Raw genomic sequence first — 72,089 nt, forward strand, 5'->3', positions numbered from 1 at the left:
TGAGCCACACGGCAGAACGTAGATTAATATAAAAGGGTTAATTTAAGTTTTAAAGGTTAGTTGGGAAGACACCTAAGCTAAGGCCAAGATTTCATAATTAATATGAAGTCTACATGTTGCAATTTGGGAGCTGAGAGCTCAATGAAAGTCCGACTACAGTGGACTATGCCTGTAACTCTAATACTGGGAGGTGGAGCCTTCAGGATCAGAAGTTCAAGGCTGTCCTCAGGTACATTGCGAGAATAAGTCTAGCCTGAGAGTACATGAAACACTGTCAAATTTTTTAAGAGGTAGAAAATTTTCAAATTCAAAATAAATTTGTACACTGAAACACACTGGCCCTACAAGAATATAAGAATATAGAAGAGAATTATTTGCCAAAATTACTAGAGTAAAATCCACAAATTTGTGGTCTTGGCTATGCTACTCATTGACTGTGATCTTAATCAAATTATGTGACCTCTATGTGACTTTGCTTTATACCTTGTAACATCAGAAGGTTTAGGTTTAGATGACCTTTGAAGGATGGCTCACAAAAGATGACCGATTTCTGTACCAGCTCCTGAACACTGTAATGCTCAATCCTGAGGTCACCACTAAGGGGAAAATACAAGCCACATTTTCCCATACCAGACTTTCATTCAATCATAAGTTTGTCCCTAATATTAAATTCACTTGTAATTGTAATCTTAAATGTGTCATAATTTCCTTGATTGTCGGATAAAATGGTTGCATTAGTTTTCAACATTCTTTCTATTTGCTTCACTACAATGAAATAGGAATTGGGCTGGTAGCTACCACTAGTAAGTACCACGCTTGAAAGGCTGAGGTAGAACAGCCACATGTTAAAAACTACCCTTAGAAAGAACTGGAAACCTAGACCCCAAAAGACAAACATCACATCTTCTCTCATGTGCAGATGTCAGCTTTATTTGTGTTTCATTATTAATAAACATATTGGTTGGGAAAATATTAAAGGGCCATGAGGTGGGGGATATATTGCAAAAAGGGGAGATTAAAGAATAGTATTATTAAGGGGAAAAGGAGGATAATGGGACAGAAAGAACTAAATGGGGTCGGGAGTAGGAGAACAGGATAGAGGGGCAAATATAAGGAAGGATAACTAACACTAGATACATTTTGAAAAAGCCATGGTTAAACTACTAATGTATAAGCTTCCTAAGAATATTTCATAAATGTATATATAATGAGAGTTTAAATGGAGTTTCCCTATAACAAGACCAAAATTCCCCCCAACTAGACTCCACACGCTAGCAAATAATAAGCCCAGTATCAGAATGAGTTTACATCCTTCTGAGGTTTTTGGCCAGTGAGGCCACATAGACCCATAAACATTATAGGCTATTGCCATTACTCTTAGTTACTGCCCAGAACTTGAGGGGAGACCCCACTGCTGAAGATACCACATACTTGGATCACAAACTCAGCAAAATGTAAGTGGGCACTAATCAAAAAGCTTCCATAGTGCTGGAAGGTCACAGGAACACGATTGGAGGAATGAAAGTGATCGTTACTCTCACCCAGCTGGGAACCCTGCCAGCTGCAATAATCACTCATCTGGAAGATGTGCCCACTGGCACACTAGTGACATAAAGTCTACCAAAGATGTAAGGAACAACAATGCAAGTAGAATATCCATGTCTTTCTAATTGGTTTAAGGCCCACTCCAGGAGATGGAGCCCATAGTGGGCACCATTAACACTAACCATGGCTGGCCATAAGCCCTAAAAGAGAACCTACTATTATTTATTATTCTGATAAAATAAGCATAGTATTAAAATGACCCCTAACAACTTATTTCTGCACCCACAAATCAGTAAACCTTTCAACTCTTATCAAAGTAGCTTCTCCTTTGAGGTGATGACAATTAACACAGAGACCCACAAACTGGTCCATAGGAAGAGAATAAGAGACTTCTAGTGCTCAACCCGAAATGGGAAACCTATATCACAGCCCTCTCCACAAGACACAAGGAAAGTCATGGAAAACAAATGGTGGGAAGATTGTAAAACCCAGAGGTGGTAAAGGTTGTCAAGGAAACAGAGTTCTCTGGACAGAGTGGGCTAGTGGCCCATGAGAACTCATAGCACGCTGACCATATGCAAAAACCGTTGCAGGTTTTAGCCACAGAAAACCCCAACACAAAGACGAGGAGGTAGGTATGAAGTCCCATAGCAGAGGAACATTTGGTTGGCATTTAATAGCTCCTGGGAGAGGGAAAATCAGATTTATACAAGGGTGTGACCTCTGGCAGACCAGTCATACTCCAGGGCAGTCCCCACACCTAAGATTATTGATTATTTGAGCAGTGTAAATTGGACTTGGTGGGGAAAGACAGAGAAAGAACACAAAGTTGATTGGGCAGGGAGATGGGAAGGGAATGAGTGTGGCCAAGATACATTGATGAAATAAAAAGTATTGGTTTTTTGGGTTTTTTTGTTTTTTTTTTTTTAATGGAAGGGCTGGAGCAATAACTCCAAGGTTAAGAGCACTGACTGGTCTTCCAGAAGACCCTGGTTCAATTCCCGGTATTTCCATATGGCAGCTAACAGCCATAGTTAACTCCAGTTTCAAGAGATCTGGTGCCCTCTCCTGGCCTCTGTAGATACTGTATACATGTGATGGGCAGACATATATACAAGAAAAAACACTCACATATATAAAATAAATAAATTTTAAAAAGAAAAGAAAAGGAAGAAAGAAAAATAGGGACAAGAAGGACATCCCATTTGCACTGTTTGTTCCTTATATCTTTGGTAGACTTCATCCTTTATGTCATCTGGAGATAGATTGGTGCATTCTATGAGTAAAAGTGAAGATGAGAGGATACAGGGCAGAGGCTGGGAGAGATGAATATTTTCAACTTTCTTCAAATCCCACAATACTTAGAATCTATTCAAATTTTCTAGTTATTTTGGATCTACAGTATGTAAACTACATTTTCATAGAAATATGATCACTCATTTCCTACATTCAAGATATTCTCCTGGGATTAAATTTAACATTTATTGAACCTATAGATCTATAGTTGTTATTTTTCTGCATTTGATATTAAAAGTCATCTGTTATTTTTCTGTATAATCTTTCCAAACTACTTCTCTATTAGCATTACATAGAAACAAGTGAGTTTGGTCTTTTAATCCTGCTCACTTTCTTAAAACTACAGATGTTTTTCCTTTCTTCTGTTTTGTTTTTGGCTTTGGTTTTATCTCTGTGATACAGCATCTCATGCAGCCCAGGCTATCAGCCATGAGCCTCTTATACTTCCACTTCAGTTTCCCAAGCGTTTTGTTTACAGGTGTGCACCATCGTACCTTGTTTATTTGGCGCTATAAATCCAACCCAGGGCTTTGTGTTTGGCCAAGCAAACACATCACCAGCTCAGCTACATCCCCAGCCCCCATCTCATTGTTTGGTTTTATTGTGCTTTTACATTCACTATTTATTTGTTTCTAATTTCTAAACTATGGGATCTTATGTGCCATTTTATAACTCATGGTGGTCATATCCCTCATCATTTTAGAGCTTTTATTACTTTTTAAATATAAGCTTTTAGTGTTGTAACATTTCCTGAAAATTACATTAAGAGCAAAACTTTGTGGTGTGTATTTATATTTCAAGTGTTGGGAATCTAAAGCTGGAAGGAGATGAATTTGAGGACACACAAGGCTACAGAGTGAGTTCAAGGCCAGTGTGGACATGTCAGACCCTCACTAAAACAAGCCACTTTAGCTCCAGTCTTTAATTTTTATTCCTAAAAGTTTAATAACTTTATTTACCTAAAGAAAACTGCCTTGGCCCTTTAAGAGAACAGAAAATTAGGTAGGCGGAGTAGACAGAACAGACTGCTGGGTAGCAGGCAGTGGGGAGATGCTTCAGGCAGTCGCCATATGCAGTAGCCATGCTTCTCCTCTCTGAGATGGACACAGGTTAAGATGTCTCCTGGTAAGCCACCCCTCGTGGTGCTATATAAATTACTAAATATAGGTTAAAGCAAGATATGTGAATCAACCAATAAGAAGCTACAGATAATGGGCCAGGGGCCAGACAGTATTTAAAAGAATACAGTTTCCGTGTAATTATTTTGGGTAAAGCTAGCCGGGTGGCGGGACGCAGCCACGCCGCTCCTTCAACATTAAGGGTCCTTGAGTCATTTTATTTTAGCTTCTAAATATATGAAGAAATTTTAGGCATCTTTTAAAGATAGAACTCTTCTACTATTATTGCAGGAAGAATAAGCTGCCATGAGATCCTCCCTCATATTTTAAATATACAAAATAATATCGTTCAATGTTTAGAATGAATGTCACTGCTCAGCTTCTATTTTTCTTTTGATTCAGTTCAGGACCCAAGCTCCTATGATGATGAAATCATATTTGTCACCTCAAAATCGTATCACTTCGTGAATTCCTTAGCCCAAGCTTGCCCAAGCAGAACACTTGCTATTTTCTCTGACTTGGGACATTAACCCCATCATCTTACATATCAGGAGTTTATTTCATCTGAAAACATGCCTACATCACCACAAATGGAGATTAAAGTTAGGAATAACTATATAAAACACAACACAATTTGAGTGTCTGATTTACATCTATAACCCCGTCTCACATACACCTGATTTACTTAAACAGAATCCAAATAATCTGAAGCAAGCTTTATTTCTCTGGTACTTAAAGCTTTCTTTAAGTACTTCATAAGTAACTGATAATTTTGCAATAAAAGGGTAAGTATAATCTTTCCTTGGAAAAACCCAGAACTCAGCAACTATCTTTGTAAAAAAAAAATAATAATAACTGGAAGATTCATTTAGTACAAAGCCAAAAAGATCATCTGAATTTGATACTTAAAACTTCAAAAATGATAACTCTCTTATATATCAAACACAAATAAATGTTGGTAACAAACTCAAAAGCACAAAAGAATTTTTTTCTAAAGTGAACATATTTTCTACATCATCCATAAATTTAGGATGGATAAGAAAAAAAAACACTGGGATTTATCACTATGACATAATTCAAACCATGTTACCTCAGGAAGACTAAGGGTTCTTGCTGGGGAGGAAGGTTGTTGGGTTTGTTGATATTTTGTGTGAGAGAGAGAGAAACAGAGACACAGAGAGAGACACAGAGAAAAAGAGACAGAGAGAGAGAAAGAGAGAGGGGGAAACACCAATACAGACCCCTATTCCTGCTTTTCTTGTCCCTTCATCCTTTCCAGGATTGGCTTGGGATAGGAAGGAAGGCCCTGCCTTACTCTACAAGGGCCTATAAAGTCTCCAGAAGAATGTGTCTGCTACTCCCACTGTATCCTTCTTTTGTTTTTTTTTGTTTGTTTGTTTTTTTGTTTTTTTGTTCTCCCTTCTGCTCCTCATCAGGACCTTGGGAACTCAGTCCGGTGCTCCAATGTGGGGCTCTGTCTCTAGCTCCATCCATCACCAGATGAAGATTCTATGGTGATATGCAAGATAATCATCAGTATGGCTATAGGATCTGGCCTTTTCCGACTCTCTCTCCTCAGCTGCCCACGGAACTAGCTGGGGGCATCTCACTGGATACCTGGGAACCCCTCCAAAGTCAAGTCTCTTAATAATTCTAAGATGGCTCCCTTAATTAGGATATATATCCACCCTTCCTATATCCCAAGCATCCCATTCCCCCAAGCTTTCCCTATCCTCCCCTTCACGCTTTGCTCTCCCCATCTCCCCTTGCCCCCAACCCACCCCACCCCCAAGATCCCAATTTTTGCACGGCAAACTTGTCTGCTTCCACTGTATCCTTCTGTTGTACTGGAAATCTTTAATTTGGGAAGAGATAGCAATTCTACATCCTCTTGAAATTCTTTTATGTCCTGAACTAATCATTCAAACTTCAAAAGCCGATACTTGTATTTTGTTCCTGCTAGTTTTGCTCTCTACGTGTTGTATTATTTTCCCCTAAAACAGTGACTACTTCAGACTTGGAAGTCTAATGATGGGAATAGACAGTGTGGCACGAGCAAGGTGAACACAATTTTTATAGATATTAGCCAATTCACTTACTTGATCTGCAAAGAAACAAGTCTTCGAAGCCAACTTCTTCAAACATAAGAAAGTATGCTAGCTTGAACCAGATATAATACACTACCATTTTGTAGTTTATAAAAACAAAAACAAACAAACAAAACCACTTATACCCAACCTAATGTAAGTGCAAAAAAAAATGTGTCAGATCATCTAACTCAACATCATCTGTGTTTAATAGAAATCAAGGATCATTCTGAATCTCTGGTTCTCTGTAAGGAACAGCTGCAATTCTTTTCACATAAATATGCTAAGAGAGCACAGTTGCTATTGCTTCACTTCCTAATAGCCATTTTGAAGGGTTGTGACTGCTCAAGAGGGAACCCTGGGAAATCTGGAATGCACAAGTGTGGCTCTGGAGTCCGATAGCTCAAGCTGTGATGCACATGACCCACAATGCAGCATTTTGCAAGCTGTGTTGCCGCCCCCACTGGGCCTCAATGTCTTTTACATGTAAAATGATGAAGAGAAGTGCCTTCCTTGTAGATTTTATATGTGACAAGTTAATATTTAAAAGTCTTACCGATCATATCCCGTATTTATTTATATTATTATTAGCGATTATAGGTTGAGCTTGCACCGCGTATCTGTTGAAGTCAAATTTATGAAGTCAGAAATTAGTCTATGGGTGCCAGGGTTGATGATTGCAACTGAGCATGTAGAATCTGTGGGGCTGGTGGTGTTTACTGAAGTCAGATTCTGGCAGTTGTTATGCATTTCCATATATTTTCAAAATCACTGAATTTTACCATCAAAATGAGTGACTTTTACTGCATGAAAATAACTTAAAGAAAACTGTTGGAAATAGCATTGGCCATTGTTAATAAAAATATGCATTTATATTTTCAGTCATTCAATACCAACATGGTCTGTATTAAAGGTAATTAGAGAAACTTGGCATTGTGGGAAGAGCTGCTGCCATAGTAACTAATTAGCGTCTTTAACATCCCATTTCTTTATATTAAGTAAACGTATCTTTACCATCATGCCATCTAACTGTTCAGTGTTTGCGCATAAGAGTTATTTTGTTGTGTTTTGTGATCTTCATCAAAGGAAAAAGTGAGTGGCCCTCCACTGAGACAAGTTGCCTAATAATCAGACAGCGCTCACTGTGTTTAACATACAGGATATTGCCGTCTGAGAGGGGATTATTTTCTATGACAAATCTCATATGGGAAATGAAGCAAATTTAACTACAAAAAGATTTTCCGTGTCCTCATCATATGTGCATCGCAAGAAGGAAAAACAAACTTCCTTTAGAGTGGTTTTAATTATTCACCATCTCTGACGTGATTTCTACATAATTCAACACAAATGCTGCAGAATTCTTCTTTGCCAATTCTGGTGAGCATAACAAAAGCCCTCTCAACCACTCAGGAAAGAACCCTTTCCCTTTCCAGATCCCTTTGGACTCCACACTCCAAGCCTTCTGACTGACTCTCCACAACACTGAGTCACCCAACCAGCGCTGACGTTGACTAAGCCAGTTTCCTAGGATTCTCTGAAAACCCATTGCGTTCTTTCATGAAACAAACTTTTAAAAGACAAATAAACGTGATCCAAACTGCCAGGCTCATAGAGTGTGGGTCCCCTCCATATAAAGTTTTTAACCCTCCCCTGGGAAGGATCGATGCTACTTTCTCAATATCATCTCACATAATTGTTTCTCACTAACTTTCTCTAGTTCCTTCTTCCTTGACCTGTCAATATGCAAAATTCCTTTCTACCAGCGAGTCTCCCCTGAAGGTAAGAGAATCTTCATGCACATGAAGCTGTTAATTTCTGTCCCGTTTTTCAGGGTGCTCCAGTACTACCATTCCACGGGATATTTCTGACGTATCACAAATCAAATGCCATTTCTCCCTCCTTTTAAACCTTCTAGTGATGGCAGTACTCCAGCTGCATCTGTTTTATCACCTGATATGTAGCGATATCTCGTCCTCTTCATTCCTCATTCGACTGTTAGTTTGGCAGTAACAAGAATAGCATAGCGTTTTATACTCCTATTCTTCTCCCACCCTCATCCCCACCCAGCACCATTCTTGGAATTATAACGTGCTCAGCAGCGTCATTGAAATGAAATAGTAATAGCTGTGCCATCCTTGCCTGCAGTTACAACTCTCCAGTACACTCAGAGTTCACATGCTGAAAACAATGACCAGGCAGGCTTCATCCGACTCATTTGTGTAAACAGTGGGAAGTACCTCTAGCCAATAGCAAGGGGTTCTTGTGACGGTTTTGTATGCGCTTCATCCCTTTGCGAATATTCCTTTGCTCATTGCATCCATCCACGTCCCAAGATCTCCTTTTCTGGGTGTCCACCCAAATTCGAGAGATCGTTATGTCTCTCCACCTTCTGCCATAGAAGACAGTGTGACGTAGCAAATGGTATCTGCCTAAATTGCAGTCACAACTCCCAAATTATGTAGTTCGGGAGGCAGACATAAGCACGCTTTTTTTATTGCCTGAGCTTTAGAGTCCTTGTCACTAGCACAAAGATCAAAATAGTAACTTCAGAGAATTATTGGGAGGAATATGATGGAAAAGAAAGCTTAAAGTGATTTTTACCCTACCTGGCAAATTAAAGATATTTCAAATGGAATTAAAGATACCAATTCAATAAAATAAATATTTCTCAACTGACCAGTGGTATTATGAGCCACTTCGAGGTTGTAAAATGGACTAAACAGACAAAGGACCTATATTCAAAGAGCATAGAACCTCATGAAAAGACACAAACCATTCAAAAAGCAGACACGGTGCATTGTGATGAGCTCAGTAACACTGAAGGAAGGACAGTGCACTCTTAGAGCACAGATGATGACATCTATGAGATCAGAAGACTCAGCTGCGCAACATCTTCAATACATACCCTAAAAGATAAAACTTAGTATCTACAAACCGCAGCCATTGCTAGCAGTCAAGTCCATTTGCTGTCCCAGGGCTGAGACACATAACTTAGCATCAACACACTGCAATCATTATTAGCAAATGAGTCCATTTTTTATCCTGGTGCTGAAAAATCCAAGGCACCAGGCACACATGACCACATTACAGATTGATCTATGCCTTCTGGATCACCCTACATTCTAGAATCCATAAGCATAAACTTGTAGAGAAATATATATGTGTGTGTATATATGTATATGCATATATGTGTTTATATACATATGTATATATATATATATATATTTGTAGTCAAATATACCTACAAGTATCCATCTTTTAGATATGTAGAAGAGCCTCAGGAAAAAAATATAATCAATACATGTGTCATGTATTTGCATATTTCCTATTTTGGGTAATAACAAAACTCTGAGAAAAATGGGAACTGATTAGCTCCTTCTGCCAAGCAGACGCCCTCCCTGTGCTTCTAAAGCCTGTTTCCCTCATTTTCTGAAACACCGTGCTAATTTTAAAAAGTGAAATAATGAAAGACATTTGGGGTGGTGAATGGAAAAGTTTCAAAGCTAACAAGGCAATTTCTCATTAGACCAGCCTTCAGGGAGTAAGACGAAACCGGCACTCCGCTTTTTAAAGAGGAACCTGCGTGCTGTAACCTTAGGAAGTCCAAACACCACGGGAAATAAAAACACAATTTTAGGTAGATGGAGTCTAATGGCTTCAGATTAACATGGATGACATCAGTGACAGGCCTGGAATTCACTTAGAGGCACCATGCTCTATGGAGCTGCAGAGGAAAGGGCTCAAGCAAATGGTCCCCTCCCGAGTTTGCCCTCTCACTGCCTCTTCAACCCCTGGCTCATCCTTGTACCCAAGAGGAGTAATGATCCACACAGCTCAACCTTTGCTCGCCTTTAGCGTGAACTGGACACGTCTTTGGTAAGAGCAACTTAGAAATGCTTTTTCTTTCCCTTAGGATTCTTCCCATTGCCAGTCAGCTCTGCCTAAGTTAAACTAAAATATTGTTCAGTGTTGTAATAAAAATACTATTTGTGTATTCTCCACAGGTCCAATTTGTATGCTGCAATTGTGTTTATATTAAAATATCATTCATGTGTTCACTCATATTTGGCTTCTTTGTTTCTGTCTGAACTGGTTAGATGGCTCTATCAGTAAGCTGCTTGCTGAAAAAGCATGAGAACGTGAGTTTAGATCCCCACCACCAAGGAAAAAACCAGGAATAATAAATAGTACATCATTAGGGAGGTAGAGACAAGAGGATTCCTTGGGCTGGCAAGCCAGGCAGTCTAACTGAATCAGTAAGTGTTCAGTGAGCTACACATACACATACACACACACACACACACACACACACACACATACATATACACATGTACACACACACATAAAAGACACTTTCCAACTAAGAAATGTGATTATTATGATAGAAGTCTTCTAAGTCATCAACAGAAAATAAAATTAATATAAATTTGATAAATTGGTAAATTTCAATAAACTTCTTTCACTTCATCTTGCTCTGTTTATCCACAACTTTGTCACAAATCTATAGACTTGGGGAATTTTCTAAGGTACCAACATGAGACAAGCAATGACTAGTTTCATGCTCAATTTTCAGACTAACTGTTCTAAAATAAATGTTCTAGTTTTTCTCACCAGAAATAAAATGGACAATAATAATCCTAAATGCAGTGTGGTCTTTTCAGATTAGAATAGTTGTCCAAAGTTTCTGGAAGGTTGAAAAAATTCTGAAGCCCCTCTAACTAGTGGCTCTCTCAATTTCGTCTTCTGCAAAAAGTGAAGCTGGTAAGATCTACTTCGTAATGTTATTGCAAGGATCAGGTCACGTTCTTGCCTCACTGTGTACATCTCAGATGCTAGAAAAAGTGTATTAGCATCATTAGCATTAGGATTAAGAAATATACCATGATACCCATGAGGTATCTGTAAGCGCGTTATGCAGCTGAGGTTTTCAAACACACCCATACTGAACTGAACTACTAGAAAATGAAATGCAAGAAAGCACCAGTGTAGAACCTCACCACCAGACTTGTTTTGGCCATGGACCCTAAGCCCTGCTCTACTTCCTGGCTCTCTTCTGGTTTTCTCATTTACAGATTTAAGGAGTCAAATTTAACAGATTATAATTACCAAGAGCTCACATCAAATCAGTTTTATGGATCCTCTAGATTAATCGTGGCTCTCCAACAACATCTGAGACCTCTAATGTCTTACGTGTGACCCAACACTTAACTCTGTAAGGAAATGAGTAGATCGTATACAGATTTTTATAGACGATGGTGGTTACTGCACATGATGTCTCCCTAGGGAACTGCCAGCATGAGCACTTGAACTAACCTTCAAACCACATCCTCTTAGGCAGCTCTGTTCAACCTCAAGCTCATTCACTTCTGCTGTGAGGACCGACTACTGCGCACGGAGATGAAGAACTTATCTCTTAGGGGCCCACAGCACATCACAGATGCTATCACCGGCTAACTGTTGGTCGTTGAGGGCAGCTAGTACAAAATGTCTAACGAGTCATCTGCAACACGAGCAATCAAGTGACTGTCTTCAGGACCAGTGATTCAGCTCAAACTAGGTGTCTATGTATTCGTCAAGCCTTCTAATTAAGACAATTGTCACTGCCCAAGTTGATGGCTGGTGTTATGGATTTTCCACCTGGTGGCTGATGCAGCTTACTTTGAGAGCCCAGATTTGGCTCTGCATCCTCCACTAGCTCCTTGTTCTACCCTGGGAAATTCCACACGGTCCTCCGTTTATGCAGAAACATCACTCAACAGCACTGTGGTTACCTTTCCGCACACTGCAACACACAGTCAAATGCCCTCTTGACATTTTTCACGACTAAATCATTAGGTGTATCATTTAAATGGTTTGTCCTTAAAGTCTATAATAAAGAGTTTTCTACAACCCAAGTTTAAGTAAACAATATGTTTTGCCTTCCGGGGACTACCTCCTGATCTTCCTCTTCCAGAAATACCAGCTAGATACTGTGTGACGTCCAATGCAAATGAAAATGAAAATTAGGAGGACTTTGTTTAAAATTTATTGGAAATTTTAAGAAACTGACAATAGGGCATTCATCCTCTGGACCATGTTGTACTGTAAGAAGTGTCAAGTGGTCATGGACTCTAGTCAGTGCCTTATTCTTATGACACCTCTGGAGATGTAAGCTCTGGTGTCTTCCTCAAGCTTAAAGCACTTCCTCTCTTCCAAAAGGAAAGACAATAATGTCTTCACCAATATTCTTTGCTCTATTGTTTTACATTGTAGTCTTCTGATTATTTGCTGATTTTCTGTGTGAAACGCTCAGGGACAAAGTGGTGAGCAAGATAATTCATGGACCTGAATGAGTCTACTGGGACCTGGAAGCCTAACCCTTACATTCCCATTCTAGTATGGGTTTCATAATCTCCGCTACCTTTTCCCTGACTAGCCTATCACCAGTTAACCAGAGAATCCCTGTGCACAGGGGCGGTGTGGACCTCAGTTATCTGTTAAGTAATCTTGCAGGTAGTCCTCCTAAAAATAAGGCTGGACCTTGGACAAAGATTCTTCAGCTAAGTGATTGATTTCATAGCAGACAAATCTTTCAAGTTCTCAATAGCTAGAGCCAATATCATGTCTGTAGGCCAGAACTTGCTCTGCCAGCTGACAGAGGCTACAGACTGAATCAATAAATGATCCTAAAAATAAAGCCACCACACGATCTTTTTGGGAGAGTGCTTGACTTAAAACAGACCCAAGTGGAATATTCCTTAATTACTGCTGTTTTGGAATACGTTTTGACCCCTTCTGTTCAGGCATGCTGTAGTTCCCCAGGGTATTTCTAGGCATTGCATTTAGTAATTTAAGCCTGTTTCCAATCTGTAGATAGCATCATTTCTTCTACCAAACAACCCTGGCTCTTGGCAGAAAAGAAAAATAAAAGAAAACGAAATATACTAAGCACAGTATTTGTTAAATTATCAGATGTCTAGTGTTTTGAAGTGCTAGAGTTACTTTTAAAAGTCAGAGTGGTATTTATGTGACATTGAATTTAAATGCACTTTGCTTTATATCATATTATTGAAATACTAGGCACAAGCTGAATCATAACTCTAAGCTAGAATTCATTAAGTAATTTTATGAGACTCTTTCCTAAAAATGAATCATATTTTGTTTATTGTAATCATTCCTGAATCTCTAATTTTTCTCTCAGGTAGTTTACTATATTTCTGATATTAGGCAGCTGGTATTATGTTCCTTTTAAGAATAATGCTGCAAGCTTTTTAGCTGAGTCAGAGAAGTTAGATTCAACTCAATAGAATCAAGCTAATAACACAGGTGAAAAGACCATTGTCTCGGTGTAGAATTAAGCAACTACAACCCATACGACTCAGTAAAAGTGTGCGGAATTAATATAAACCTAACATTGGTGTTGTGTCTTTCTGGTAAGGAAGGAAGAACATATGTCAAAATGGGCACAGATAGAGAAGGAAAGATGTACATTTTTGTTTAATTTTCAACCAAACATGAAACAAGCAAAATGAAAAATCTGATATAAAAAAGGTAAACGAGCACCTCTGGGTTGTGGCGGGGGTCTAACATGAGCTTCATTTACAGCACAGATGTTGTGATCAGCAGGATAATACACATAGGCTGGTTTCTTTGTCCAACGACAAAGGAGCTTTGAAGTGGCTTATCCAAACTGCCTTCAAATTCTAAATTTTAGGGATAGAAATTCTACTTGAAAATACGGTTGGAAAGGCTGTTTCTAATATATGTTCTCCTATTTCCTATACGCATAACCTACATTTAAGTAATAAAAAAATACTTTCATTATTATAATGGTCCACCTTCCTGAACCAGTCCCATAAGGCGTAATGAAAGCAAATGACTGTTAGAAATTTTCATTTCTATTTGCCTTCCACCTACTCACTTGGAAAAACAGTGAACTTGGTATCTGTCTACCTACTCGAGGGAAAAGCTGGTTTCCCTGAACTTGCAAAGATGGAATTTTTCAATGAAATTAAACCAATGTTATGTTTTGTTATAAATTATTTTCTGTAGGAATTTTAAATGCATTTAGGAAAAATAATTGTTTTTACTTTTGAAATGAAAGACATAACCATCCTTCATGTGTGTCTTGGTCCCCCTCTCTATATTCTCTCTGCTCTCTTTCTCAGCTTCCTCTGTAACACGCACACGTCCTGGATCTCCCTTGGCCATGCTGTGCGAGCAGATTGTCTTAGGGAGCCCCACAGCATCCAGGATCATGCCTCCTCAGAGGGCAATCCTTTGGATATAATTTTATCTGGGCAAAAATGATCTTTCCTTCAAATAAAAATGTTTGAAGACTACATTTTATCCATTGTAGAAAAGAAGAAAAAAAAAACATTTACTTGGTGGTTAGCTTTAGTTTTAGAGTTGCTAAGGCAAATCCCCAATTATTCAAGCTGGAGGGAAAATCGTGTAGTTTTTTTAGTGAGAGAGTAAGCCAAGTAACTTTTTGAAGCTTCAAGGATTACAATGGTTTTTGTTTCTTGCCTTTCCTAAGTAATAAAATTGTTTATTCAATCTTATTTTCGTGGCATGTTTCTCTAGAGGTCCCCAGACAGAATTTCAGTCTGTTATTTTCAGATCCTAAAGACAAACATTGGCTTTGTGTTTCATCATATTTCCTTATTTGATAGTCGCCAGGACTCAGTTGTTTGAATTTGCATGCATTATGAAAATATGTATTTGTGTAAATTATACTTCCAAAGTTTAGTATTTCCAAATGTGCATCATGAAGACTGCACTAATTATAGGGCATGAAACTGGGAGATTCCTTCCCAGTGACATTCCCCAGAGAATTCCTCTTTGCTCTCTAACTCCCTGAGTGACTGGACACCTTTTGGGAATTCCCAGAACGGATGGAGCACCACCACCACTTATGGCTGCACTAGGGATAGACTTGCTTCAAGTTTGAGTCGGTGGCCTTCTAGTGTCCTACCAAAAAGGGGGGAGCATTTTAATACCTGTGATAGAAGAAAGAAACAGGAAATGCAGTTTGAATTTGTGCTGCTTTGTTTGCCATTTCCCATGAAAAAGGAAGAGGCATATGGACAGAATAAGACAGTGAGTTGATTAGGTGATTTCAAAGCAGACAGGCCTAAGCTTTGTAGCTATACATCTCTGAACCCTATAATCTCAAGACATTCCTTAGTTGAAAAAGCAAAGAATCCTGCTTTCCATCTGTGCTGAAGTTCCACTCTCCTTCATATATCACTGCATTTGGTTTTATTTCAAGGTGAATATTTAACATTAGTTCATATGAAGTGAAATCTAGAGTTTAGAAGGTATGACATATCTTAAAACACCTGTAAATGCTAGGGGGAAGAAGTAGGGGCTGGGAGATGACTCAGTCGATAAAACACTTGCTCAACAAGCATGAAGATGTGAGTTTGGACCCGCATGTAAATGTCAGGGCGCATGGCAACCTACCTGTAATCCTAGCATACAAGGGGCAAAGACAGAGAATCCTCAGAGCAAGCCAGCTACCTAAAGCAGCTGAATCAATGAGTTCTAGGTTCACGTGAGATACTTTGCCTAGTACGTAAGGTAAAGAGTGACGGAGAAAAAACAGGGTCAGCTTCCAACACATGTGTACAATGGACTGCACACACATACACATTCATGTGCCCACATATATATGAGCACACAAGCGTACATGCATACCACACCACACACACACACACACACACACACACACAAATAGTAAACATCTTCCATTAAATACATAGTGAAGCTTGAAAAAGGGAAATGCCCCCCAAAAATATAAGAATCATGGAATGTCATGGTAAGTTATAATTAAGGGCACCTTTAATACAAATCATTGGAGTAAATGCAGATCAAACTGGCTGCTAGCTTGCATTGCAATTTATTTGCATTTTATCAACAGTGTTGGATAGATCCAACAATCTAAGTATTGTTGCCACTATGCCTGGTGTTTATACACGTTAGAAGCCAAAGTAAGTTATACTGTGTCTATTCATCAACAAACCAGAGGGTGAAAAACTAGAAACGGGTCTGTGCTCCCTTGGGTCCAGACATCGGGTGGCAATTGTTTGGGGCACTTTCTGGACATCTGGTCAATATGTCCACATAGACAAGCAGTAGTTGTTCTGAAAGATAAGACACTGGGAAGAAATTCAGCACCAAGAGCCAAGACTAACAGAAGGCTAAAAGGCAAGGGCCGAGAGTTCAGGAAGGCAACAGATGCTAATCTCCAAAGGTCAGCAGCTGCTGCCTGCTGGGTATATTGCACTCAGACTTCCCTAGTATCTAAGAGTTTATCCTGCTTACAGAGTAAGTTGAAAAGTACTGAGGCAGGAGAATGAGACCAAGAGTAAGGTCAGAAGACCTTCCACAGGGCCTTATGAAATAAGCATATTAAAAAACAAGTTGGCAAAGAGGAAGGCTGGAAAACCCCTCTGCCAAGGTTGAACAAATTCAGCTATTGACACAGTCAAAGAGCATTCTTGAGCATCCCGGGGATCCCATTGCTCTGTATAATAAATGCTAATGCACCCCTGGATAGAGATTTAAGATGCTAACACGATATGGGAGGCATAAAGTTGTATGTAGACCTACATGTAATAGAGCGTTCATGGAAAAACCCATACAATGCAAATGAGCAAAAAGCCTGAGGTATGAGACATAAAAGCCATACCTTTTACATAGATCTGTTGAACTGCTCAATTTGTAATGTACATGAGCCACTCTGCTCAAGCCAGGAAGTGCACAAACCCTTAAAACACTGTCTGCTTCTGAGGCAACTGTGTGTCTCTGCTCTTCTGTCCAAGCACAAAGGAAGCTGGAATCCCTTTAGAGATGCCCTGATAGTAGCTGACATCAGTGCTCTCTGTGCGTGCCATGCAAAACCCATACAGTATCGCTAAGATGCGTTGAAACAGGTTTGCTTCCCAATAAGTCACAGATAATGAAATAGTCCTAATTCTCATTTTCAGGGAGTTGTTAAAATTGGCAACGCTTGGGCTTGGTATTTACAATTTCTCAAAGGCCATTATTCTGTTCTTACAAAATTCATTTTAGATTCTAACTATATAAAATTATCAAATAGCCCACAGAAAAATATTAAACAATACCTAATTATGCATGTTTTAATTGGTATTATTTTGGACTTGACTTAAAGAAAAATAAAGGGCTGATCATGTGGGACTGGAAAACCTAACATGGAATATTTCCTTAGAAAAAACTGATTCTCCCTCTCTGGTCAGCCATAGATTGCTTATAGTTCTTCATCAGTCACTGCGTTAACAATAGATATGAAATGGAAGTAATTCAAATGTCTTCGGATTGATGGATAACAAAATGTAAACATACACAGTGCAATTCTGGTCAGCTATAAAGAAAAATGAACTAATGAGGCTTGCAGGTAAATGAACAGAACTGGGAAATATACTGCGTAGGGTAACCCAGACCCAGAAAGACAAACACCACATGCCCTCTCTTATTTGTGGACATCTCTCCAAATCTTTAGACCTGAGTAAAAAACTTGGAGCAACCACAGAGGCTGGGAAAGTCAAAAGGAAGAGTGGAAATAGCAAGAAGGAACTATAAACAGGGGTGGGGATGGGGGGTTCAGGTTCCTAAATATTTTAAGAAGTATTCTCTCGATGACATTCTGCTCCTTCTTGCTATTTTATTACACACACACACACACACACACACACACACACACACACACCATAATAGACATAAAACAAGGGAGTAAACATCTCCCCGTAGTTTGCATTCAGTAGAGCAGATCATCTGAAGCACTCTTTTCAGTCCAAAGTCTAGCAGGTGCTTTAACAGATTGAATGACGAACAGTCAAAATAATGCCTCAAAGGACCAGTATAGTAAGAGCTACAAGGGCTAGCCAGAAAAGAGAGCCCATAGCTTGTTACAGGTTCTTAGTCAGTGGCCTACTGTGATCAATTGTCAATAGTACCCATCACTTGATACTAGGTATTTGCAACGGTAGTCAGTTTATTTGTACTCAGGCCTGTCATTTTTATTTTCCCAAAGGGGATTTTCCTTTATGCTGCACATTGTCAAATACTTGAAAAAAATAATTATTCAGAAGAGAAGTTTTGACTACAGAGTTGAAAATTCTAAGGAGCTGCTGCTTCCAGCCATCTGGACACGTCTGACGTTATGATAAGCTTAGATAAAAACCTCTTTTATCAGCAAGGCATTGCAATCCCACAGCACTACTTTCCATATTCAAAAACCCTCTCTTTGCATAGATATGTGTCTGTAAAACTAGAATTTCCTAGCACAGAGGCTGGAGTGCCAGAGAAGGTAATTAGACAGACAGAAGAGTCTTTTTCTGCTAGGAAAAATAGAGTACTTGGTGTCTCCCGCAATTTCAGAACCTGATTTCAAAAGGATCATAGCAAGGAGAAAATAAAAAGTTAGACTACTCCACAGGATACATGTGTAAGTATGAGATTCAGTGTGAAAAAAAAAGATAGTGCATAGAAGAATGCTATCTTGATATAAATGCCTGGTGGTACTGACCTCAGCAGCAGGGTTTAGGAGTGCGTGGAAGGTATTGTTTCTAAGAAATAGACCAACAAAAATGTAAATACATATTTCTTTCTTGGGTTAGGTTTTATGGCTTTAAAATTAAATAGGGCAACAGTGGATTGATTTCAGTTTTAAATTGTCTTTTTTTATGTTGTTTTCATGCGGATGTGGAATGATAGAGATACAAAATCGGAAAATTTGGAATAAAAAAACCATTGATTACTAAATTACTATTTCTACAGTTTATTAGCTCAGCTTATTGTCATGTCTGTTTATTGTAAGATCTATCTCAGTTCTAGAATTTCTTTATTCCTCAGGCTACACCTAAGTACAGCTTCACAAAATTACTTTTTCACAAAAAGCAGGATTTTTTGCTGCATTGCAAAAAGGAGCTATAAAAATGTAAAGTGGTCCAGGTTTTTTAAAACTATATTCAACCTGTGAAAATAAAAGAGAATAGGATGGGTTTCTGGTTTGTATGTGAACAGAAAGACTTTCTTGATTATTAGTCAGAATTATCAAAATTTAAATATGAAAAGGAGTTAATTTTTAAACATATTCATTTTTATTTTACTCTAAGACTTAATTTACAGGCGGGGGGATATGTGGATTTATTTGTGCCATACCATATACACAACTCATACTATTGCCAGTGTATTTATGCTTAGGCTATCGATGAGCTGTGCTCTTTAAAAAAATAGTTATCAGAAGAAATATACTCCTTACGGACTTCTTAAAAAAAAAAGTACACTTAATTTTATCATCAAGGTAGAGGAAAAAGATAAGCAAAGTTATACATAATTGAAATAATCATAAGATAATCAGATAAAATCAATGGAAAGACATATTAAGTGCATTTTATGTAGTTTTATACTAATCTATGAAATTACCATTCTAGAGATGCACAAATGGGCACTTCCAAGACCCATAAAGCAGAAGTTATTGGATAAAAACAAAGGCCAGGTACTTATATAAATCCTTGTGAAATATGTATTTTTGTACTAATCTTTCTGCTTCCTCTTGTTTTTATCATTCCTTTATTTTTAGGTTAATGGACTGTTTCTACATTACTACATCAGCATGAGAAAAACAGGATTACCACTGATTTGAAGCTTGGTGAGTTTATCCACAGCACAAATCAGTCCTACACCATGTCAACTTTGATCATTCTAAACCATAAACTCTCTTTTTTACCAAAATAAAATTGACATTCTGGGAGCATTTGAGTTTAATTTTTATTTTATTTTCTGCTTGTGCTATAATTTTAAAAGTACATTTTACTAAAGATATGCTTGGCTGCATTTATCCAACCAAACAAATTTAAGTTTACTAATGGGGTACATTAATTAAATCCTTATTGCACTTCTTTTAAAAATTATAATTTACCATTTTTAGTATAGCTACATGTGTTTAAAATTTCTCAATTGTAAATTTGAGAGCATTTGACCCTGCATATTTTGGTGGAGATTAAAGATGAAAATGTATGATTTAGTCACAAAATATTGTAGGATGTAGAATTGCAGTTATTTCTTTTCAGTTTTAAATTAGAAGTATTTAGGAAATACTTATTTTAGAAATTTTTAATCCTCAGACTGTGAATTATATGTTCTTTATTTGGTCAAATGAAATTCCAAAATCTGTGTTTATTCTTCTCATTTAGAGGTTTGCAAGTTTTAACTTCACCCTCCATCTGCTTCCTATCTTCCAAGACTACTTCGAAATATTTTGCTATTTTTTCCTTTCTTCTTTAATCTTCTTTTTCCTTCATGTTTAAGTCTCATGTGTTCTTTACCTCTCATTTTTCAAGTGTTTTGGTTGGAAGAGAGAATAAATTCAACTGGTCAATCTGACCTTTCTTATAATTAAATATTTGTGACTTACTTCTTTGCTTCAATCTAGAGAACATTGCAGGATATTAAATTGTTGTCCTTCAACCCAGCAAAGTTGTGGTACAGGGTGACCATGAATCCATGGTGACCAGGAATCCGTGAAGGCACAAGGGCACGTAGATGGGCACTCAGTTCTGAAAACCTTAATAAGCAAGAGAGAGCTGATGGTCATAGGCAAACACAGGGAGCAGACCTACAGTCCTGAGAAAACATCTATCAAGTCCCAGATCTGGGGGGCTGGAAAGCCAGAAGCCATCATAGAACACAAACAATTCCTTCTATGCTCTATGTATTTTATATGTAATACATCTTGTGCATAACTAGTTCACTAAATATTTTCTGATATTGAATCACTGGTAACTTTATGACATTGTATTCTGTTTGTATTCTGTAATCTAATAAACTGGGTGTGACTTGGAACCCTAAACAAAATAAAAACAACTGCTTATACATGTTTATCAAATAGCATTTGAAACACCATGGAGAGTAGATAAGTTCGAACTTAAAGTCACATGTATATGTACTTAATATTTATAGCTTTATTTCAGTCCCTTCAGATGCTTCCAGCTAATGGATAGCTTGTACCACAGACCCTTGCTCTGCATCAATCATCTAACTGAACACAAGGATATTGATGAACTTGACAGAGCTTTGCTGGTATCAGAAAAAATCAGGACCACACTTGGGACAAAAAGCATCTTGGGGTCATGCAGCCTGACAAGGGTGTCCACATAGATCTCAGCTTCCTGTTTCCCTTTGAACCAAGCATCTTGATGACAGAGACAACCCACACAATCATTTCCCAGAGGACAAACTAGGGGAACTGTCCTCTCTCCTTTCTCCTTTAGCACTCAAACTTCTGGTCATGCAAATCCTATCTTGTGGCTTCTGACCTTTGGTATGACATACATTCCTGGAGGATTCTAAGTATCTGTTGCTGAATCAGATAACTCAATCTTTAACCGAATTACTAAAAACAATAACAAAAACTGAGATAGCAACTTAAAAATAAATGAAAAGAAACAGGTTTTACAGAGAGTTTATTCACATGTAGAAGAATGAGAAACATTAATTAGGAAAAGTGGTCATCTGAGTTGAAATTTAGAAAGAAAGGAGCAATATACTCTAGTAGGCCATATACTTTGTTCCTGCAGAGGATCTTAGGAAATACATACTTCCTGAGTGTCAGAGTAAAAGAAGCTGAAGGTCAGATAAAGTGGAACAGAAACTCTTTGCATGTATCTATTTTTCTAATCTTCATTGTTCCGTTTCAAAGAAGAGGAAATAGATAATCTGAGAGGTAAATTAAGACGCCCAAGGTCACATAGCTAATAAAAACCTCAACTAAAGTGTGTGTTGTTCTAGTTTCAGAACTGAGCTATCTGAATATACTCTGAGTGCTCTCGGGTGCTCTGGGAAACCCCTGAGCGCTAGTACACCCACAGGGAGTCTTCAGTGCACATCTGAATGCTGCATACCAATTTTGTGGTTTTGTCTGATACCATTGTAGCTATTAAGCTATATATTATATCCATATACTCTATAAAGAGACATAGAATTACATAGATGATAAAAATTGAAAAATATGTACATGTGGCTTTAGTAAATGAAGTGGGAAAGACAATGAAACAAAATCAATTGTTCAAGAAGAAATACTGAGTCCTTGTAGGAGACAAGGAGGAGCAGACATTGACAGTGAGGATGTCCAAGGAGCAAGGGCCGTTGAGTATGGAAATTTAACTTCACTAATACAATTCAAGACATGATTACAATAACTAAACCAGCCAATGCCATAGTTCTCAGCCTCAATTACTTAATTATTAATCATCTTTAATCAAGTTTATTTTTCCAAAAAACACTTCTATTTTCACCACTGTGATATTTTAAAACTTAAGTAAATTACTATTATCAACAACTTAGAACACAATGATTTCTTCCTGAATTTATGATCATCTAGAATCTAGCTGCACATACACACACACACACACACACACACACACACACACACACACACGCAGCCCTATAACAAACTTTCCTTTCTACTTATGTTGCTACAATTACCACTGAAAGAGGCTTAGATAGCCAGAAAACTTCCCTCCCTCCCACTTGTTCCCTCATGTACATCTGTTTAGCTGTACAATGCTTATTCTATCACTTTTTCTACTTCTCTCATGTCCTCTACCTCTATCCGTGGATATCTTTTACCAAATTCAAGCTGTCACACTAAAAGTCCTACTGGCACACACTACAAACATGCCAGTTAGAGTAGGTAAGTGGCAGAGTCCATCCTCTGTGTCTCTACTGTATCAGCCTTCAGCAGCTTTCACAGGACACGGGGTGGGGGACCAGCACTACATTTTATTACTTTCTCCACCTTGCTGCTGCCTGCCCTACTCCACTGCACTCATCCCTGGCGCTATTGTTAAGGGGCTTGACAGCATCTTTAAAACCTTTGCTCTCTTACTCTCTTACTTTAACACCAAAATGATTACTCTTTTTTTTTACACTTCCAAATCTTTATTGCTTAAAATTGTACAAGTCTTTTTCGGTAGAGTATTTTGTTTTTTAAACAGTCTCTAAATGTTAGTGTACAGTGGATATCTTTTTTCTGGAACTCAACTATGAATTATGAGTTCACCAAAAATAAATATGCTCTTCGGTGCTTATGAAACAGTATTACCCTGCATTCTGTCCAGTGGGCTCCTTTTTCACAGTCTCACTAAGATGTGTTTGGACTTGTCCCTCATCTTGGCCTGCCTTTTCAGTTCACACTCTTTCCCAAGACAACTCATTGTATTTTTTACTTTTCTTAAGTCTTTATGAAAATACCCAACTGTACTTCCAAGCCAAATCTCTCACGTAAACTTTGTTCCATCCTTTCTCTCTAAAGATATATCCAAAGATGATTATGGGGTCGCTCTTAACTCTGTAGACTTTTCTCCCAAGATATCTCCCTTTTTCATCCTAGACAACCCAATTCTTCACTTTTCTTCAGCTAACCATTACTTCCTATCCTTTGCCTAAGCAATCCCTCCTTCTTTTGACACTTTTCTCCCATTGACTCCAGCTCAGATGGTGCATTACAGGGATGGCTTCACTGATCACTCTCAAGTCTAACTCAGTTCTCCTCCTGCAGGCACACACAGACCCCCCTAATAAAAATCCAACAGCATGTTTTCTCGTGGCTTGTCAGTAGACTAGGAAGAGAAGAACAGGGTCTCTGAAGATCACCCACTGGCACTGAGCTTCGCAGGGGACAAGAAATCAGAAGATACTTTGAATGAGTCGATAAAGTTATAAAAGCGTCACAAAACTACCTATGTACAACTACCAAACTAGTTCCAGATTTTATATAAAACATGCATCCAATTATCTCAGGCATGCTCTTAGTTGTTTTCTCAAAGTCCCAAGTTAAAAACCAACCATGACATGTGTTGCTATATATACACTCAGCCTAGATTGAGTCAACTCTCAGAATTTCAGTTACAACATCCAAAATGCGCAAGTTTATGTGAAAACTACTCTTCTCAGAACTCATTTTTAAAGAGTTTTTATTTGGTGTTTATGCTATTTTATTTGACTAATTACAAAGAGGCAATTTTTCCTTCATATATTTAGGGACTATTGTAAAAATAAGAATTGCCCCAAAAAGGAAGCCTTAGAAATTGACGAATTCTTTTTCAGTGGGTTCTAATTAAAATCATCTTTCAGAACTCTGTATTTTTAAAAACCTATTATTAATGAACTGGTGGGTAAGAGGAATTCCAAAGTCACTGAGAAATCTAATCACCTATATTCATATGAAATACATATGAGGTGAATCATTTTGTCCCTTCTTCCTCCGTGACCCACAGTGACTCCCATTAGCTTTACAAATTCATCCTTTTGAACTATATAATTTTATATATTCTTTGAAAGTTGACTCATCGGGAAGTCATTTTACATGACTAAGCACTATACCTATATGCTTTTCTTTTTAGAAAAAATGAGCGGGCATATCTGCTGGATCTGTAAGCTATGCAGAGCTAAGAGGCTCCCTTCAGAGTAAGTAGCTTTTAAATATTATTGCCATTTTAAAGAATTTTTAGTCACATGATAAATACATGCGTAGATCTTTTAACGATGTTTTAAATATATTTTGCTGAGAAAGTAAAATTTACATTTACAGAGGAGAAACTCCAGCAGAGGAGCAGTTACATATCACACAAAACTCATTTCCATTATTCGAGGTGTAGTGCTAAGTACTCAGCAACTTTGATGTTTTAGATAGAGATGATTACAAACATTCTTTTTAAAAGTGATTTGGTACTGTTTATATTAAACGGATTTTTTTAATCCAATATATTTTACAACTAAAACCTTCTTAAGAGGTGCCAGGCACCTTTCTTTTCTCCTGAGGTTTGCAGGAGTGGAAGCCTACCAAGCTCTCATTTTTTTTGATTGCAGAGAAATTTGCTACTGCCTTGTTTTTTTTACAGGGTCTGCCATTACAGACTAGGCTACCGCCAAACTTGTGATCTTGCTGCCTAAGCCACCCCAGCACTCAGGTCAGTTATATTATAAAGACCCAGCCTTTTTTCTGAGATATGCAAATAGATTAAAATGGAAGGAAGACTGGAAAAATAACAAAACAATGGGGTTCATCACAAAAACGTCACAGTTTCAAGACTTTGTCAGATTAACCACACATACCTAACCTAGGTTAAGTGGAGACCTCAATTCTAAACACATCCTTGTAGGTCAGGGCTCTTGATCAGTCTGACCTTCCACAGACGTAGGGAAGGTCTTTAAAAAGCTACTGCTTGATGAAGAGAGGTAGCTGTAGTGATGGATGGTAAACACCCAACCCTCAGCATTCCAGTGAGCAGAAGTTCGTGAACTACGCAGGTGCACCCATGGAAAAAGATATAAAAGCCTCACTAGAACAAGCTCGCTTCTATTGGCGATCTCTATGGACTGTCACAATCAGAACTTGGGTTTCCTGTAGTCTGCTTTGCAGATCCCCCATGGAAAGGAGGGGTTCAGCAAAAGAGAGGTCATTTGATAGGAGCTTTGCATTCATAATGACCTCATCAGACATAGAGATAATAATAAAACTAAGGTGTGGAGAAGTCCTATGTCCAGCATCAGGAAAGGATCCCTCAACCCTCAAACTCTAAGCGTCAGCATCATGAATTTCAAAATGTTTTCATATCTGATTGCTTTTTGCTGCCTACCTGCCCAGAAAAAAAAAGGAAGTGACATGAAACTGGAAAACTGAGGTCAGGAGACTCAGGCTGATCTGGGGGCAGAGGTACTTAAAAACAATCTTTACATAATTCTGAGGATACCATCTTCATAATCACCAACCAGCATGAACCCTGTGTGAGAGAGAAAGTAAGCCAAAAGCAAAACGGAAGTTCAAATAACCCAATTTCTCCAACCACTGTCAGTATCTGTAAATCTCGTAAATCTTGCAGGCAAAGGCATTCTCTTGGCAATGAGTTCCCAACACAGCCATGTTATCTCCCCTCACTGAAGATTTCAGTCTTTCCTCCACAATGGGAATGGGTGAGACAAAAAAAAAAAAAAAAAAAAAAAAACATGTGAGAAACCTGCCTCCCCCTTAAAAATATTATTTTAGCTTATCCTTTCTGAAGTTCTAGTGAGAGAAAAGACAGTGAGTCAGAAATAGTTTTCATGGAAACGTTTATGAGAGCACCGGACAGAGTGCACCTCGAAGCTAATGTGAAAGTCTAGACGGAGACCATCCGCTGTTAGAGGACTAATACTGTTCTGTATTATGTATTATTTAACTTTTCAAATGTTTTCTTATGTTCATAACCCGTTAATGTTGATGGGCATTCCTGAAGAATTAACATTCAGGCTGACTTTATAAGTCGAACAGGGAGCAGGTCTCGCTTGCATCTTCAGGTTTCTTAGAGTATACCAGTGCTAAAGGCAGGAAGACCACACGTGAAGCAAAAGCTGGGTGGCGATGAACATTTCAGTGACAGGGAAGTAAAGTTATTTGTGTGTGAGAAAGTGGGACCACTTAGCCAGTGACCTCATGAAGGTCACCAACAGAAACAGAAACTGCGCCTTCAAGCCAGCACCTTTCACAGACATCTTCTAAGTGTGACCTTATTTACTCTGATCAAATCGAACGTAACTTCACATAGTCTGCCGTCATTAATGTCAACGCCTTCAAAGTTCAATATATAAATACACACAGATCAAATAAGAAAGTGCAACCATAATAAACGGGCTATTGCCTGAGAATGTGTGCATCAGCTTTGACGGTAAGCCCAGCTTTAATTAGGGAAGTGGGTGCACCTGTGACAGTGGCAGAAGGCCACGAGACAGTCCTATAGAGGCAATGTGTGAGTCTGTGCCAGGAACTTTCAAAGTGCGTGTCAAGTATATATCAAGTGTAGACAAAAATGAGGACGTTAAGAGTCACTTGCATAGATCTAATCTACATGGGAAATAGAAAAAGACAAGATCTCCTGAGTAAATTGGCAGCATGGGGACCTTGGGGGAGGGTTGAAGGGGGGAAGAGAGAGGCAGAGAGAGGAGCAGAGAAAAATGTAGAGCTCAATAAAAATCAATAAAAAAAGAAAAAGTGTATATCAAGTGTATATCAAGTATACACCACTTATATTTTTAGAGTTTAAAAACTCAGTGAAGACTATAACATAAAGGGTCAAAGGACAATACGCAGTGTAATTCTATTTTTCCATTATTCTCAAGATGGCATAGATTTATTTAGCTCAGCAAAACGTTGATAATAATTTAGCCTAATCAGTGCTTTTTGCTTCTTTTCAAAGTCTTACGTTGGAAGAAGTTTTAGGATGGGCCCAATCTCTGGAAAGCCTGATGGCTACAAAATGTGAGTATGGTGTGCATGTCACCTTTGGATAAGTGGGCTGCTTCATGTTTATGAGGAGGGGGTGGGATGCTGCAGGACAAGTGTAAGCGGCGCTGCTTGCCACTTCCTAAACGGCAACTGACACAGTTCAAAAAGGAAAGCCTGAAAATAGCTTCTCATGACAACCACTGTTATTTTCTTCAGTGTTAATTAAAACAAGATTAGTCACCGTGGGTATTTATTCTTCGCAAGCATATGTATAAAGCCCATTGGGGATATGCTGAAATAGTAACACATTCTGAAATATACTGCCTTCCCATAGCTTGCTAAAGTTAGTGCTTGGAAACTATTTAAAAAGTTGCTGTTCTAAGTACTTTCACAAGGAAGAAACAATTTGAGCCTCAATGTTCTAAAATTCCTTGGAGCTCTTCAGTCTCTGATTCCAGGGGCTCCATGTGTAATGACACAAGCATGAGAAAATGATACAACTGAAAGGTCATATTGATGTAGGTAGACAAAAACTTAAGTTTAGAAGTTCAGTACGGTTAAAATGAAGGATGATGGGCACTCAGAACTGTCCATTTTTCTGTTTGGAACAGAAAATGGTAGATGATAGAAAATGATAAAAACCAGAAGACAAGTTAAAAACAAAAAAAATCTAATTCTGAACTTAGTTCCTTCCTAATAGTGCTAAAACCATCAACTGATTGTTATTTTTATCTGTGGACTTATCCCTTTATTCGGGACTTCCCTTTGTGAGAGTCTCTGGGAAGAATGATTGTTCAGATGTCGTGACTATGAACAGTAGGTAACCATGCCACTACGATGTTTTAATTAGTAGGTGTGTAGTGTTATTCTAGACTGAATACATCCCATCACTCGTGGGGTTCTCATGGGGACTCTACCTGCTCCCACTGCCTCAAGAACATTCTTTAGTACCACCTCTGTTATTTCTGAATCACAGGGCAATGGTGGGAGGTGTGAACACTTGACTCAGCTTTTTCTACCAGGATTCTTTAGTCCCTCAAGCTCTGACTCTGAGACTACTTTCCTAGTATTGCATATCCCCAGACCTAGGTACCATCTAAGCATCCATTTTTAGTCATAAGCCGTTCCACTGAAAATGTCCACAGCATAGTTTCTTTCTTTCATTTATTTGAAAGAATATTTGAACTATGCCTTTTACTTATCAAGTATTATTCATAGTTCTCTGATGTAACTTGCCAGTTTGACCATGAATTAAATATTATATCTTGGGACTAAAATTTAGGGCACTTAAATAGACGAAGGAGAGAAACTTGCCTGTGAAGTCAGCTGTACTGATTCTTCTCCAAACAGTTTTAATATCAGCCCCAACCAGTGTTCACAATATTACCAGGTTAATCTTACTTTCAGAGTTTCAGACATCTCATCTATAAAGTGGGAATGATAACCATCTTTCTGCTCAACACTATTGTACTGGTTGAACACAAAAGATATATTTCAGTGAACTATACAGCCTGAGCACAAAGTGGTTGGCACAAAGTACACATCTCTTAAGTACGATAAATTTTTTTCTCCTTCCGACCAAAATACCAAACTCTTAGTATTCAGGATCCAAGATTCCCTAATTAACCAGTTTTCTAAAATTTATATTTAGCTGTGTCCTTTATGAAACAGACCTTCCACCAGTGTGGTAGCTGCTGCAGCCCTTACTTGTACATCAGTGATTCTCCTGCTATAAGCTTTTGCTCAGTGTCCTTTTTTTCTTACCCAATCTTACACACTCTTCAAATCAAAACTCGTTTCACCTTTCCTATGTAATGATTTAGAAATAATTTTCCTGTTCTATTTTGTTAGCACATTATTTATTCTGCTTTTAATTGTAAATAGTTTTGGTAATGAGTTTATTTACAAAGTAGCTTGCTAAATACATTGTAAATTTTTGAAGAATAAATATTGATCATTCATTTTACATCTCACTGAGAGACTCAAGGTGTCATTTGTACCTAGTAGGCATGTACTACAGTTTAATGACAGATAAATATTAGTAGGAAAAGATCAACACACTAAGTTATATTATATAAATTATGTGTCAGTGCTGAAGACTTGACAAAATGAATAGAGTAAATTATTTGACATGAATATCAAATGGGCACTTGCTTATCTGGACTCAGCAATTTAGAGATACAACGTCATAAGCATAAGCAAAGTCTAAAAAAAAGATAAGGACAAGAAGATCTCTCTCACATTGCTCCTAAAAAAAAGCCAATGGAGTCATGAAAACACATTAGCATAAAGTTTCTTTAAAAATTCTACAATCAGGCCGGGCGGTGGTGGCGCACGCCTTTAATCCCAGCACTCGGGAGGCAGAGGCAGGCGGATCTCTGAGTTCGAGGCCAGCCTGGTCTACAAGAGCTAGCTCCAGGACAGGCTCTAGAAACTACAGGGAAACCCTGTCTCGAAAAACCAAAAAAAAAAAAATTCTACAATCAAATAAAGTGATAAAAAATATAAATCATCCTACAGATAGGACTAGTAAACTAAAAATACTAAGAAAGCAAAGGCTATATGTTCTAGAGAATAAAAGTGTGTTTACACTAACAAATGACATTAGTAAAATGTATCTGGTAAGCTATATCCAAAATGCTATTGTTACAGAGATCTAAATACAGCTATGATCTAAGAATATATAGATCATAAACCCACATGGGGATGAAATGCATTAATCTGAGCCTCAAGAGAAGATGAGGAAATATTTGTTGGAAGACTTTTAAGTAATAGCTATATTCAACATAATGCCATTAAATTTCAGTGCTTTATAAAAAGTGGGAATTGGAAAGGACTACATTTATGCATCCAATTCTAAAAGAGACTGTTTAATAGCAGGCTTCCTGGTGTTCAGGCTCTGTGCCACAGATCTAGGAGCTGTGATGTAAATGTATCAGTTGAGGCTGTGCTGAGCACAACCTATTGATAGCTGTGCTGTGTCCAGTTGGATTTTCTGCCATTTGCTGTAAAGAGAGGGTTCTTTGATGAGGGGTGTGAGTGACATTTATCTATGCACACAAGGATATTTGGAATGTTATCCTTAGAATGGTAAGGAATTGTGCTGGCCTAGCAAAGTGGTAGCAGTAGTTTCTTTTTTTAAGGAGCATGGCCTCCCTATCCCAGGACACTGGTTAGCTTTCATGATTTTCCTCCTGTTGAGTGGGACTTAAGTCCTTTAGTTGCCACCAACATTAAAATCCCATTTGCTGTACCTTAATGCATTTTCTGCCAAAACCAAAAAAAATTTCAACATCAATGGACATGTTAACATAGAAAGAAGAAAATGTTTGATGGAAGAAGGAGAAATCGTTTCTATCAGGGATGAGCCTCTTATTGGTTTGCCAATGAAGACCGATAAGTCTTGAAATCATATACACACAAACAACAAATATTGACTCGGCATATGTGTGTGCATATATACATTTAATAATACAAAGAAAAAGAAGGTAACATGGCAGAAAGATCAGATGAGCTGGGAGAGGCTAGATGTAAAGGGGAGGTGGAAAGTGATACAGTTCTATTTCAATCAAAAACATACTCTTTCAAAAAGAACAAAAAAAAAAGGAGAAGAAGAAGACCTAAGGGGAAGAGAACACTATGACAAAGTAGATGCTGATTCAGATTCTAGATGTTATCCAGTAATTCACTGCTGGCAAACAAGTTTTCAAAACATTGATGATATTTTTTAAACCTGATGTGTATATATTCACTTACCAAATGCAAACTAAGCCTGTTATAGTTATCAGGTAGCACGCTTGGGGAAAATCCCATCAGCCTGTCATACAAACTAAAATGCACAGAAATTTTTTTTTCAAAATCTGAAAATCCTTTACAAAAAAAGTGAGAAGGATCACCATTTATGGTAGACTTGGAAAGACAGAAGATAGTTATTAAACTAACTTGCATAAGCGCCAGGAATAAAATTCCAAAGGCAACAAAGATACTTATTAAAAATCATATCTTTTGACAAAAATCCTAAGGCTACAATAAGGGCTGACTGGCAGTAGTTTAAATATAGGAAATTACTTACAAGTAAGCGAGTACTGATAGCCAGATGTCTTTTAACTGAAGAAATGCAGTGCGTTGATTCCTTAGTGTTTGGTGTATAAGTCAGTGTCACTTAAAAATTATCCACGGTGAATGGAGCAGGAAGAATACTCTACAAATGTTAAATCTACAGGTGACTGAAGATTCCTCATCTTTTCAAACATTTAAATTTTTAGAAAATATTTTTTCAGAAGTAACAAGAATAATAATGTAAAGAAAAATTTCAACTATCCAAGAAAATACCTGAGACTTATGGAAGATTTTTCCTCAAATAATAGGAACCCAGACTTCATCACTGAATCCAAAATTGCTATCACGACATCAGGCTTTCCCAGCGTGAAAATGGGGAAAGTAGTTGTGTGGGTGTTTCTGGTAACTAAACACTAAATGTGATTAGTAAAATTAGAAAGAACACAAGGAACATTTGAAATTATAGAAAACCAAAATCACTTAAAATCCCATAACTCTTCAAACAAGAAAGGTCAAGGAATCTATAATGCCAGAAAATGCAGAAGAAATATAAATATGTTAGATACATTACCAATTTTCTCTTTATCTTTTTAGTGATAGATTCATTTTTACTATTTTATTTTTTATATTATAATATAGTTATGTCATTTCTCCCTTTCCTTCCCTTTCTCCAACCCTTTATTTCTTTCAAATTCATGGTATCTTTTTTATTAATTGCTGTTAAACACACACACACACACACACACACACACGTATATATTCCTAAATGCATAAATGCAGACTCTTCAATTTGTACAATGCTACATATGTGCATTTTTCAGGGCTGACCATTTGGTATCTGGGTGACCAGTTTGTTATTCTGCTATTCGCTGGGAATGCTGTCTCTCCAGCTTTCAGCTTTTTTTTGTTGTTGTTGTTTTTTGTTTTTTCAGCTTTCTTTGTTGTCTGCAGTTCTTTGCCTAGAGTTCAGGCCCCATGGGTCTTCCCCATTCGGTTTGGCATGTCTGTTGTTGTTGCCCTTGCTCAGCTCATTTATAATGAGCCGTGCTGGGGAAACTTTATGGGTGATGCTTCTGAAATTCCTAGGAGACACAAACTCACTGAAAACTCAGTGTTCCTCCAGCTCTTACAATCTTCCTGCCACTTCTTCTGAAATGGTACATGACACTCAGGTGGGGGGATTATAGATGTGTCTACTGAGACTGGGTTGCAGAAGTCTGCATTTTGAATGGTTGTGGTTTTCTGTAGTGGTATCTGTCTGCTGCAAAGAAAGTTTCCTTCCTTAGTGAGAGCTGAAGACTAAATTTTCCTGTGGGTATGAGCACAAGTATTTAGAATGTAGGTAGAATTATGCTGGTTTAATAAAGTACCAGCTGTAGTTTCTCCTCCAAGATCCTTGACTTCATTAGTCCTAGATAACTGGCTAGGTTTTCAGTACCAGGCAAGATTTCCATCTTGTTGTGAGGTTCATAAACCCAATGAGAAAGCTGTTGATTATTGCCAACGTATGTGTCTCACTACTGCACCCTTAGAACTATCATGCTGCACTAATGATAGTTGTGGTTTGTAAGTTCTATAGCATGGTAGGACTGCCAGTTGCTTCTCTCCTTTGGAAGTTTGCATGGTAACTTCTGGTACTATGAAAGTCAGACCTCAGGGAGGTTCTGTATCTATAGTGTGTGGCATCTTCAGCTATATGAGCCTACCTTCTACCTCTGGGAGTAAGCTCTTTGTCAAAAGATAACAATGGAAGTTATTCACTGATATTGTTGCTTATACGAATAAAAAGATCACTTGGATGATTCAAACAATCCTCCCATATATCCGGGGAAACAGCATGAGGGTGGAAATGAGATAAAGGGGAGTATACATGTGTTTGGCCCATGTACTCCACTTAAACAGAGGAGACAAAGAACAAACAAACTAATGGACAGATGATTCCACAAGTGATAAGTGCTTCGAGAAAATAAAATCAAGTGACACGGGAAAAAAGGTGCAAGACTACAATATTCAGCTGGGAGTTGCTGACAGCGAACAAAACTGTCAGGAGGAGCAGAAATGTCAGAACCTCTGACAGAGAATAAAAAACTGTCAGAAGGAATAGGATCTGAACATGGAGATCAGTCAGAAGAAGCAGACATCTGTGCTGAGGTATTTGGTTATGAAGCCAAGTAGCAGAGAAACATATCTGAAAGGTACAACAATATGAGATTAGTGTCTGCAAATAACTGAAGAGAAGTTTAATATGCCTACTGCATAAGGCCTCATAAGAACGTGTGAATGATCTTATTTACCCTGAACACTAACCAAAAATCAATACATTTTTAAAAAGATCTTCCCAGCTCTTTTCTGAAGACAAAAAAGAAAGAAAGGGAAGCTAGTTAGAAGGTTATTTCAATAAACAAGCTAAGATCAGAACTCAGGAGAGAAGACAACCTTGAAAACAATTAGCATCTAGGTGCTAGGAAAAGCTATGGCTCAAGAAATTACTGGAAGAGTTAAGATAAAGAAGAAAGGTAGAGAGATGGTGCTTGGGTACAGGGTGATATTCCAGAGTTGAGGAGCAAGAGGCAGTAAAGTCAAAAGGAACATCTGGTGAACTAATGCGACAGTTCTTTCAGGAAAAGTTATATGAACTGTGAAGACTGGAGAGAGATCAGGTCAGAGAGGGCCCATTAGGTGTAATAACATAGAAGCCCTTGATACCTCAACAAAAGCATTTACAGTGGCATGTGAGACAGGTGATGATATGTAAGGTAAGATATGTAATGCTGTGTGTATGTGTGTGTGTGTGTGTGTGTGTGAAAATGAGAAGATTAAAGAATAGAAATTGAGAAATGGCTGCCTCAAAGTCTTTGTGCTTCACTCTGTAACAAAATATGCTGTAGCCAAACTGTCAAAATTAGAAGGAAAACAGAATTCCATAAATTAGAAGAGGCTAGCTCTGAAGATCAGTGATAGAGCGCTGGCATTTAGTTCCCACCACTACTTCTGTGTATGTGTGTATATGTGTGTATGTGTGCAACTGTGCATGTATATGTGTAAGTGTGCATATATGTGTACATGTGTGTATGCATATGTGTGTGCTCATGTGTGCATGTATATATGTATATGTGTGTATATGTGTGTGCCTATATGTGTATATATGTGTGTATGTGTGCATGCATATGTGTGTGCATGTGTGTATGTATATATGTATGTGTACGTGCATGTGTGTGCATGTGTGTATATGTGTGTGCCTATATGTGCATATATGTGTGTATGTGTGCATGCATATGTGTGTGCATGTGTGTATGTATGTATGTATGTATGTATGTATGTATGTGTACGTGCATGTGTGTATATGTGTGTACGCGTGTGCATGCATGTTTATATATGTGTGTGCGTGTCTGTGCATATGTGTGGTTTTTGTATAAGCAAGTAAATAAATGAATAGCTCATTCAAAAAGTAGCAGGACACTTAGAAAAGAATTGACATCAGACTAGCAGCAGATTTATCAATAGTTATCTTACAGACCAGGAGGGAAGGCATAACATACTCCAAACTGTGAAAGAAAAGTTTCAGCCAAGAATACTATACCCAGCAAAGCTGTGCTTCAAGATGAAAGAGAAGTGAAAACTTACCTAGATAAAAACAAAAACTAAAAATAAGAACCTCTTTTCCAAAGCAACATATCCTTACACCTCTGGCAACTATATGGACATGCTTGTTTATTGCTGTTACAGACATAGTAGCTAGGAAATGAAAACATTCTAGGTATCCAACAACTGATGAATGGATAATGAAATAAGAGAGTGTTCAAACAGTGTGATATTTCTCAGATATTAAGAAAAAATGAAATTATGGAATTTTTAAGTAAATGATTGAGCTGGAAACAATCATCTTTAATGAGATAACTCAGATACAGAATCAAATGTCATATATTTTTTCTCATCTGTGGATGCACAATTTTATTTTTCAGGCACACACACACATGTATGTATATGTATTGAGATTCAATGGGAGTATTTTAATTAAATTTATTCATGATAATATTATACATATGTATATAAAAATTTTATGTCTTTTTGACTCATTGAAATTAATGAGTTTGTATGAATTGTGTTCAATTTGCATATCACTTTGAGTAATAAAACCATTTTTACAATAAAAAAAAAAACTCAAGAAATTCTCAACATTCAAACAGCTCTACGAGAAATGTCCAAGGGAACAGTTTCTAAAAGCAGAAGGGTGACTGCCACTATGCACAAAACTCCACAAAATGAGTGAAAATGTCAAGGGGAAAGAGGAATGTAACTCTATCAGCACAAAGACACAAAGCCCAACGTGGACAGGAAAGGAAGAAACAAAAAGGATGCATAAAACCAGGGGGGAAAAGATGACAGAACTGTCTTTAATCCATTATTGATAATATTAAATATAAATATTCTAAATCCCCCAACTAAAGTATATAGGCTAATAGAATAGGTTTGTTTTAACACACACACACACACACACACACACACACAGAGCTAACCTAATACCTAATGCCAATACTATGTCGTTTTTTATTACTATAGCTCTGTAGTAGAGCTTGAAATCAGGGCTGGTGATACTTCAGGAAGTTCCTTTATTGTACACAATTGTTTTAGCTATACTAGTTTCTTGTTTTTCCATATAAACATGAGTATTGTTCTTTCAAGGTCTATAAATAACTTCTAATGTAATATACAAGTATAGCAGTATTTCGAGACAAGTAATTGAATGCTTCAAAATAGGTATGAGAAAAAATTTTGAATATACCCAAATGATACGTGCCTGAAGTGATAAATATGTCAATTATTCTAATTAATCATTACATAAAGTACACATAGACTGATATATCACACATGTACAGCATACTAAGTCCTGTCACTATGTGTCAGTTAAAAATAAAAATAAACTTTAAGAAGGAGGGTTTATATAAATAGTTCAGTCAGCAAAATGCTCAACTTGCAAGTATGAGGGCTGAGTTACTGAACTTACATTTTCAAAAAAGGAAAACACCTGGGCATAGTGGTGCACCATTGTGATCCCAGTACAGAAAAGGGAGAGACAGGTAGACTGCTGTATCCTGTGGGCCACCCCACCCAGCCTAATCTACTTAGTCAACTCCAGACCAGTGAAAGGCACACACACACACACACACACACACACACACACACACACATCTTATGTATGTATACACATATATATGTATATAGAGATAAAGACGGGAAGGAGACATGGTCAGTGGCAGGAAGGAGTGTGGGTCAATACTTGTTTTGGTCGCATTTGGGAAACACAGCAACATGCACATCTGCTGATGACAGCTAACACTGAGGAGGTCATTGCAGATAGGAGAGGGGATAATGTAAAAGTAACAGAGAAATGTAAGGCACTAAAAAATGAAAAAACATAAAAGAACCTGGGAAAAGCTTAGCTGGTAGAAAAGGAATCAAAGCAACTCTTCTGGAAAATCCTAGGGCTATGATATCAGGGAAACAGCAGTTGACAACTGCACATTGTTGAGTGATCATTTAAAAGTTACAACGACATTTTAACTCAGAAGACACAGCTGCAGGTTTTCCTGTATTCTGCTTAGCTTCCCCAGCACAGACATTCTGGATAGGCAGGGGTTCTAAATAAGAGCTGGCATTAATCCTTTACTTTGAATCAAAATTATACTTAAATATACTTTATGCTCCCCTTATAAATTATCATAATTTCTGGTGGACAATCTTAAAAAATACGGGATTTAACCATGGAGGACTGGCAAGCCGATTAAGGCAATGAAATCTCCCTATACTGATAAAGCATCATGCTGGGGGAGCATCTTTATGGATGCAGTGGCACAGAGCTGACACAGAAGATACTGATGGATGCTGTTACTCCTCCTGTGCATTGGCTCAGCTCCCTTCTCTGTGAGAGGTTTCCTGCCTCCCACTAAGGATTGGCAGCTTCCTACACTATCATTTTCCCCAATCTCTGCTAACCACTGCTGTTGCCATGGTTACTTCATCACACCTTACATTACTCTGCAACTTCGCCTAAGCCCTTTCCATTTAGCAATTTTTGTCTTCTCCGTTTTTTCAGGCACTGTTTTAACCTGGCAGGGTGAAAAAAATAAAGGGCCTTTTTAAGACACGGCTGTTCAGCTAGCACTCCCCCCCCGCCACTTTCAGAAAATGAAAGGTCATAGTACACTGTAATAATCCTCCAGTCTCAAGTACCACCCGCATGGGAAAATGATTAGAGCCTACTGCACTTTGTAAGACTTATAAAAGAATCCTTTAAAATTTAGAAGCACGAAGGATACAGAAGCCTAGGTTATAAAACATTTATCCATCAGCAGCTGCCATTTACCAGAATGTAGGAACTGTATATTCAGTAGTTAATAACCTGCAATCCTGATTCTTATAGCTTCTCAGTAGAATGGGAGGACAATGGGAAGAAACCAACAAATATAATGGAACACAATATATTTGTTGGAATTGTACATTCTTTCTATACTAGGTTGGTTTATCAACTAACAGTGCATATTAAGGCAACCAGGGGAGTTCAGGGAACTTTTTTTTTTTTTAGATGTTATGATCTATAAGCTAAGTCTCAGGTTGAGGTATAACGCACAAGATAGGAGATAAACGATTAAATAAATGACACACCACCTAACAACGAAGTGTGTTTAGAGAAGAGTGTCTGAGCAGGGCTCAGGTAATACATTTAGGAATGAATCATCACAAGTATGAGGGTAAAGTACTCTGTCCAGTGAGTCTGGAAATCACACTGAACAGCTATGGCCTTGTTCATTTGAGTCATGGGAAGGTGTAGATAGGGTACAATAATGTGACCAGACGTTTTAAATGACTTTTTCCTCTCATGAGATTCCTAACAATACTGAAAGGAACATCTGGTCGACTGACTGAAGCTTTGTCGTATAAGATGGTGACAGATGTACCTCAAAATAATCTGAAAATAACAGGAGATAACGCAATAGTATAACAGTGTCATTAGCACATAAAAAGAATAGAAAAGTCAGGAAAACTCTAACTACAAAACACAAATTTTAATAAACCAGAATATTTACTATAAACACTTACAGAAATTCTAGTAGAAGTATAAACTTCTGTATTCCCCGTGGTGCAGATTGAAAGTACATGAATTTAAAATTAGTTCACATGTATTTCAATATATACTAATGGCCACAGTTCACCTGCAAGTCAGTAAATGGTTGACTAGCCTTGTGCAGAAACCACGATTCTGGGAAAGATAGGGTCCTCTTCTGACTCAGTTAAAAGATATCCCACATGTTCCTTCCCCATCAAGATAACTGTCACATGTCACTTTGTGTATCAGAGACATACTCATCCCACTGACTACTTGTTCAAGAGTAATACAGAGATTATTAAAGGTACCACCCACATTTGTAAAAGAAAATGCACACACAACATATGACACAAACTTACTTTCTAATTCTTTAAAGTGAGCAATCCTGGTCTTTATTTTTCATTTACTAAATAGCAGCAAATCTTCTGAGCATCACTGAAAACTTCAAAATGCATCACTTGGGACTCCACCACTTAATTTAGGAAAAACATTTCGCCTAGTAGTTCAGTTGTGCTGTTGAATCAAAACAACTATAAACTCAGCAATTGAATTTTGTATTTAACATTTACTAAGGTTCCAGAAATGCTTTTGCACACATATTTTTCCAGCTATTTGCTTAAATAGCTAGTTAGTATTCTCTGATGAAAACTCACCTGGTGTACACAAATGTCTGCAACATAAACCAGTTGTGTAATCCTAGTCATTCTGAACACTAGAGTCATGTCTGAAATATTACACAGGCTCCAGTAGTCTGGGTCAGCTTTTAAAAATTATGATGTAATAATAAGTACCATAAAAATCCCAGTTGACTATAATAAAGAAGGCTCTCTTGCTGCTCTCAATATATAACAACCGAGGTCAATTTTAACTCTGTTCCACCTCATAGTTCTGGCATTAGGTTAAAACATCAGATTTCTTATAGATTTATCCCCCTTATGACAAGGAAAGAAAAGAGTCACACAAGGTCAAGAACCTTCTGCTTCCACCTTAAAATGCACTTGTACATGACTCTCACTTTTCGGCACAAATTCAGGGGCCAGTGCAGAGGTAAAGGGAGCATGGAAATGTGAACCTCTTAGAGGACCAGAAAATAACTGTGAATAATAGTAGGTACTACTGCATCAAATACCCAGGCAGTATGTTTCATCTATTACATATAGAAGACTGTAATTTAGGAAATGAAAATGAAAATCAATTCAGAAGAAGTTTCATTGGCAAAGGATATGGCTACATTAGGAGTTGTACAACTGTTAGTTTAACCAAAGAAAAAAAGATATTTATTCATCTCTCAAACCGGAGGCTAGAGAAGGCAGAGGTAGGTACAGGGGGGTTCCAGAATAAGAATTTATATAACAAATACAAATTCAGATGTAGTATACAACCTAATATTGGTTTCTAGACTGTATTCCCACCCCATCTCACCCACCCATCCACCTAACCATCCAGCTGGCCAAGGATCATCTCATTCAGTGACCTGTAGACTTTATCAGTATTTATCTTCTGATTTATAGCTTATTTCATTATTTCAAAACCCTTGTCTTCCATTCCTAGCTAAGTCTTCAGTTATAATTCCTTTAAGTACCAACTATACAAATCCCTTCATTTTTAATGACTTTTCTCAATGCATTCTGGAAATCTGGGGTTTTCACTGTCTCGTTAAAGCAATGGTGTCATTTTGTTTTGTTTGCAACTTTGCCCACAGCTTTGGCTATGTCTCTAGCAGGAGAGCTAATAACCACAGCCGTGTTCTCTGCAATGCTTATAGCAAGGCAAGGACTATCACACCATCACGCCAGCAGGAAAACGAACTTCTTTGAAATATAAGTTATAATGCATTTCCCACTGGATAGTAACAGCTAACCTATGCCACTTCCTAGGCTGTGTATCTATATATGCCCTGCCCTCATCTGATGTGTACTCTCGGGCAAGGTAAAGTTTCTTTCAAACCTCTCCCATCCATTGTACTGCAGGCTGCACCTGCCCATCTCACTCTGAGCGATACTCGGGTCTGTGTATCCCCTGCATGCCAGATTCTTGCAGATGACCGGTGTTCCCCAACCCTGACACTTTTGTAAATGGTAGTTACCTCTATCTCTGCTATGTTCCTTGAAGATAGACTGTTGCCTTTCTTCCTGTATCACTGCTAATATAATCAGTGAAAATCAAGAGATCATGTAGCCTGACTTTCTAGTGCTAACAAATTGGTCTAATGTCTCTTATGAAGTTGCAGGAAAATATGACTTTACATCACTTCTATTCCATCTGATTATTACTCTTTCTCATGAGAGTTAATGATACCAATCAAAATTTTTGTTAACTAAATTCTCTATTTTAGGAGTTAGTAGGCACTGGTGACCCAACTTATGGTAACAGTTTCATGGACAGGTACTGACCTTAAAACTGGTCAACTTGCAAGCATTAAATGAGGCACTGGGTGTCTGTAAAGGAAAAAAATTCACACTGTCAGTCAGTAGGTAGTCTTGTATTCAGTCTAACTAAACACAGCTCTAATAACATCCATGGAAAGTTACTTTGTCATTTTATCATTTAGCAATTAAATTTCTCACATACGACAAAAGACTTCTCAGTCACCCAAAGGAGTTTAGTGGCCATCTCAAAGTATTCATCTTAAACCTTGAGACCACTCGACCCTCCCTGGGATGATGAGGAACAAGACACACCCATGAGAATATGTCTAATATATGAGCACAAGCTTCCAAAAAATGGGGCCTGAATAAAAGTTCTCCCACTCTGCTCATCTGCTCACCCCAGAGACTGTTCAAGACCAGAGCTGAAGATAATCATCTAAGCATCAAGTGTCATTAGCTGGTTATGTTCGGCCCAACGCATTACCCTGTGTTAGGTTCTGAGAAAGTGTCCAACATCCCTCTGGATTCCTTTCCTTAATTGGTCCTTATTTCTGAGTTGAACCATAAACCATGAATATGATGTTCAATTCTTCATCTTCCTGTTCTGCTGATTGGATGTGGAGAAACACTCCAGACAACTCTGCCTCATCAAAGTATCCCTCATACATAACTTAGTTTCCTCCCAACCCTGACTTGCCAGATCTATAACCTAGTTCTTACCTATCAGTTTGTTGTGAGGTCTTAAATATGTTCTGTAACTTTAGAGGGAGAGTTCTGCCTGCCTATGTAGCTTAAGTCCTTTGTATGGGTTCTCATGACATCTCCTGGCCTTTCTGTCATAGGCACATCTAAACTGACAAATATTTTCCACTGAGTGACTCAGAACAAAGGAATAACCACCAACCAGTGGCATCGTTAAACATGCTTCAGCTGTAGAGAGACCTGGGTGTGTGGCTGATGCAGCCTCAGAAGATACCCGCCTGCTTGTTCTATATCTTTGGAGCTCTCCTCGGGTTTCTGTATTAAACTGCATGTATTACTACTTAAATATTTGATAACTGTTAACTCATGAAAATAATCACATTTTTCTACTTTTAGATGGTCCAGTAGTATACACAGCATATTTAAAATTGGAGCACAGTGACGAGAATATTAAATTCTGGATGGCATGTGAAACCTACAAAAAGATTGCCTCACGGAGGGGCAGGATTTCCAGGGCAAAGAAGCTTTACAGCATCTACATCCAACCACAGTCCCCTAAAGAGGTAACAGTCACGGGGCATGGCAATCGGGATAGCCTTAGAAAACACCAATAACTCAATCATCATTACCTGCCAGGCATAATCTATCCCAATATCCCCTAAAAATGTATAAACTAAGAATTACTAATCTGCTTGGTGGTGATAATCCACTACTTTAATCCCAGCACTCAGGCAGCAGAAGTAGGCAGATCTCTGTGAGTTCAAAGCCAGCCTGGTTTACAGAGTGAGTGCCAGGACAGCTGGGGCTACACAGAAAAACCTGTCTTGAAAAAACAAAACAACAACAACAACAAAATTATTAATCTTATTTTTCAGTCATAAACCTAATTGTTAGCTAACTTAATGAACCGGATGAATTGCCCCGTGTGGTACCGTCATTAAGTAGTAGCATTAGGATTCAGTGGTGAGCTGTTTGTCTCGTTAACTTATCTAAATTCCCATCAAAATTAAAAAGAACCAAAGGGTCCCTGGAAGAGTTCTCTGGCAGCAAAGACATGGTCATGAGCATCTCCCCGGTGGTGTTGGTCCAGCACGCCACAGCACCTGAGTAAACCCAGACTCAGCTGCCATCCATGTTGTAATCACTGCTGTCTCTTACACTGCCTAACACCAAGACTCCTGACAGAGAGACAACCAAAGACTACAATTCATGTTCAAGGCCAGGGTGGAGGATAACACAGGGGATTTCTGTCACTCAACATAACCCTATATTATTCAATTGCTCCCACAAACCCTTCTGGAAACTTTTAGTCTTCTGAGATAACCACATCCCCCATCTATTTCTGCACTTCTCACTCGCTTCCCTTTTCAGGACTTGTGTGGCTAACACAGCGTTTGTGACTATTAAGGGCAGTAAGGTTGAAAGCAGCCACCCACTTCCTATTTTTCTTTAAAAAGAGCCCTCCAGTTCATAAGCTTCCACGTTTGCTGACTACCACTAACAAAGCATGGGCATGTCCCAGATACGCAGAGGTTGCCGGCATTCCTTGGCAGTGAACTCTGTGCTTTCTTCTATTGCTCTGGAACACTAACAGCAGGTTTTTACATTTAAAAAGAGCAATGGCGTCATTTCCTAAAACTCCTTGAGATAGCTATGAAAACTGCACCCAAAACTGTGCTGTTACCCTAAAATAATAATTTTATTATTTTAATAAAATAATTTAATAGTAATTTAATAGTATCCCATTGCAGGCACTCACGTTTGATTGTACCTAACCTACAATTTTGTTTTTCAGATTAACATCGACAGTTCAACAAGAGACGCTATCATCAGAAACATTCAAGAACCCACTCAAACGTGCTTTGAAGAGGCTCAAAAGATTGTGTATATGCATATGGAAATGGATTCTTATCCCAGATTCTTAAAGTCTGAAATGTACCAAAACCTTCTAAAAACGGTTCAATCTCAAAGCTCTTGATTACTACCCAATAATTTAAACTGAAGAAGACAAATTGCAAGTGTTAACTTAAATTTTTAAAAAAAATGTACAAAATGAGAGTGAAAGCAGAAATGAAACAGAAACCAAGCCATAAATTGATTTCTAGTTCCCAAAGGAAATGCATTTCAAACATAATGAGCTCAAAAATACAGTTTATAGCCTACTTACAGAGAGGAATTAACAGAGAAGAAAAAAGAAGTTAGCTCTCATCATAGAAACACTTTAACATTTTTACTATACTAGGCAACTAATGATCTTTTCTCATTTAAAAAATTTGGCAGTCAGCACAGATAACTTGTTTTTAAACCATTGCTCTGTGAATCATGTCTCTATGTATTCTACAGATAAGCTTAGAATATCTTAAATTAGTATATAAACTAGTCATGGTATAATCAATTATATTTTAGCATGAGAAGTACTGAAAAATATGTTGAGACAATTTAGCTATAAAATTTTCCCGGTAGGATGTCCATAATTGACCTCCTATGGCATCTGTACCTTCTACATGCTAAGTCACTGTGATGAGTCTAAGCACCCACTCCATGTGAATGATTTTTCCTTTATACTTTATATGTGCTTCGCTATTAGGATATAAAATTTTGTCTTTTATTTTAGGATTAATTTCCTTGCAATATGAACTCATTATAGTGTTGAAAGGCAATAAATTTGAAATTAAAAGGTTATGTACATACTTTTTCAAAGACGCCTTCTTATGCCTTATAGTACAAATTTCAAAGGGCCTAAAGTTTGCAAAAGTAAGAAAATAGAACAAAGTGCAGTTTACCTTGTGTTTGGAGTCACCTTGCTGTCATTTTAAGATGTTAACAGAGTTTAGACTCAACCCTCAGACTTGGTGTTCCTGGGGTTCAACAAAACATACACAGATATAAAATTTGAACTGTTACCTTTTATACCTAAAAAAAAAAAATCAAGTCTTGTGTTGCTGGCGGACAGAAAACATTGAAACTGACCTTCACCCTACCACAGAATCATGTTTTAATAGCCATGTTTTCTCCTGGTTTGACAGAACATCTTTAAATAGATTTTATCCCTCTCACAAAACAAAGCGTCTGCTCTTCCCAGTGACTCCCTTGTTCTCACACTACCATGGTCCTTGCTCCTTGGGCTTGTGTATCTTACTTTACTAAAAAAAAAAAAAAAATGCCAGCCTCTATGGTTCACAAGGTTCTAGGCATTTTAACAACTGCTTTCCATGTTTAAAGGAGCAGTATGAGTAACTGCACAGACAACCACAGTGTATTCAGGTGCTGAAAAAATAGTTAGCCACTAAACCACCTGCCTCCAGCTTTAGAGAAGCCAACAACACAGTAAGTGACTAAGTGAAGAACCACGGGCAACAGAGTGGGGAAATGATACTTTGATGTCACACAAAGCCATTGAGAAAATACTAACTTTATTATATGAAACTTAAGTTTCATTTTGGATTTCCAAAGCTATTACATGAATTTATTCAGATATGGGTAAACTATAGAAAATTAGAAAAAAAAGTCACAATCTCTTTGCTCTTCCATTTCTTTATCTTTTGTGTTAGTTTACATTTTATTTATTGTGTGCAGGCCATACACTCATGCAACGACGCATGTGCAGAGGCCAGAGGACAACTAGTAGAAGGGATTCAGTTCTACCTTGTGGGTCTCAGAATCAGTATCAGGTCACTGGGCTTAATGGCAAGAACCTTTATCCATTAAGCCATCTCACGGGACCAAGTTTCCCTTCTTATGCCTTTTCTTTACTTTCTTAGTCTTCCTAAATCACCCACCCTGGCCTCAACTCACTCTGTAACCAAGGAAATCCTTGGACTTGTAACCCGCCTGCTTCAGTCTTCAAATTAGTTTGAATAATAGGTCTGTCCAACCAAGCCTAGTCCTTCAGTACTTGTAAATTAATATTTTTCTACATTTCGGAAGATGCTGGCCAAAAGGTTTATTACATATAGTTTTTTTGTGTTTAAGTACATTCCCTCCAGTCCTGTTTTCTCTAAGGCTTTATCATGAGGGCATGTTGGATTTACTTGCTCAGCCATGTTTTTCTGTGCCCTGTTCACAACCTAAACGTCCTTCAGCAGATAGAGTAGTGAAAGTGTGATGCATATGCACAATGGAATTCTATCCAGCTGTGACAAAAATAAAAGCATGAAATTTGTAGGTCAATGGCAAAACTAGAAAATATTACACTGAGTGTAGTGACTCACACCCGGAAAGACAAATCCTTCTTATTTGTGGGCCCTAGTTCTGAATCTTTAGGTGTGAGTATATAACCTGGAGTAACCAAAGAAACCAGGAAAATAAAAAGGGACCATAGATGCAGAGATGAGAGGGAACTCTAGAGAAGTCTAGAAAGAAGGTATGATAGGACACAAGTACTGTGAAGGAGGATGAGAAAGATGGGAGGCAGAAGGGAAAGTGTCTGTGTGTGTGTGAGAGAGAGAGGTAGGGAGGAGAGATAATAAAGAACAGCAAGAATAACTGAAAAAATATAGGGAAACCTATTGTTTTATGTTTACTTACACATACATATATAATAATATATAAGTATGCATGTATACATACATAAATAATTTAAATGAAGTTATGTCACTTAGGGTGAGAACGTTCTTCCCAAGAACTATAAGCTGTCTACCTAAAACCCCAGTGCCAGACATGGCAAATCTCCTTTGATTAGTCTTGAGTATCAAAGAGAGTCCCAAAACAATATAAACTATTACCATTGCCCTTTGTTGCCTTACGGAACTTGAAGGTAAGATCTTATTAATAAAGATACCAAATGCTTCAGACACAGACTTGGAGGAACCAAACTAGAACTGACTTTTAAATTTCCCCAAGAGGTAGCTCTCATAGCATGTAAATGTGCTATACAAACTGTCAAGGAAGAAAAGAAATGAGCAGTCCTACAAACCTCAGCAATGACCAGCATGATAAGATATACTCAAGAGGGTGGGCGCGTATATCTTGGTAATAAGCAGGAGTCATCTAGTTAGAAGAGCTTCCTAAGTAGGAAGAAATTCATGTCTGGTACTTTAAACCAAGCCAAGTCTCTATGGCTGGTGAGTTCATGGACCCTAGAACTAACTCCTGCCACTTTCCTAAACCAGTGTAATTCCCAACTGCACTCTCAATACTTGTTACTGTATCTAAGATGAGTGTAGCTCTCATTCCTCTCTATGAAGCTTCTTTTTGCAGCAAACAGAGACCGTCACAGAAATCCACAACTGGTCAAAACACAGAGAACCACTGGTTTTGAGGTGTTCCTCCCCAAGTGATACATCTACAACACACCACCACACCTAAGCCCCAGAGAACATTGCAAAAAAGGGGGCAGTATTACTGTAAGAACCAGAAGACCAGGACATTTGCCACAAGATAGTGCCTTCCATATGTGACATGAAATCTTCACAGCATGGTCACCTAAACAAGACCTATACAGGGACAACACCAGTTGATATTCCAACATGTATAGTAACCCCATCCCTAGATGAAGAGTTAAGGCAATTAGAAGCTACTAAGAAATGAGGGATCAGTTCTTTAAGGGGACTAGGGACTAGTCTCTTGATCAGTTATCCAATCCCAAACTGTCAACCAAAGCATATATACATCTGAAGAACACTAAATGAATACAACTGGTTGTACTCAAATATATGTGTATGTGTATAAATATATAAATGTGACAATACTTATTTGAATGAAGGAATGGAACAACTGAGTCAGTATCTATTGATTAACCTGATGTCCTTTAACCTTTAGTTTCACTATAGTTCAATGTCCTCATCTACAAAATAAAGTGATAACAAGCTCATGATTAAATAAATTAAATGATAGACATGTTTTATTATACCCCATTACAAATTTGCTCATAATTTTCTTATATATTACTATCTTGGATTCATTTTAAGGAGTAATTTATCTAATATTGAAATTCTCATGAGAAAGTAGATCATTAACTACTTACTTTGATTTAACAATGATTCATAGAAATCTTTTGAAAAACTTATCTTAAAAGTAGAAACTGGTGGCACATGCCTTTAATCCCAGCACAGAGGCAGGTGGGTCTCTGTGAGTTTGAGGCCTGCCTGGTCTACAAGTGCCAAGAGCTAGTTCCAGGACAGACATCAAAGCTACACCGAGAAACCCTAAAAAAACAAAAAGAAAAGAAACCCTGTCTAGAGAAACTTAAGAAAAGAAAATAGGAACTATAAACTTGAATTTTACCTTTACTTTTCATAAGCGCTATCTTTTCAATAATTTTTATAGAAGTATGTGCTTCATTTTTCTCATAATTAAAATAGTTTAGATCACCTTAATATTAATATTTGCCATGTAATATTTCTCTAGAATTTATTAGAGAAATATTCTGTTGTGTTAAACACAATTCAAAATTGGTATTTGTAAAATGACTTACACAGATAAGTTGATATTAGTACATGTTACATGCTATTTGCTTTATCCTTAGTACTTAGAGACTTATCTATTTAAAAATTAATTTCTGAGATCAAAATCTGAATATATTTATTATTTTTAATTTAGTTTTAATTTATATATATTTTTCAAACATTAAGAATGTGTACAATAAGATGTTGTTGTCTCTCGGAACTGGAAATGGTTCAGTTGGTAAAGTGCCTGTCACACACACCTGAAGATCCAAGTTCAGGTCTCCAGCAACCATATAGAAGCTGGGCACAGCAGTGCACTGTACTGCAAGCCAAGTGCTGGAGTTGGGGGAAAGACAGGTGGATCTCTGAGCATCATAAGCCAGACAATCTAGCTAAATGGGTGAGTTCAGGTTTAGTGAGAGACCCTGCCCCAAAAAATAAGGAGATGGAGACCGCAGAGATGCTCAGCAGTTAAAATCACTTTCTGTTCTTGAAGAGTGACTGGGTTCGGTTCCCACCACCCACATGGTGGCTCACAACCTTCTATAGCTCCAGTTCCAGTGAATCTGATGCCTTCTTCTGACTTCAGAAGCCACGGGGCATGCACATGGCACACCAATGCATGAAGGCAAAACATTTACACATATTAAAAAGCATATAAAAATTTTAAACCATAAAGAGTAGAATGATCAAGAAAGACACATAACACTTCTGGCTGCTACATGCACACATATGTTTGCACACCTGTATACGTGTGTGTGTATGTGTATTATGTGTGTGCACATGCACATGGACATATAAAAACACCCCCATACACAAACACAAAATAATTCATTACTTCTGAATAAAGATACAATCTTTTCAGTAAGAAAATAGCGATAAAGAAATGTCTCAGAATCCAAGCATCTTGGAACAGATAATCACATTTTTAATTATAATTCATCAGGCATACAACAATTTTATCATCTACAAGGAACTTTCTACCATTTTTAGAACAATGACTACAGAAAAAGACATATTCAAGGCTTTCTTCAAAGGCATAAAAGATTGTAATTTAGAAAAAATAGTAAGTCCTACCACCTAAAAATATCTTTCACATACCTAGGACCTGAAATTCCCACCACTGATCATAGATGAAAAGCAGCATCTAATCTCACTGTAGGAGCAAGAGGAATGAATCACTAATGCTAACACATTAGCTGTTGCCTCACAGAAAACAAAACTTTGAAAAATAAAATGCAGTAGTATAGTATAGGAAAATAGCTAGGCTCAGGGAACAAAGACGTTAGTTAGGGACACTGTGGGCTTGAAAGCAAGTGAGGCAAACAAAGTATTTTAGTTATAAAAGCTGCCCAGTGTTGTTAATTGAAAATTTAAATGAAGAAATAAACTTCATGAGAATTATATATCTTAGTAGAAAAAATATAATGTCCCCATATAAAGAAAAAGGTAAATATGAAATTATTGCATAAATGACATTTATAGAGGCACTGTTTAAAGAAAAACTAGCTTTAAAAGGGCTAAGACACTGTACAGATAGCCATTAATGAAGGTACACTTTCTGTTCTGGAGGACATGCACAATGATAGCTAAAGGGAATAGCAGTGACAGTCAAGCAAACATGGGCAAAGGCTCGCATGGAAACCCAGCAGAAGCACCTTCCTCTACGCAGTGGAATCTGTAAAGAACAGGAGATGGGCTATTGGAGAAGGGCTTTAAACAATGATTAAGAGATCTCTCAGGAAAGAGGGGGAGGCGGTGGAAACTGGTACAAGGATTTGGAGAACATGCTACGGCAATGATAACAATAATCTGTTATGTTTAAAGAAGTAGTGTGCAGGGTTTTGATTCATTCATTCAGTAAATAGTTAAACACCTATGTGTACCAGTATGGTGATCAGAGGTAGAAATGAACCTACTACCAACAGACCAATCAGAAAAAGTCTTCATGAAATTTACAATGGCTGTAGTTAATAAAAGAAATATGGCAATAAAAATCATTTAAGATTACAGTAAGTTCTATAAAGTAAAAATGAAGTAGAGAGAATAAGAGAGGTGCAGAGGGAGGTCCCGGAGAGGGTAGCTGGACTCATCTTTCCATAGTTCACACATGCTTCACTTCCTGGCTTTACTAACCAATGGCGAGGAATCCAAGGATTTAAGAAATTAATTAACATGTATATGTGTGCACATATGTTTTCGTTGTATTGAGCACAAGCTCTACTCTCTCTGCATATTTTAAGTGTATTTTTAAAAACTCAGAATTATTAGCAATAACCAAAATATTGTACAGCGAATCTACTGATTTTATGGAACATAAAATTCATGCCCATTGATTAGCAGCTCAACAGGCCCCTAATCTTACATCACAAAAAAAATCAACTCGAAATGGATAAAAATAATTCAAACATAGAAATTGTACCCTCTCACCACCAAAAAAAAAAAACAAAATCCAAGGGAAAGATACATGAAACCAAATCCAAGGGAAAGATTCATGAAACCAGCTCTAACAATGGTCTCCATTGTATCACACCAAAAACATGAGCAACAAAGATAAAAGGAGACAAGGGGGCCCACATCACACCTAACACCTCTGTAGAGCAAAGAAAATAACAAGGAATGTCACCCTGGACAAGGGGAGAAAGTACTTGCAAACCATTTGGCAAGAAGTTAGTATCCAAAAGACAAGATCTCCTGAGTAAATTGGGAGCATAAGGACCTTGGGGGAGGGTTGAAGGGGAGAAGAGAGGCAAGAAGGGGAGCAGAGAAAAATGTAGAGCTCAATAAAAATCAATTTTAAAAAAAAAAGCTAGTATCCAAATATATAACTCCTACAAACGGGGAGGGGGCACCTAATAAATAATTTTAACATTGATTAAGGATTTTAATAAACAGCTTTTCTTTTGTGCACCTTCACTAGAACCAATAATATTTCCTGATTATAGTGCCCTATCCATTATAAGTACAGCTTCCCACAAGCAAGTAAAATGCAGAGAAAGTATACAATGACTTTCTTTGTATAAATCTATAAATTTGTTTTTAACACTTTATGGACAAAATGCCTTCAATGATCTCATTTTACTTAAGCCTCAAACCAAGCCCATTATAAATGCATTTTCATACCTGACATACGTAGGAGAGTGATGAAGCCCAAGAGGCAGTACACGTGGTGCTCTGTGGGCCAGTGGTTAAGCTCTGAGATGTAAACACATGAAGACCTAGCCGCACTGTGATCGTGGAACCTGTTTTGCAGAGTGCTGTGTGAATGAAGTGAGTTGATGGGTGTACAACCTGCATGTAACAGACAAGTTGAAATATAATCATATTAACCACTAATAAAACACGATTATATCCATTCTCATAAGCAATGTAAGATGAAAAAAAAAAGCAGGAATGAAGACAGCTAGGTGCTAGATGTAGGAGGTTAGGCACCCAGTATGTAATAGAGAATTATAACCCTAAAAAGACACTTACTAAAATAGAACATGTGGATTGAGAGAGAAATAGATAATGAAAACCAAAATGGTTTGCAGTGTTTGTTACAAGAGAAAGATTTTTTAAATGAAATATATAAAGAGAAACAGAAGGGGTATTGAGGAGAACAGTATCCTCAGATGTCAAACTATGCATAGAGCCAGTGTGTCTCAATTTATTAAGCTGAGATTTATTGTTGCTTCATTAGAACTTCATTAACACTCAATACATGGGAGTATTAGGCTAGCTGTAGATGGTGTGCAGGAGGCAAATAAAATTAGGTCCAAATCTTTAAGATGCTAGAAGGAAGAAAAGATAAATGAATAAGTTGCCACAGTGCAAAAATGCCATAGTGGCCAATGAGTAATACTTACAATGATCAACATTCATCATTAGAGAATGTCTAGACCCAGCAAGGAAAAGAAATCTGGAGACAAGGAAGAAGTTCAGCAGATCTATGAACATCAAACATGAAATGTGTCATTAAAGCCAACAATGTGCAGAAAGAAGGCAGGACATCTGACTTCTGGACAAGATTATGGCGCAACCTCCTGTTCCTAACAATGTATTTGCTGTTACTGCACACTCTGACCTGTTCCTCTGGAAACACTTGTCACTGAGTCCTTTCTCACAGGACTCTGCCAGTGAGAAGGGTAAGTGACAGCTAAGGTAAATACAGTCTGTCCTGGGCTGGCAGCACCCGCCCTTTCAGTGATTAATATGCCAAGTCCATCTAGAGCAGCTCAATCTAAAATTGGAGTGTGTGTGTGAGGAGCTTTTATGCCTCATTTTGGCAGTTTGTATTGAGACCTGCCACGATAAATTTTATTATTAGCTGAAAGGTTTGGTAAAATGTGTCATGAGAGCTTATTTTTTGAGAAAAGAATGAGAAAAAAATAAGATTCTGAAATCTCATTTCCAGGAAAAGCTAAGCCGCTGCTAGATGCCAGGCACCACAGATGGTCATCTCGCTCCTCCTACCTCCTGCCTCCTAATAAATGTACAACAATGTTATTATTAGCTGCACTTTAACCTTGAGGAGAGATTAAAACTTATCCAAACTCATTTGAGTAAATGAAATGCCAAGTCAAGACTAAGTCTCTGGACAGTCTAACTCCAAACTCACGCTTTCTGATAAATCAAATGTGGGATTGCACAGTGACGGCCTAAAGCACAACCTTCCTCTGCTGAGTCACTGCATGGGGAGCAGCCGCTAACACCGACCATGGCTTCACTCAGCATCTTAAACATAGACACACTAGAAAATTCTGTGGGGGAAAAAATGGTGTTGCAGCATGAACTCTAATTGGTCTTAATAAATAAAACCTGAAGTCAGATATTAGGGCCTGGAAGCTGAGGGATAAGAGAAGCAGTACAACCCACCACTAGAAAGACCTTTTACCTCTCTTGAATCCTCAGACTGAAGGGATGATCCTGACAGACTGCGTCTTCAGACTGACTGCCTCTCAAACTGCACTGCTGCTTAGACTGCAATGAGCACCTGTCTTCTCCCATCTTATCTTCCTCCCTCCTCCCAGACATATCACTCCTGTCTTCACCTCTCAAGTGCTCAGATTAAAGGCATGGGATCCCAAATGCTGGGATCGCCTTTGTGTGAGCTCTGTTTCTCTTTTAGACAAATTCAGTCTTGTGTGTGACTCAGGGTGGCCTTGAACTAACAGAGATTCCTCTGCCTCTGTCTCCCTGGGATTAAAGGGGTGTGCCACTACTCTCTGGCCTCTAGTGGCTTAGCTCTGCACTCTGATCTTCAGGTAAGCTTTATTTATTAAAAGACAAACAAAATATTACCACAAGGTGTCATCTAAGAAAAAAGTCATAAATGCCTAATTTTATAAGTCTAAGAGATATTTTTTTAAGATTAATGTGTAGTGATGGGGCGAGCAGCTGGCTGTGTTCATGCCGCCCAGCTCCCGACCGCCTGGCTAGCTTATGCCCCAAAATAACAACACACAAACTGTATTCATTTAAACACTGCCTGGCCCATTAGTTTCAGCCTCTTATTAGTTAATTCTCACATCTTGCTTTAACCCATATTTGGTAATCTGTGTAGCACCATGAGGTGGTGTCTTACCGGGAAAGATTCAGCATGTCTGACCTGGCAGCTGGCTCCATGGCGTCTGTCTCACTGAGGAGAGGCATGGCATCTAACTAACTTCCCTTCTTCCCACAATTCTGTTCTGTCTACTCCACCTACCTAAATCCTGCCCTATCAAAAAGCCAAGGCAGTTTCTTTATTAACCAATGAGAGTCCTCCATCATTAATGTCACCCAAAACTAGGGAAATCCTTCAGCTGACACAGACCTGAATAACCATGCAGCTTAAACATATTCAGAAATCAAGATACTTCCAGCAAACTGTTCTTGACGAGAATAGTTTCTCTCCCCAGGAAGCACAGTGCGTGGTGTGTTCCTGTCACCCACCCTAGGAACCTCAGAAGAGTTAGCAACTGGATGCCCATTTCTCGAGGGTGAAATGTAGCATGCCTGAAGTCACTCTTCAAAAGTGATGAAGCCAAGGCTAGCTTTCATTTCTGCATTCCCATTTCATCTCACCATAACCCAAGTCTTGCTTCTCTTAAATTTCTCTCCATGGTTTTTAAACCCAGAACTAAATGTGTTCATTTTCTACACTCTGTGTCTGCTTCCTTTCCAAATTACTTAGCATAAGTACTGCCAGGCATAGTGGCACATGCCTTTAATTGCAGCACTCAGGAGACAGAGGCAAGTGGATTTCTGTGGGTTCAGGCCACTCTGGTCTACATAGTGAGATTCAGGTCAGCCAGGGCTACATAGTGAGACCCTGTCATGAAAAAAAAATGTAACACAAAGAATGGATAGTATTGTTGGTTATTTGTTAAAATGATTGTGTTTCTATTCGTCTATATTTTCCACTACACTGTGATCTTTGTATGACGAGAAACAGTACAGAAAAAGAATTTAGAAGGTACATCCTTTATCAGTAATAAATGCCTGTCGGAGTAATCCTGTCACCCAGGAACAAAGAAACATCACTCTGGCATAGATTCTATAATGTAAAACAGAGATGATGGTAAAATTAGCTCATGGCTTTAATGAAGAAATAAAAATTTAATGGAAAAACTAAATCACTCTAGTAAAACATAAAGTACATCAGAGCACTAAATATTCATGATTTCACAAATATTAGACAATGATTTAAAAATATCAAGCTGGCGGTAATCATGAGGAACTATGAGGCCGTCAGAAAGTAAAGCCTCTATGTAAGAGTTGCTGTCAACTAAATCACTATGATGGAGTGAAGTGGTTTCTTTCTCCAGCAAACTCCTCCTAACAGAATGCAAATTTGGCAAAAAGTCATCAGCATGATTTAGAAATAATGAAAATAAGAACAGGAGATTATAAGGCACTTTGAGTGCGGTACTATTTGTTCTTGGTTTACTGTTCCAGACAGGCAAAAAGGAAAAAAACCTTACCAGTAAAGAGAATATGAAATGTCTGAGGAACAGTAAGTAATGAGGATTCTAAGAAAACTCTTCAAAATTCATATCCAAAAATGAAATTTATCTTCTCCAAAACCTGTTTTACCTTATTTTACCTGATTTCAGAAAATATCACTTTAAGAGCCAAATATAGATTCTTTTTAAAGTCTACTCTTTCACATCTTGTATCCAGCAATCAATCCGTCTTGTCATCTCTGCCCTCGAAATATACCCTGAAGACTCCCATCTCTCCCATCATCATCGCTTTACCTACATCCAAGCCACTGCCTCATTGCCTGGATTATTGCAACAAATTCCTAGCTGGTCTTTCTTCTTCTGCCTCCAAATGCACTTCTGTGCCCAACACCCACACACACCGAGACACACACACAGAGGCACACGTACACACACCAATGTTTCATTTGAAAATGTGTCACACTCTTCAAAGTTCTCAGGTAACTTCTATCCTATGTACAGAAAAATATCCAAAAACTTTCCATGTTCTACAAGATGCCCAGTATCCCAGCAACATCCAAATCCCGTGTTCTCCTACCCTCTACTACCCTCAAACCACCATACCCAGTGAGCCACCCTCTCTCACATCTGAAAACTTGGGGGGGCATCTTGTTCTATTCTTGCTCTCCCCCTTCCTCACCCAAGGTACATGCACTCTTCACCCCTGTGCCTGTTCCTTACTCAAACGCCCCAGTCGTTCTTTGATGACCCCATGTAAGCTAGCATTGCTGCTGCCAGTTCCTTCTAGCCTCTGATTGAATTCTGCACACTTGTAACATATTTTATGCCTGCTTTCTGTCAATCCCTATTACATACAGTTCCACTCTACCCCAAAGATAAAGAACTCGGTTAAGTGCCCAAAGGACAAAGTCTAGATTTTTTAAATTATCTTACTTTGCAATAGCTTTTATTATATGAAAATAATATAAGGCTTGGACTTTTCCTTTTAATCTACTCTTTCATAACTGAAGTGTACAATACCGATACAGATAGATGACAAAATTTGCTAAAGTAAAACAAATCAGCAAATTTCATCCAGGTTTTGGGAGACAGAGGAGTCTGAAATTTCAGCCAAGAACTCTCAAAATCTGTTTATTTCACAAACATTCCTACTGACATGCATTTTATTTTAACTCTCTGTTAATAACTCTGGTGAATCACCTGCATGTCTGTGATTTTGTATTATTTGACCTGTAATTATTGCCTTGCCTAATAATCCATATTTTACTCTCAATCTGTATCTTTGAATTTTTGTCCCATATTCTATATGTAGTAAGCAAACTATGTGAAATAAAAGAAAGAAAACATTTCACAATTAGCACTTGTAGAATCTACTGTTTCCTTTAAGTTTAGCATACTTGGGGAAGTTAATATCTGTGAGCCTCCATTTTCTTGCAGATGGAAAAATAAGAGATTTCAAAAGACTGAAAGACTCAATAGAAGAAGGCTGACTGCACAGAGCCGAGATCTGCAGGTGTGCTTACTAAGAAAAGTCACATCCCAAAGTTGCAATGAAGTATACATGTTATGGCTTCAACATGTAAAGGTTTGAAAGTCTTTTTCTTATTTTTCTCATTTTTTTATTCAGACATCTACTCAGAGTAAAGGGTTGGGAAAAGGTCTATCAAGCAAATGGACCTTGGTTTTAAAGTCTTAATTGCCAGCTTTTGAGAGGTAACTGAATAAGTAGGACCCTGGTACCATCAACGAATTAATCCATTATGAATTCATAGCTCAGTGGACTCTGAGGATGTGTAACACAGAGGGAGTATGTCACTGCAGGTGTGGCTTTGAAGGCCATGTCTTGTTCCTTTAGGTCTCTGAAGCTACTTCTCTGCTTGTCTCCCACCATGAAATGAGCAACCTTACTCCCCCCAAGCACTCCTGCTCACAATGCTCTGGCTACCAGAAGCCCACAACAATGAGAAAAAGAGTGCGTAGATTCCAAACATAGATATCAGGAGCCAAAAGAAATCCTCCTTAATTGAAAAGTATTTATTCTGTTATAGCAACAGAAAGGTGACCAGTTGAGTATATTAAAAATCCAAAAAACCAGCCAGTCCACAACTGTTCTCTATAAGTGTTCACAAATACACATTTTGTTTCTCCTGTGCCGTTCTGTTGTTTACAAATGGGAAAATACAGCTGCTCAGGGTGAGCTTATTTAATACACTTCATCCTGGAAAGCATGAAGCACAATTGCTAGTCTGAAAATTGAGAGACACATTGGAGTATTGGCCTGTATTCTTATGAGTAAGAACTTCAGATGTCCATATATACTTGTAGAGTAATGGAGAATAAGCAAATAACCTCAGAAGAGAGCGGGTTGTTGTTTTCATTACATTATGAACCAGCTCTTCTCTGGTCCATCACACCTACATGATATCAAGGTTTTTACAGGACCAATTACTAGGACAATTTCATTTTAGCAAATATGTTTATATAACACTGTATCCTTTAGTATTTCATATTTCCTGGAAACTAATTATTTAGTGAACAGCCACGTTGTCAATAAGCCCAGGCTAGTGCCTTTTGTCATCTAATGTTTTAAGAATCTTTGAGTATTTTCTGATTACATCCAGATTAAATGCAAACAGTCATGTCACACAGCACACATTATCAAATCTGCCGTCAGCTAACAGAATGAGTGACAATGAGATATGTCAATTATTTACTCTCTAGTGGCTGTGACTGATTTTGACGGGTACATCTTGTAATGTTATGGAGTACAGTAAATATTAGGGCCTGTTATTTTTTTTTCCTGGGCAAGGAAATTATGCTCCCTAATGACACGCCTCATTTGTAACTTTCTACAATCTGTCAGTGTGCTGGTACATTCAAGTAATCTTTTCTTTTTCCTAAGTGATTTTCACTTTAAGAGACTGGTGGCATCCTCAAGTCAGGTGAGTCGGTGGAGTTTCCCAAACACTGACTTCCCCTGACAGCCCTAACTCACACACTTCATTTCATACAAAGCTAACCCCACAGAGGCACTGAAGACCATCCACCATGTACATTATCTTCTTTCTATGTTAGAATACATTTTAGGGCCATCAAGCTGGCTCAGCAGATAAAGGCAACACCAAGCTGACAGCCTGAGTTCAATCTCTAGGACTCAAGTAGCAGAAGAAAGACCCAGAACACCTATAAACTGTCCTCTACCCACCCCCCACACACTGTGCTGTGCACACACCTATAGACTGTGCTCCACACACACACACACACACACACACACACACACACACACACGCTGTGCTGTGCACACACCTCTATCACTCCCGCCACACACACAATAAATAAGTGAATAAACATACAATAAAGTGATTTTTAATTATATTTAAAGATTGGTTTTTAAATACAAGCTTATACATCTAAATGACCCACTAACTTGTATGAACCCATAATTGGTTTTTTTTAACAAATCCAGTGTTAAGTTTTAAGTCTTTGACTCCAAAGTAAGGAGTTTGAAATTTCCTGTCTTTTTGCAAAGCATATATATATTACATTGCAGAAAGACAGAAAATTCTGACCAGAAGTGCTTACTTTTATAAGTAAGCTTTTAGTGTGTCTAGCTATTAAGGGTAAATGTCAACACTTATTTTGCATATAATCACTCAATAAAATGAGTATCATCTCAGTTAAAAGTTCTCATGAAGTCAGATAGTTCCTGAAAATTAAGCAAGATTGGGCAGAATCAGTGACAGGTTCTGATGAAGTATTGAAGTAACCATCGAGGAAGCAGTTTTTATAAGGAAACAGAGCATTCAACAAAGACACTGGAATTAGGCTCAGTCCTCTGTTCCAACAATATGTCAGACCTTCACTGAGCACTAAAGACAGAAAGAAGTCCCCAGCTATCAGCGCAGTTACATTCCAACAGGAGAGTCAGTATACAGTACGTTGGAACACAGATGACAACTTTAGAAGAAGGGAAGGTGGCTAAAGAAATTAATTACTATGCCATTAACACAGTAAGCAAGTCAATAGAAAGGACAACATGGCAATGGTCTTTCTGTAGAATATCTACCAGAGACTACAAGACACAGCAGGAATGGCTGTGATCATTTCTACTGGCGTCCAGTACTTGGGCCTTAGGACAAATGCCAGAATCAGACAGTCTGACCCATTTGCCGTGATGGCGCTGGAAGGACTGACACCCTGAACTTAAGAAACTTTTACGCTCCTTGAGGAGCTACAGCAGTCTTTCCCAAAGTTCTCAGGAAGGCTCTGACTCATCCTCTGAGGTTGAGTAGCGAATGTGAAATCAGGGAAGAAAAAATGCAGCTAGACTATACACCTAAAAACCACAAGTTCCATATAATCTAAATTTCCTGGAATTATAGTCATCTAAAACCCATGCCTTTGTTTCCGCAAACACTGTATTTTAATACACTAATTATCAGAGGCGTGTGTTTTAAAATCAAGCTGAAAATGATGTAATTGATGCAAACTTTTAAAGGAACTGACTCCCACACAGTTTCTGGAGGGAAAAAAAAAAAAAACTTGGCAGCTGCTATCTAGTTTTCCTGAAGAACTAAAAGTTAATACATCCAAAAAAAAAACAGAATCCAGGAAAATACAGTTTAATTTAGTGAGATTGGACTTTTGGCTCACTGTCTTTTCTGGCTCAGCTTTGAAAGATGTTGTGATGAGCTGTTCCTAAGCCAACACCTCCTCCAAAGTCCAGCCCTGTATCATCTCAGATCTGGCAGGGCCACATGCACTGTTCTCCTTTGCTTATGAAACTGCCACTGTCTCTAACATGCACATTCTAGAAGTCACCGTCACACCACTCTCAGCAAGCACACTTGGACTGTCACTTAAACTCCTGGTGATTAATTATTCAGCTTAAGAGATGACGTGGTTAGTGTCCTAAAGCTAGAATATCTTCTGAAAGCACCAAGCATGTTGGGCACACTGGATCCCCGTACCTCGTTTATAGACCAGCTTCCACAAACCTATGCCTGAACAGGTGCACTTTGCAGGTGTTAAATTGACGCACCCACTTTACTAATCCAAATGTAATTTATATTAACAACATGCCAAAGTCCTGGGACTGCCTTTATTTCTGCCCAGAACATTCATGTACCAGTTCTGACATGCAAGTTCTTGATTAGATTAATTAATTGACTTTGGGGTATAAATTGAAATTAACAGGCACCTAATATCCCCAAATATCTTAATGACAAATTGTAGTATATAACATAAAGCTATGCCAGTTTCTCCAGTATACGCATTCCTCTAGACAGAGCAGAGTTCCTTAACCTTAGCTCCTAACTGGCAATTTGGACCGGATAACTCTGATGAGAGGGTGACCAACCATGACCTGTGCATCACAGGTGGCGATCTGTGATAGTTACTCTTCATTGTCAACACTGCTGGGATGTGGATTCACTTAGAAGACACGCCTTCTGGGTGTGGGTTACCCCACTCAATGGGATCTTCATGTTCTCTCTCATCTGATGCTACTAGCTCTAAGTCTTCAGATGCGAGAACACATCCTTAAATAACTTCAGAAATCAGGAAAGTAAGAATGACCATTCCTGGATGCCAGAGTGGGGAAGAAAGGGAGAGGGACATAGCAGGATACAAGTTATCATATAGGAAACTTGGGGGTTTTAATTAGGAAGAGTAGAAGGATATAAATACAGAGAGAAGGAGGAGGGTAAAATAAAAGGAAGGATGTCTGAAAAAGTCATAAGGAATCATATTACTATCTACCAAAAATAATATAATATACATGTCTTGTATAAATATACATATATAGCTTAAATGAAATTTTACCATCTTGGCTGAGAGTGTTCCCCCCAAGTGAAAGGCCATCTATCAAAAACCCCAACATCAGGAACAAAAGTCATGGTTGTCCAAGAGACGCCCAAAACATCTGAGACTGTTGCTATTGCCCTTGTTCTGCAAGGTTGGAAGGTAAGTCACTATTGCTGAAGTAACCATGCATTTCAGACAAAGGACAAAGGTCCCTAAACTAGATTTGACATAAAAAACCTTCCTCCATGAGGACTAGCTTTCATGGCACCAGAAGGCACCATGCAAACTTCCAAAGAAGAAAAGGAACCAACAGTCCTACCCAGCCATGACACTTTTGAACCACAACAAAAAGGAGCATGGCATGATAAACCTAAGAGTGCAGTAGTGGTATGCATTGCTACCAACATTCCCTAAGTAGATTGAAGACCGCTCAGCAAGAGAGAAATCATACCTAACACTGGAAACCCAGTCAGCCACTCAGGGATAATGAAGTCAGGGATCTTGGAGGAGAATCTGCAACCACCATTTTATTAAACCAGCATAATCCCTAACTATGTTCTTAATATTTGTCCCTATACCCACAAAAAAGTGTAGTCTTTACCTCTCATCAAGGAAACTGTCTTTGCAACAGACAGACCGTTACAGAAAACCACAATCAATTAAAATGCACATTTGTGGATTCCAGTCCCATTGGATACATCTAGGATACAATTTCTACATTGAAGCTCAGGGATCATTGCAGAAGAAAGGCAGAAAGATTGTAAAGAGGCAGATGATCAGAGGGGTGTTGCCCGGATGAGTGTGGTCATCGCAGAAAAATTCAGAAGCTACACACTCAAAAGCCTCACCAACATGGTTGCCTAAACATGAGCTGAAGAAGAAAGGCACCAATGAACATGTTAACATAGATGGGGTAAAATCCCATGAGGCCTCAACCCAAAGAAAGAAAGAAAGAAAGAAAGAAAGAAAGAAAGAAAGAAAGAAAGAAAGAAAAGAAAGAAAGAAAAAAAAGGTGAGGAGGGATGGGAGATGGTGAGAAGGATGGAGGGAGTGAGCTGTTTTTCTTTCTTTCGTGTTTCTTCTTTCGTAGGTTCTTTCGTCTTTGGTTCGGAAACAACACAAACTATAGACAACTACGAAATACTGAGAGCAAGAGAAGAACACACCAATTAGTTAATACCAAATGGTCAGCCCTGAAAACATACAACTAACATTATACAGACCAAGTAGGTTATATTTATAGTAACAACAATTAATAAAAAATGAATCCATAAAATTGTAAGAGAGAAAGGAAGGGTACCTGGAAGGGTTTGGAGGAAGGAAAAGGACATGGGGAATGGTGTAATTACAATTTCAAAAAATAAAAAAATATACACTTTTATAGAAAAGACAGTTTTAAGTGTGTCTTCTCAAAATGTCTTTCCAGAAAAGTTTAACTGGCAAGGGAAGCCCCACCCTGAATTGTGGGTGGCCCCATCCCATGGACCATGGTCCCAGACTGAACAAAGAAGGAAAAAAAAAAGAATGTAAGCCAGGGACCATAATTCATCTCTCTCTGCTTCTAGGCATCTAAAAATACATCCTGTCATAATCAAGAACATCATAAAAGTAAATGTTGACAAAATATAAAGTTAGACGGTGGTGGCCGTTATCAGTGAAGTGTAATAAACATGAAGAGAGGTACAACATGGTAATAATTAACAGAACCCTGCGGAAACAAGGGCACATCTGTGCAAGTGAAAAGATTCTACCTGAATCCAGATGGAAGAGTTCAGTTTTCCATACATACAATTTTTTTTTATTTTTACACATAGGAGGCAATTTTCTATTCAGTTCGTAGATGAAAAACTGAAATCTCAGAGAAAATATAAGTAATATCTAATCTTACTAGGAAAACCCAAATGCAGGTGTATCTGACCTCGAGCCTAAAGTTTTGCAATATTTCAAGCTTATTGATTTTCTCACTCAGCAAATGAATCTAGAGTAGTCCTTTATGTATAATTATACTAATGGTGTTCTTTTTCCAGCATTTAATGGGATAATCAAGACTTCAAGAACTTAAGCAAGAATGATCACAGATTGAATAAAATGCACATGGATATGTGAATGCCATTAGAACACAGGTGAATGTATTAAATAAATAGATAACGTAATATTATACATAATATCATCCTAAGTAAAAAAACAAGAAGCTGGAAAAACTTCCACATCCTTCTCACAACGGAATAGGTAAAACACAAGCAAGTATGGCTAAGACAACAGTCCTTCTGGTATAGATTTTTTTTCTCCTCCTCCTCCTTCTTCTAGGTCTTTTGCTTTACTGGTAATTTTGCTGCTTTTATGTCTACTTAAGTTATGAAAAAGTTTCCTGGGTATTAGGATCTTGTTTTTTAAATCTAGTTTTCCATGTACTGAATGTTCAACAATGAGACCAATCATTGCATCCTGATATACCCACGCTGAGTGATAAATATTCATCAAGCACCATGTTCTGTAGCACAAATAATAAAAACCCAGAGACAAACATTGGGTTTCAAGATGAAGATCAGAAAAGCAAAACAACCAAGCCACTAGAGAAGTCCTACCTCTTCCAAAGCCCGGCAACTGCAGTCTGAGACCTGAGCCTCTGTCTCCATCTTGTATTTCCCCTCTAGTGCACAGATTAAAAGCGTGTGACTGGGATTAAAGGTGTGAGCCACCACCACCAGGATCTGTTTCTGCCTAGGTCTTGAATAGCCCAGGGTGACCTTGAACTCACAGATATCCATATGCCTAAAGGTGTGTGTAGCACGACTGCCCTGCCTCTAGTGCCTTAGTTTTGCCCTCTAATTTTCAGGCAAGCTTTATTTATTAAAACATAAATAAAATATCACTATGAATTTATGGAATCTTGTACTATATTTTTATTACCCCTATAGCTAAAGAAACTGAGGTTTATAGGAACTATGGATTTTCAGTTTTCATGCAGTGGAGAAATCGTGGCCGTTAATTCAGATGCTGAACTATCTAGTGCCACGCTGTCTCTTCAAGCATGCTGTGGCAAAAGTGGAGGAAATTCTGTTCTAATAATAGCTTTGCAAAATGTCAGCTGCATTCTTCCTATGTGGAATGACACACAGTCCCTTCCTCTGTTTATGTGGTATTCTACATTTGAGGTGAGGTTCTCATTCTCCATGCCAAGGGTATAAAAATTTACATATTTTTTTTAGTTCTACACACAGGAGAAAGGGAAGGGGAAATTCTCCAGTTTTCCTGCTTGCTTCCTTGCTTGCTTTATTCTGTTCTGCTTTTGTTTTTGTTTTTCGTCTGAGATAGGTCTTACTTTATAGCCACAACTAGCTCGGAACTCATTCTACAACCCAAGCTGCCTTCAAACTATGGCAATTCTCCTGTCTCATATTCTTAAGTGCTGGGATTATAGAAATAAGCTACCACACCCAACTCTAATGCTATTTCTGATACAGAAAAATAAAACTCTTAAAGTAATGACCAACTTGAGAATGGGTTATTCTTTGGGCAAACATTTTCTACCCCACAGCATCCAACTGCACAGCAGTGCTCAAAGGAGACCCTGAGATAATTCTACCTAAACAGTCACAATTTTATTAGCATATACATTTTTACTTTATATATTTCACACAATTTGTAAGCTTAATAATATCTACAAATTAGACTATGTCATCTTCAGGAAATAATGCAAAATAATTTTAATTATAAAAAATAATCATGTTCCAAAATTTCCCCTTAAATCTACTTTACCCTAGACCACAAGATATTGAGAGCCTTGAATATGTTTCGAGTGGTGATTAAAGCTTCTAATTGGAAATGTTAATATTCACATATTAAAAAAAATGCCCCACAATAGATGAAGATGGTATGAGTGACCTCTTTTCTATAAGCTATAATGAGTTTTCTGAAAAAAGGAAAGAGATCTTGATATTATGTCTCATGCCTTACCTGAAACCAGTGACAGGTCCCTGGAAACGAGGAATTCTGGAGGACTAGGAAGCCAGCTGTGGAGAGCTCAAGGTTGCAACCTCTGTTTTCATAATAATTCACTAAACTCAACTACACTTCCTGGCCAAACCAATCTATATGTCTAGAGGAATCATCACCAAATGCTTCCTGGTTTTGTTTTGCTTCAGTTAAATGTAATTTTAAAGTTTATCTGGAGAAAATTGTTTCGTAGTGTAAATTTACCTCATGGATATTGAGTCAAGTACCTACCCTAAATATTTATAAAGCAGTAAGTTAGACATCACATATTAGGGATCAACCATAATAAAACTTTTAACGGACATGTAGATGCGTTTATTCCAAACCCACATACTTGGCTAGGATGAGTACCTCTGCTATTTATGGTTAAATATTTCCACTACCTGGAAGGATTCCTGTTCCGAAAGGCATTTTTGGAACACAAAGTACTAATCTCTTGTTTTTAAAATTGGATGAATAAATGGCAACCATCTAAAATCCCTGCCAGGCAAAAAAAGAAATGCTAAAAATAAATTGAGAAATACTATCTTGAGAGATTAAACAACCTATATAAATTTATTTCAACTTTTCACAGCACAGACAACTGTTACCCCTATGAAATTCTATAGTCCCTGTGTGTCATTTCATAGTGCACTTCTATGGCCAACTCCTTCACAAACATTCCCAGTTCCAAAATCACTGCTATTTAAATGCCTCAATAAATGTCAGGTACATTGATTATCCACCTACAAGTAGAATCACAGCATAATTAAGCAAGATAAAAAGCACAAACTTGGAGTATTCTTATGGAACACAAACTAAGAAGCAGTAACACAGGTTTCAAAACATTCATTAAATTATGCAACATAATACTTCTAGACCTTAATGGTCCTCCACAGTATCACATCATAATTCTCATACATGGATTTATTTTGTCATTATTTTCATCCCTGGGAAGAGTATTGCTATAACATCTATTTTATAAAAAGACTATAATAAGCTTGTTTTCTCTGATACTAGAAAATTCTTTAAATAGAATAACCACACCTAACAGATATTAATCTCAGCAATAAAGATATTATGCTTGCATTTGGAAGTTTGTTAACTGGACCGAAGTTTCTTAGCAAAAATCCTGTGTTGTGTGCATGTGCACATTTCTTTGTGTTTGCTTGAGAAGACATAGTTGGTCCAGCCTTATTGGAGGAGGCATGTCCCTGGGCACTGGCTTTGAGAGCTGCAGGCCTCCCCACACTGCAGTTTGTTCTCTCTGCTTCACGTTTTAGGTGAACGATGTGAGCTCTCAGTTTCATGTTTCTGCCACCTGCTGCCATGCTGTCCCTGCCATTATGAAACACTCTGGAACTATAACCCAAAGTAAACTGTTTCTTCTGTAATTTGCCTTGGTGATGGGGCTTCGTTACAGCAACAGAAAAGTCACTGATTCAAACATCTCATCAGTCAATAAAACCAGCTAAGATTGAACCTAAGTTTTTAGTTTGTGAATGCAACCCAATAGAATTTAGACCATACATATAGATCTTTTTAGAGCAGTTTGAACTCAAACAATATTTAGTTACTTTTACCCAGTTTCTAGTTCTGCTGATTAAACCTAGAGCCGCGCATGTGCCAGGCAGTCATAACAGTAAGCTACATCCTAGCCATTTTGTAACTAATATTAGTTTGAAGCTATTGGAAAATGCAGCATGACTGACCACTAGGCTTATTTGTACAAAACAAATAAGGCAGATCTATTCTCTTTTATACTTTAAAGAATCAGTTTAACTAAACCATAAATTAATTTTTTAAAGTGTTTAGCTTGTTTGTAGTTTCTTTGTAATAATTCTCTTCCATATTCCAACAAACTCATGTGCACACACACATACACACATAATACTTGATTAACTACCTGATAATCACTTTATTTTTAAGTTTCTGTATTTTTTCTTTTCCTGAATAATTTAATCTTTAATTATCACATCTTCATGGTAAGTTTTTTTATCATAATGCTCACAATGTGTAATAGCTCATTTCTGTGACAGTGGAACCAAAATAACGTTATTGGTAGCTGCCATGGCTTGAGTATGAAGCATCCATAGAAAGGTTCAGCGGTTCAAAGCTTGCACTGAAGCTTGTAGTAGCAGAAGGACTAACTTTATTAGTGGACTCATTCTGAGTAATTAAAGAACCCATCGATGAGTTCATAACTGAATTGGCTGTTGGAACTGGTGCCTGGTGGGTAAGAAATCACTGGGCAAGTGCCTTTGAAGACAATGGACCCTGGTGTCTTCCTCTTATATTTTTGTCTGCCTGACATGAGACAAATATTTTTGCTCTACCATACCTATCCAGCATGTGCCTAAAAGCAATAGAAACTCTCTATCATAGATCAGAGCCTCTGAAATGTGAGCCAAATGAACTTTTCCTCATTATAAATTAACTTACATAGTTGTCAGAGAAAAGGAGATCTAAGTAACACAGTGGATTTTTCCAAGAGAAGAGCATTTGCACTGGTGCACTGAGTAAAGCAGAGGGCACTCCCCAATGTTGGTGCAAGCAGTGGTTTCAATAAGAATGACCCCTATAGGCTCATGTATTTTCATGCATGATCTCCCAGTGATAAGCTGTGAAGGAAGAATTAAGAGGTGTGGTCTTGTTGGAGGAAGTGTGTCACTGGGTTTCAAAAGTCCATGGCCAGGCCCAATCTCTCTCTCTCTCTCTCTCTCTCTCTCTCTCTCTCTCTCTCTCTCTCTCTCTCTCTCTCTCTCTCTCTCTCTCTCTCTCTCTCTCTCTTTTCTTCAAGGTCTGATGGCTCTCAGGCTATGAAAACAAAGGGACAAGGGGAGGCAGAAGGTGGGATTGGCCGGCAGTGAGTACCTCAGAAATAATCTTCCAGGAGTCAGCTTCAGTGAGACACTTCATTATGGAGGGAGAATATGTAGGATGGGGACAGCAGCTGGGATATCACCTAATAGGTGCTCATAATATGCTTTATTTGCATTTGGGAGCCTGGTCCCATCATATAGATGGGAGCACAGTACCTAATTATCATAAGGGGAGAAGGAGAGCATTTGCAGGGAACTGTATCAAAGGTCACACTTAAGATAAACCAGGCATCGAAGCTCAGGGACAGCTTCCAAATAAGGTCATGCAGAAAGTAGGAAGCCCCTACTAAGGAAAGGGAGTCTTCCATTTTGTGCAGGGCTCTTCGTACTTCTAAAGCACCATGCCTGCCTGCCTTCTGCCATGACAATAAACTAAACCTCTGAAGCTATAACTGAGTCTCCCCGAATCAAATGCTATCTTTTATGAGAGTTTCCTTGATCATGGTCTTCACAGCAATAGAACAGTGACTAAGACATCCAACCCATTAAGTGCCTGAATAAACCAGAATACAGAAAAGGATTGAATGTGCTTTTATGCCTGAGTCATAAGCTGAGAGACACTGACATTCCTGTCCTCAGAACGGAACATACACCATTAGAGTGCCAGACTCTCAGGCCTTCAGACTCAGACTGGAATTTCAACTCCTAACTCTGCTTTCAGTCTCCAAAATCATATAAGCTATTCCTTATAATATCAACTCATGTTGATATGAGAGAGGATATATGCATATAGAGAGGGTATATACCCTAACATATATGTGTATATATTTATATGCATAAAAAGTATACAATTAGACAATATACATATACATTAATATGTGTGTATATAGAAAAAGAAATAACAAATTTAATGCTTTAAAAGATAAAGTCTGAAATAGGCAACAGAAAGAATGTAATTGAGCCAGGCTGTGGTGGCATATGTCTTCAATCCCAGCACTCGGGAGGCAGATAGATCTCTGTGAGTTCAAGGCCAGCCTGGCCTACAGAGGGAGTTCCAGAACAGGCTCCAAAGCTACAGAGAAATGCTGTATCAAAAAGAGAGAGAGAGAGAGAGAGAGAGAGAGAGAGAGAGAGAGAGAGAGAGAGAGAGACAGAGACAGACAGAGAGACAGAGAGACAGAGAGACAGAGAGAGGAAAAGAAAAGAAAAGAAAAGAAAAGAAAAGAAAAGAAAAAAAGAAAGGAAAAGAAAAGAAAAGAAAGTATGTAATTGAAAGAATGAGTTATTTCACAGTGGAGAACAAAAGAAAAATCAGTGAGATGTGAGATGTGCTGAAAAGTTGCTTATGGTCCTTACAAAGAAGTGTCTTGAATACCAAAGCAAGATGCTTCAATCTTAATTGTTGAAAGTTGGGTCCACTACAAGTTTTGGGACAGGTAAAACAGCCAAATATTAATTTGAGGAAAGTAGCCATGACATCATAGAAGACAACGGGATGGAGACACAGCTCAAGTTCATGGGATAATAAAAAACAGAAAACTCATTAAGAAGTGCAAAAGATGCCATAAGAAGATAACTGAAAATAATTGAGAACTTGAATGTAAGGAGTATTGTGGAGTGGAAAATCTGTAATTAAATACGAATAAGACAAATACAGAAGAGGATTCACAATTTGAGATCCTGGTATTTCCTATGTGCACAACTGGAAGAAGGATGATAGCATAAAAAATGAGTTGAGGTATTATTAAATTAGGGAAAAAGATAAGTTTAAATACTGCATATGAAGAACATCATCTACAATCATGGAGTTTTAGCTGAAATCCAGATGTATGGATATGGTGTTAAGAAGGATGCATACTGGTCAAGATGGTGCATAGAAATAATCAGTAGGAGACATAAGTATATGTGCATTTTTATATGAATAGGCTTATTCCCTTCTGCCCCTATTACATACTAGGCAACTATATTGTCTTCTCTAAATGTCTGAGTCGGGATGAGACCCTTCCTTCTTGTCTCTTCTTTCCTGCACTTTGGCTATGGAACCTAGTAAATTTCTCTTTTAAATTATATTAGGTTCCGTTCAACCTAATAAACATTTATTCGGATAAATACCGAGAGAAACAAAATGAGTCAGCATCTCTCCTCAAAAATTTACAATCTAAACACTGAAAGACAGCAGGCAGCTTTTGCATTATAAAAAGATACAAACAAGGTACTGTGAAGGCTTGAGTGAAATAAATCTTTATTATGCCTTATCTTTCTTACAAAAGGACAAGTTCTCTCTCTCTCTCTCTCTCTCTCTCTCTCTCTCTCTCTCTCTCTCTCTCTCTCTCTCTCCTTACACACTAGGATGCACATTCTTGTGCACTAGCACAACATACACACACAGCACTAGCACAACCTACACACACAAGCAAATATTGGTTAGACTGAACTCTTTAAAGTAGCCACTAAGTGAATTGAAGCAGATTCTCTAATTGTTGCAAGATGAACTTGAACTATGTCCCTGCAGAATTTATATGTAGTGGTAGTTCCCTATTCAACCACCAGAACCTAAAATTGTGACCATACTTGAAAACAAGGTCATTTAAAAGGGGATTAAGTTAAAATCAAGCCACCAGGGCAAACCCTAATTCAGTTTGAGTAGTGACCAAATAACAGGGGTAAATGTGTAGATGCGGGACCACTAGTAGGGAAGTGCACTAGTAGAAACCAAGGAGTGTACAGAAAAAAAGGAGTGGAGCCACCATCTTTGATCTCTAGCCATAAGAACTGTAAAATATGAATTTCTGTCCAAAACTTACCCATAGAAAACGATCCATAAAACAAGAACAAGACTGAACAATCAGGTGCTTAAATTCAAGGAGCTTTGCAGTTATGAAACAAAAACAAAAACAAACAAAAAAAAAACGATGAGAGCAGCAAGGCATTGTGCAATGCTGAAGCACGGACTCGGTCAGGAGAGCCCAATCGCCGTGCTTCTTTACACGTCCCCTACAGTGGCCCCAAGTATTTAAACTGATAACTGTGTTTGCCTCCTTGCTTAAGCTATCAAACAACACATATGATTTGCCAATATACTACAGAAAATCTAGAGAATTCTCTGTGCGTGTCTGCTTGCATGTGTGTGCCTTTGCACATTCTTCATCAAGGGGAGAAAAGAGCCACAATGCTGCTAAGTACATGATTCCAGTGGGCATCTTAAACACCTGAAGAAGTTTGAGTGACATTCCCCTTTACAACCCTCTTGACACCCAGCTGTCGGTCACATCCGGTCAGTAAAATCTGCACTCTTCTATGTCCGTCATAAATTTTCCTACTGTATACTTAATTTGCTGTTTTGTTTTTTGTTTTGGGGGGTTTTTTGAAAGAAAAAAAGGGTCTCTCTGTAGCCCTGGCTATGCTGGAACTTGGTCTGTAGACCTGGCTGCCCTCAAACTCATAAAGATTCACCTCCTCAGTGCTGGAATTAATGTGTGTGATAATTTTTGACTCTAAAAAATATGTAAATTGAGATCTGCTTTCTTCATCAAGCCAAATAAGTAGACACAAACTACTTTATAACATAACTTATTTATAGTCTATAGTGTAAAAGGTATGTTAAGCAATATTTTCGATGAAGAAAATACACAGAGAATTGTGCCAAGCATCAGTTGTAGTTGAAACTAATCATAACTTACCAAATGAGTGACATCAAATTACCATGAACCATTTGTTTGATGACTTGACATGCTTAGAAACTTAATGTAGGACAACTGCAAACAATAAAGCTACTCACTCGTACTACACTCAAACCAAACACCACTACTGCCCAGTACCATGTTCTAGTCTCAAGGAACAGATTTATGAGTGACAACCACTGAAAAGTTCTTAATTGATTTTGTAAACTCATTAGTTCACATGGTAAATCGTCAAAAGAACATTGCCAAGTAAAGCCTAACATCGCACATGTGACAGCTGACAGCAGATGTGCATCAGGCGCCTGACTTACATGCCAAATCATTAACCAGTTTTCCACATCAAAACAATGCAAGCAAAACTATATAAATGGCTAATGCTATTTGTTTAAATGACAGTGACTCTTGGCTAAGCAGTCAATTAACAGTGGAAAAACACAGGAGATGCAAGATTTCTACACTGCTAAATAAAACCCTTCATTGGAGCCATTCCAAAAGAGTCTATGGATTGTTCTTGGCACACAGGCACAAAGCCAGAAGAGATAAAAGGGGCTAAAAGGCAGCCTAAGCTGATGATATCTCCAGGCCTGCAGGACATCTGGTGTGCCTTTGATAATACAGACAAAGAGGTTCTCTGAGCTTTCATGGTCCCAAGGCAGATACCATTTTCTTTAACTAAATGATACTCAAAATTCTACATATTCTTAGAATCCACTCTAACAAATTCCTAAGTACAGTATTATTCGGGGATTCATTTTAGAGGATATTTTAATGTGATTGGAACTTAACAACTACAATACCATTTTTTTTATTTTTTTATTAAAAATTTCCATCTCCTCCCCTCCTCCCATTTCCCTCCCCTTCCCTCCATCCACACCCCCACTCCCTCCCTCTCCAGGCCAAAGAGTAGTCAGGGTTCCCTACACTATGGGAAGTCCAAGGTCCT

The 72,089-nt window shown here is 38.1% G+C and overlaps 1 protein-coding gene across 1 annotated transcript; it reads left to right on the forward strand.

Annotated features, from left to right (window-relative positions):
• Positions 1-33,486: 33,486 nt before the first annotated feature.
• Rgs13 (regulator of G protein signaling 13) lies at positions 33,487-43,527 on the forward strand. The gene is made up of 4 exons (XM_042054026.1): positions 33,487-33,568; positions 36,597-36,764; positions 41,946-42,112; positions 43,345-43,527. Exons 1-4 carry the CDS (start codon positions 33,487-33,489, stop codon positions 43,525-43,527), a joined length of 600 nt encoding a protein of 199 aa, XP_041909960.1.
• The last annotated feature ends 28,562 nt before the right edge of the window (positions 43,528-72,089 follow it).

The sequence above is a fragment of the Arvicola amphibius genome, chromosome 12 (assembly GCF_903992535.2).
Source record: "Arvicola amphibius chromosome 12, mArvAmp1.2, whole genome shotgun sequence".
NCBI lineage: Eukaryota > Metazoa > Chordata > Mammalia > Rodentia > Cricetidae > Arvicola > Arvicola amphibius.

What these genes read in the sequence shown, in the direction of transcription:
- Rgs13 (XM_042054026.1), top strand. Translation starts at nt 33,487, where the DNA reads ATGGAGATCAGTCAGAAGAAGCAGACATCTGTGCTGAGGTATTTGGTT. An exon ending in CAGAGAAACATATCTGAAAG is followed by an intron (nt 33,569 to 36,596) that starts GTACAACAATAT and finishes ATATGTATATAG; the next exon opens with AGATAAAGACGGGAAGGAGA. An exon ending in TGTAAAAGTAACAGAGAAAT is followed by an intron (nt 36,765 to 41,945) that starts GTAAGGCACTAA and finishes TTCTACTTTTAG; the next exon opens with ATGGTCCAGTAGTATACACA.